The 71,606-nt window shown below is 43.3% G+C and overlaps 3 protein-coding genes across 4 annotated transcripts; 1 reads left to right on the top strand and 2 right to left on the bottom strand.

Annotated features, from left to right (window-relative positions):
- Positions 1-6,123: 6,123 nt before the first annotated feature.
- Positions 6,124-6,538, bottom strand: LOC110308159 (histone H2B type 1-A). The gene has a single exon (XM_021180540.2). The coding sequence runs from the start codon at positions 6,505-6,507 to the stop codon at positions 6,124-6,126; it is 384 nt and encodes a 127-aa protein (XP_021036199.1). The 5' UTR covers positions 6,508-6,538.
- Positions 6,539-6,780: 242 nt separating this feature from the next.
- Positions 6,781-7,273, top strand: LOC110308158 (histone H2A type 2-C). Its single transcript, XM_021180539.1, has one exon. The coding sequence runs from the start codon at positions 6,813-6,815 to the stop codon at positions 7,200-7,202; it is 390 nt and encodes a 129-aa protein (XP_021036198.1). The 5' UTR covers positions 6,781-6,812; the 3' UTR covers positions 7,203-7,273.
- A 21,498-nt stretch (positions 7,274-28,771) lies between these two features.
- Positions 28,772-68,260, bottom strand: Scgn (secretagogin, EF-hand calcium binding protein). 2 transcript variants are annotated; one of them, XM_085831219.1, is made up of 12 exons: positions 68,097-68,260; positions 67,642-67,951; positions 66,581-66,651; positions 58,288-58,380; positions 55,683-55,772; positions 51,666-51,722; positions 50,835-50,912; positions 43,150-43,205; positions 38,364-38,409; positions 37,501-37,560; positions 34,975-35,043; positions 28,772-29,291 (listed from the first exon to the last, which is right to left on the bottom strand). In XM_085831219.1, the coding sequence occupies exons 2-12, from the start codon at positions 67,721-67,723 to the stop codon at positions 29,163-29,165; spliced, it is 831 nt and encodes a 276-aa protein (XP_085687345.1). In that variant the 5' UTR covers positions 67,724-67,951; positions 68,097-68,260; the 3' UTR covers positions 28,772-29,162. The 2 variants fall into 2 exon arrangements, with proteins under 2 accessions (XP_085687345.1, XP_021035625.1); XM_021179966.2 differs by lacking the exon at positions 68,097-68,260 and having other exon boundaries at positions 67,642-68,017.
- Between the last annotated feature and the right edge of the window lie 3,346 nt (positions 68,261-71,606).

The following is a 71,606-nucleotide window of genomic DNA, read 5'->3' as shown; positions in this document are numbered from 1 at the left end:
AAGGGTTTATTTGGCTTATACTTCCTCATCATAGTCTATCATCAAAGGAAGTCAGGGCAGGAACTCAAGCAGGGAAGGAACCCGGAGGCAGAAGCTGATGCAGAGGCCATGGAAGAGTGCTTCTTACTGGATGGCTCCATATGGCTTGCTCAGCTTGCTTTCTTATAGAACCTAGGACCATGGGCTAGGGATGGCCCCCACCCACAATGCCCTGGGCCCTCACCCATCAATCACTAATTAAGAAAATACCTTACATCCTGATCCTATGGAGGTATTTTCTCAATTGAGGTTTCCTCCCTTCAGATAATTCTAGCATGTGTCAAGCTGACATAAAACTATCCAGCACAATGGTCATATGATACATTGCCACATGGTATGCATGTATTACTTATTAAGAGTGGAGAGTTTAGACCATAAGAGAAAGTGTAAGCCCAGGTGGAAGCAATGGGATGTTAATTTTATTGATACTATGTACGACCCAGCAGGCAGATGTAGTTAAATATGGTCCAGATTTGATAAGTTTCAGGATTTCAGAAGCCATAGCACAGCCAAAGGAACTGTGTAGTAGGCGTGGCAACCACTGCTCTTTTCTATCCTGACAGGAGGGAGGGAGGATTGGATTAAGGAGCCCAAGCAAAAAAATCAGGAAGATGAACAAACCTCCCCCCAACGATCAGCTGTGCCTTCTTGTTCTTGTCTGCTTCTAAATGTTTCTTCTGATTGCCTTCTGCTGTCAGATACAGAGATAAACCTGCCATCTGCCAGCTGAAATCCATGCTTCCCCATTACTATCTACCTATCCCTGTGCTCCACTCTGGTTAAGAACAAGGCAGAGCAGGAAAATAAAAGTTGACTACATGCTGGGTGGGGCCAGTTGGGGGAGGGGGCTTTCACTGTGCTAAATTCAAAGCTGTTGCTTGAGATTGTTGGAGAGATGTCCACGCAATGAAAGGACCTGCTGGAACTAGATTAAAGAAACACGGAGAAGCCATGGAAAAGACTGTTCTTGAGATGTCTTCCTACAGTTCCGGAGGCTGCTGGGACTGGCAACATGGCTGAGAGGAGTCTGAAGCATATTGTCCTCCACCCTTTCCCCCAACAGCCAGGGTTTCTTGCTTCATGGTTTCATTTCTGTGATTTGCTCCAAGGGCAAGCACTGCAGCTCCTGCAGGAAGAGGGACAGCCCTGCACTCACTTTGTTAAGTCTTCAAATTGCCCTGTACACCCCCAACATGTCCCTTCCAACTCCACGTCTGAAAGTCTCTGGGAAGATCTAGTGTAAGCCAGATTGTTTACACTGCATTGTGTGACTCATGCTCCTGTACTCTGAACCAACAGTGGGGGCTGGGCGTAGACAGTTCCTTTCCTGATGTTGCCAACAGGGTGATATATGAGAAAGCAATACACAAAACAGAATAATTTAGAAGTTTTAGGATTTGTTCACTGTAGCAGATGATCCTGGAAAACTTTTCAACTTGTTACTCATATACATGTATATCTGGGACTTAGTCTTATAGTAAATGGTTTCCTCCCCCCCAATAATTTATTTATTTTTATTCCAGTTAATGGGGAGGGGCTTGCAAGGGAGCTGTGATTGCGATGTAAATGGTATTTCTTAGATTGTTGCAAAAAAAAAATTTAAAAACTTCTCAACCCTTCTACACGTTTTGTATGTTTGAAATCTTTGTACTGTTGCTTCCGTCTGACTTCCTTCCCATTTAGATGTGTAGCAGCAAGGCTCTTAGGATTTTTCATAAGAAGACACTAGAGACAATTCACCCTTAATACCTGCTCCTCATCCACCCATGATGGAGAGTAATCAGACATACTTATGTTCTCCTTGGTTTTAACGTCAAGTCTTATCTGTCCTGGTTTGTTCGCAATCTCATTAGCCTTTACTACCCTTTCCCCACAGCCTTATTAGTGTGGAACATTCCATCTTTTACTAGTTACTCTATGCTTTCTTGCTTTTTAAATGAAAAGCAGCCAACACTCACTAAAAATGCTTTTGTCACAAAAATTTCTCTTAGATAGCTTTTTTTTTTATGAGCCAAGGAGAGAGCAACACTGCATTTTGAAGTGAGCACAATTATTACATCAAGGACATGTTATTCACTGGAACATTTTTATTTTGAAACGTCACCACAACCTTTCACAGAAATCATGGCTCTCTATGAGAAGAATGGTCTATCCCACTGTGACTTTTCCTGTTTTATGTAGCATTACACCTCAAAAGTCACTGACATTATGTTTTTTTTTCTTCTGAGGCACTCCATATTACTAATTTCCTTTTCAAAGCGTTATCTGATATGCTGGAATATTACCAGTGATGGGGGAAGTCCTCTAATAACTACAAGTATTTATCCCAGTTTCGATTGCTAAAAAAATAAATCAAAAATAAAATCAAAAAGCAAAGGAACACCACGGCCACAAAGCAAGTTGGAGAGGAAAGATGCCATTTGGCTTACATTTCCACATTGTTGTTCATCATCAAAGGACGTCAGGACAGGAACTCAAACAGGGCAGGGATCTGGAGGCAGAAACTGATACAGTGGCCAAGGAGAGGTGCTGTTTACTGGCTTGCTCCTCATGGCTTGTTCAGCCTGCTTTTGTGTAGAACTCAGGACCACCAGCCCAGAGATAGAACCACCCATAATGGGCAGGACCCTCCGCCATTAATCACTCATTTTATAAGTGCCTTACAGTCACATCTTATGGAGGCATTTTCTCAAAAGTCCAATCTAGACCCGTTTTCTTTCCCCAGTAACATCACTAGCGGGATCTTCTCTGACCAGTTTTATCTACCTCACCCAGTACTATCCATGATCATAAATTACACCCTCAAATCACTGATCCCTGGAAAGAAAACCCCTTCAGACATGCCCACCGCCAGTACTGAATTCTCCCCACAGTCGTGTCACTGTGTGAAAGCAGTGCTCTCCTAAGTTTATAGCCGGTGAATCAAAGTCTCTGTGATCCTGCAATCCAGTTATGTTCTTTGTGAGAAGGGCAAGCGGCTCTGACAAGGTTCTTTGGTTTCAGTTTTGCCTTATCCCAGTCCAGTTCACTCGCTGGCCTTTGCCACGTGGGTGTTTATTTGCACATAACTATGCACTGATAGATTAATATTCACATATGGGAAAAGGCAACATTCCTAGCAATGGTCTCTCCTCTTAAACAGCTTTAGTTTGTCCTCATTTCTGCCAGCCGAATATAGACAGAAGGTGGTCATCTTCTTGTGGCCAGGTGCCTTGTAGGCTGGCTCCGGATCTCACTCCTGACTGCGATCTCAACGGTTCAGGCACCCGGAACAGAACTTATTTTGCTGAACACGGCTCGAGTCCGTGGGCCCCTCACGATTAGCTTGGGCACATGTCTTTGTTCACTTTCCCATGGATGTAGCTGTTATATGGAAAATAGAAAATAGATGACTGTTTGACAAGGCACATGTTATGTCCAACACGACGCTAAGCCGAGATTTGTGGCTTAGTAGACACTGTTAGTCTCTTAGCAACCCAAGGACTGGATCAGTACCACCTCATTTGCATACCGGCGTTTGGGCCTGTGAGCTTGGTGACTGTAAACGTCACACCTCGCTCCAGCTCAGATTCCACTCACCTTTTGCTGTCCTTTCACAGCCTCATTCAAGCCATGGCAGGCTTGCCACCAAAGGCTCCAGAAGGCTGCTGGCACTCAGCAGAGCCAGGAAGCTCAAGGGACGCCCCCAAGAGGCCAGTCAGAGTCTGCACCTCACTGAAAGGGTCTTACCGGGATACCAAGCTCTCAGCCGCCCATCAGCAGCAACTCTGCATAGCATGGCGGAATTTGTTGTGTCTAACAGGTTTCAGCAAGCCTCTGCCTGCAATGGTGGAGAAGATGGGCGCAGCTTCATGCCAGTACCTCGTGTTCAAGATTGAGAAGGTCATCTATAGTTATAGTGTCCAAGTAAAACTGGCCAACGGCCACATCAAGTTCACAAGCCAAAGACCCACCCACACTGTAATGGGCTACACACTTTTGACTTGGGTGGTGTGTCTGAACGTTATAGATTGGATTAAAAAAATAGTGTTAGCAGTGATGTTTGATGTGGTAGGTTCACCAGGCAAAACTGCTCCCTAATCAGACTGAATCTTTAAATATCTAAATGAGGGAAATTTTAGGGAAATTCAGGGAAAAATTCAGAACCAAAGTAAATCAGGTTGGTATGTTCTGTGTGAAGGTGTGGCTGTCTTGAACTTTCCCGAGAGCTCTCTTAGCAATTAGCATTACCAGAGACATAGGGCAGAAGAGCCCAGAGCTGCAGATTTGGGGAAGCCTACCATGGAACCAAAGAAGAAGATTGTCTCTCTGTTGTCAATGTGTAGAGGGAAATAAAACCCTGTAGATCAGCTCCTTTAGAGCTACTGAGTCCAGATTACAGAGCCAGTATTCTGATGAAACCCTGCACATTCACTGAGGTCTTCTTACAAAGCAGATTCAAGTAGGAATGTGAAATCTTGTTTCAAATCATTTGTGTTGGAAACCAGCAGTTTGTCCACTGAGCCTGCCAGTTTGCATTCTGTCATAATTTGTGCTTGGCTCACCTTTATGGCAAGATCCTTTCACATGCTATTTGTGTTCTTCAGTACAAACTGGAATAAAGGTTACCCATATTTTAGTGATTGATGTGAGCAAGCTACCCTGGGCTGGTGGTTCTGGGTTGTATAATAAAACAAGGCAATGCACAGAATTCCTCCATGGTTTCTGCTTCAGTTCCTACCTCCAGGTTCCTTCCATGAGTTCCTGCCCTGAATTCCCTTCATGATGAACTATAACTGTAAGATGAAATAAACACTTTTCTCCCAATTATGTGGGGTTTTTTTTTGTTGTTTGCTTCTTTGTTTGTTTGTTTAACAACAATAGAAACCTTAGCTAAGACACTCTCCCTCAAGGAACAGGGTCAGTTGGGCTATCCATCTTACTCAAGGCTACATTCCACATTACATTGCAAGCTGGTATCACTGGCCTTAGTGTGGAACTGAGTCAGATACAACTCCATTTTGTAATGTTCTTATTTTTCTTTTCAAAAAATTTGAGAAGAATTAGACTGTTCGGCCCTTTTAGAGGACGTGTTTTGCTGGGGAAAAGGGGGGTAAGGGGAGGGAGATTTTGTGGCTTCAAAAGCCAAGACCAGGTCCAGCCTTTTTCCTCTGCCTCTGTCTCTCTCTCCCCTCCTCCCCTCTACTCAGCACCATGTCTGTCTGCTTCTAGTCATGATGATCATGATCTAACCCAACTATAAGCAAGCTATCAATTAAGTGCTTCTTATAAGAGTTGCCTTGGTTATGGTGTCTCTTCACAGCAATAAAGCAATAAAGACGGTACCCAATGAGTGGCACTGCCTGGAAAAGCCATGGAAATTAGCAAAACAGTATTATCAAACAGTATGAATGTGTACTGTACAGACTAGGGTATTACCCTAGTCTGACCACGGCAGAGGATGGTGGACGACTGTGCAGTAGAGCAGGGTTCTCTTGTTTAAACTTCCTGTCCTTGCTGGTTCTGTTCAGTAGCATTACCTCAGCCTACCCAGTTAACATTTTCAATAACAGAGCCAGACTATACATGATGTTAAAGCTATGTCAGGTTTAGAAAGAAGCAGTGCCCATTTAGAGCAATCACAAAAATACCAAGGATCTAAATGCTGGGACAGCTCGACCCTCTGACTAGAGATGGCGTCACTCAAAAGCATTCACCGCCACCGCCATTTTGGCAGGAGCATGAAATGCCGTTATTACCGTTTGTCAGTTGACTGAGGCTAACATATTACACTATGAAGCATTTGAGACAAGGCAGCCCTACCGACTGTTACATTTCCAGCTAAACTAACGCCTGACACCCTCACTACAAAGACATCAGGCCAGGGAGCCCTCAGCTTTATGTGCTGAATCACTTTGTTGCGTGGTCCTCTGTTCTGATGGCAAGCAAGACTCAGGCCCTAAGTACAGACTGGACCAGGCGCTGCTAGTCAAGAGCCCGCATACCCAACCGCAGTCTAGGACCAGCAAGTAAACGCAGCTCTCTCAACAGAAGAGGTGGGTGGCTCTTAAAAGAGCCTTTGGGTTTGTTGTGAGCTCTGCGAGCTCACTTGGAGCTGGTGTACTTGGTGACGGCCTTGGTGCCCTCGGACACCGCGTGCTTGGCCAGCTCCCCGGGCAGCAGCAGGCGCACGGCCGTCTGGATCTCCCGGGACGTGATGGTCGAGCGCTTGTTGTAATGCGCCAGGCGGGACGCCTCGCTCGCGATGCGCTCGAAGATGTCTGTCACAAAGGAGTTCATGATGCTCATGGCCTTAGAGGAGATGCCGGTGTCGGGGTGCACTTGTTTCAGCACCTTATAGATGTAAATGGAGTAGCTCTCCTTGCGGCATCTCTTACGTTTCCGGCCCTCCTTTTTCTGGGTCTTGGTGACCGCTTTCTTGAAGCCTTTCTTGGAAATAGTAGCACCCTTTACCGCCACCTCCGGCATGGCGCAAGTAACCTTTCCCACACCAACGTCTCAAAACAGTTCCAACTGCTGAGAAAACACACACCACTTGAGGTTGACAAGCGGGGGTATTTATAGGCGTGGACATTGGATGACGTATGGGAACATGCAATCCGATTGGACAATAAGTGCTGGGTGCATGCAAATAAGGGGATTCAAGCTGTGGTTTCTGATTGGTCAATCCATCATCAATCAGCCAATCAGGTGTTGAATATAAGCTACCATTAGACTATAAATAGGCATGGTCATGGGGGCCTCGTTTACTGCTTTAAGGCTTTTGAAGAGTCATGTCTGGCCCTACAAAGCGGGGTGGCAAGGCTCGTGCCAAGGTCAAGTCTCGCTCTTCCAGGGCAGGTTTGCAGTTTCCTGTGGGCCGTGTGCACCGCCTTCTCCGCCAAGGGAACTACGCACAGCGAATTGGGGCTGGCGCTCCAGTGTATCTGGCGGCGGTGCTAGAATACTTGACAGCTGAGGTCCTTGAGCTGGCGGGCAACGCCGCCCGCGACAACAAGAAGACGCGCATCACCCCTCGCCACCTGCAGCTGGCCATCCGCAACGACGAGGAGCTCAACAAGCTGCTGGGCCGCGTGACCATCGCGCAGGGTGGCGTCCTGCCCAACATCCAGGCCGTGCTGCTGCCCAAGAAGACCGAGAGCCACAAGCCCCAGACCAAGTGACTCCTGCACAAGGGACAGCAGCAATCAGCTTAAAACAAAAAGGCTCTTTTCAGAGCCACCTTCATTTTCACGAAAAGCTGTGCATGACAGACGGTCAATTTCAGACTTCATTTGGACCTCTACCAGCTGTTAATACTGACCGTATTCTACGACCTTCCGTGCAAAGTATTAGGGTAGGGAAGTAGAGGTGTTTAAGGGTAGTGTGAATGAAGTATCACTCAATTAAAAGTAGGCCACTAATTCAGCTCCTTCTTAGCTGAAAGTTAGCACAGGATGATCCAGTTCTGCAATTTTTCAAAAGTGCCTTAAAAAACTACTGTATCAGTGCTACAAAGTGAGTACAAAGCTAGAATGTTGCTCAAACAAACCCATTCAGAAAAAAAATTAGTTACTCTGTCAGTTTTGAAGGCTGGAGTAAAAGGCTTATCAATTTGTAGTATCAATCTTAGAACTGGAGCAACTGGCCATCGGGAACTGCCATAGGGATATTAGGAACCAAGCTTAGATCCTTTGCGAAAGTAGCAAGTGTTTTTAGTATTTCTTTCATCTGTCCAGCACAATTGTCATAATTTTTTGAAATCCAAGAATGGGTATTAAGAGTTTTTAGCTAGAAAATAAAACCATTTGATTTATTTATTCATTTTGTAAATGCTTACTGACTCCATTTGCTAAGCTAGGCCTAACTCTGGAAGCTTCTGGCCTCTGTACAATCTTATCAAGGCCTAGAATGTTCTCAGCCTCTGAGACTTACTGCTGAATAAGCTCACCCTTTCTAGTTCTTTCTGATCTCTGGGCTGACCAACTCAACTCAGCTGTTCTGTCTCAAACTTGTCTCCAAGCTGACTGATTCAATCTAGCTTCTTTCAGTTTCTTACTGAATTACTCTGCTTGGCCTCATACTAATTTGGCAATGTGTTCTAATCTTCTACGTCGCTCTGTCTTCACCTGTGTCTACTTGTTCTCTCTTCAGCCTCTTTCTATAAAACTCTCCCAGTAAAATTGTTACATTTCTTCTCTCTGTCCCTTAAGTGACTTTCCTTTCCTCTCTTCTCGGGAGAGTTGGGCCTATCCTATTCTGTCAAATCTTACTCATCACTTTGTCTGCCACTCAACCAGACTTTTAAACCCAAGTGCTCCCTTCTGTAAATTAACTTTACCTTCATTGTTTTGGAATTAAAGATGTTATACTAAGAGCCTGTCTGTATCCCAGCCAGTGGGAATTAATGGTGTGTGCTAAGGGCTGAACCACACCACAACTAGAAACAAGGTTTTTCAATAAGTACCACAAGGGTCACAGCATGATAAAATATCCTGCAACACAAAACTTCAATTTAAAAGGTAAAAACAAGTTTATTTATAGTAATGTTGTGACAAGAGCCTCCTTTGCCAATCTGAGAGCTGCTGCACAAACCACAGCTGTCTCAACTTTGGGGATCCTTCTGCTCCATGAGAAGACACCTACCTCCCCCTCTTGCCTGCCCCCGAACAAGCAAAAGTTAGGTGAGATTACCAATGCAGAATGAGTGTCTGGTCAATATTTTAGGGTAATGATTACACAATCTGAACAGAAAACCAATTTTTGGACGATGAGGTAGCTCTAAGCTCAGTGTCCTCTTCAGATTGTTGTCCAGACTCAACTGCTAATGAGGCTTGTCTTAGGGTCATGCATGGTCTAGGCAGCCTGTGGCTAACAATCCTTAGGCTAAGAATAAGGTCCTGCTAACTCCCAGGTTTTTCTTTTTATGTACAATAACTTAGTTTGAAATTCAGTTTGAAATGGAGCTAGTTTTTAGCCACTATTATACATTATACATTTATTATACATTTATGGCAAATATACATATTTTTACTATTCATTTGGTTTGTGACAATTCTTGAGACCAAATGAAAAAAATCTTAGGGAAAAGATAGTTTTGTCTCCTTTGAAAAGTCATGGATTTCTTATTAGGGACCACTGAAGTCAGAATGGTTGAATACTATCTTCAAGTTATGAGGCAAAATAAATCTCAAAGTGCTGTCCTCAAATTATTTTTGCATGAGAATGATATTTTAAAAGTTAGGACAGACTTCCCTGTGTAGTGGGAGCTGATCTTGAACTGGCTCCTCCTTCCTGACTGCTGAGAGCTGCCTGACACAGCTTCACAGCCACGCCCAGCTCTTGGAGGGTTTGTATAAAATGCACTGAAAATCTGTTGGAGGTGGAGTTTGGGGGGTTTTGGTTTATTTGTTTGTTTGGTGGGTTGTTGTTGCTTTGTTATCTTTAATCCCCCTCCCATTGCCCTCCAACAGTTCCTCATCCCATTCCTCCTCCCCTGTCTCCAAGAGGAGGTCCCCACCCACCCACACATACACACCCGTACCCTGCCAGGCCTCCCCACTCCCTGGGGCCTCAAGTCTCTCAAAGGTTAGGTGCATCTTCTCTCAATGAGGCCAGATCAGGCAGTCCTCTGCTGTATATGTGTCAGAGGCCACTGACCAGCCAGTGTATGCTGCATGATTGGTGGCTCTGCCTGAGAGATCTTGGGGGTTCAGGTTTGTTGAGACTGCTGGTCTTCCCATGGGGTCACCCCCCTCCTCAATTTCTTCCAGCCTTTCTAATTCAACCACAGGGGTTTCCCCACTTCAGTCCCTTGACTGAGTAAAAGTATCTGCTTCTGTCTCAGTCACTTGCTTGTTAGGCCTCTCAGAGGGCAGCCATGCTATGCTCCTGTCTGTAAGCACACCATAGCATCAGTAATGGTGTCAGGCCTTGGAGTCTCCCTTGAGATGGACCCCAATTTGAGCCAGTCACTGGACCCCCTTTCCCTCAGTCTCTTCTCCTTTGTTTTGTTTTGTTTTGTTTTGTTTTGTTTTGTTTTTCAAGACAAGGTTTCTCTGTATAGCCCTGGCTGTCCTGGAACTCACTTTGGCCTCGAACTCAGAAATCCACCTGCCTCTGCCTCCCAAGTGCTGGGATTAAAGGCATGCACCACCACGCCCGGCTCTTCTCCATTTTTGTCCCTACAGTTCTTTTAGACAGAAACAATTCTGGGTCAGAGTTTTTGACTGTGGGATGGCAACCCTGTCCCTCCACTTGATGCCCTGTCTTTCTACTTGAAGTGGGCTCTACAAGTTCCCTCTCCCCACTGTAGGGCATTTCATCTAAGGTCCTTCTCTTTGAATCCTGAGATTCTCTCACCTCCCAGGTCTCTGGTACATTCTAGAGGGTCCCCCTACCATCCACCTCCCACTTCCCAAGGTTGCATATTTCCATTCATTCTGCTGGCCCTTGGTGCTTCATTACTGCCCCCGCCTCCACACACACACACACCAGTACCTGATCATGTTCTTCTTTCCCCCTGCCCCTCTCCCTCTTCCACCCAGGTCCCTCCCTCCCTCTGACCTCTGCTTTCTTCTCCTTCCCAAATGAGATTGAGGCATCCTCACTTGGGCCTTTCAGCTTGACAACCTTCTTGAGTTCTATGGATTGTATCCTGGGTATTCTGTACTGTTTTGTTAATATCCACATATTAGTGAGTACATACCATGCATGTCCTTTTGGGTCTAAGATAGGAAGTGAAGAGTTTGGGGGTAATGTTAAGAGCATAGATTTTATGACAACTCAGTATTGGTTGTGAATAAAAGAGCACAGGAATGTAATGTTGGAGCTCAAGGAGATTGCGAAGTTTAAAGAAAGGCCTAAGGCTGAATGGAACTCTTATGAAAATGTAATTTCAGAATTGAGCCAGGTTCCAGCAGGCAACCACTCAGCAGCTTTGGTTTTATCAAGGAAAATCCAGTGTAAAGGCATGGTGCAATCTTCTGCGGTTAAGGAAAGCTGCTGAAGTCAGGCCCGTGCCATGGGAGACCCTGCATGGGGGTCCAGAAAGGCCACTGAATGAAGAAAGTGAAGCCTAGATTGCATTAGAGACTACAAAATAATACAGATGCCAGGGTTGTAGGCACCTGCCAAGGAAAGCTGCCAACAGAACCTGGAACCAGACCAAGAGGGAGAACTGTGCTGCAGTGAACAAAGCTGGAAGGAGTGGGAGATATGACAAGCCATCTATTAAATCCTCTGATGTCATTGGGCACAGAGATGCAGACTTTGCAGTGTGCCCTGATGGCTTTGAAACTTGCTTTGGTCCAGTATTTCCTAAATATGCTTCATTTTCTCATTTTGGAAGGGTAATGTATATTCCCATGGTATTTAAATATACTATTTGAATCAAAATGGAGCACAACTTTGTTCTTTTTATAAATTCTACACTTAAAACTTGCTGGTCCAGAAGGCTTGGAAGAAAAGAATGGAAAAGATACATTTCAGGAAAAAAAAAACTCACCATCTATTACTTATTTTGTAATATTAATATCAAGGATAATATGCAGTAGAAATAATTTAGTGAAATCATTATTTAATAATAAAAATCTCTTGGAAGTTGTTTTAATTCTTTTTTATGTCCACAATGGAAATACATCTTTAAAAAATATTTCAAAGGGCTGGTGAGATGGTTCAACGGTTAAGAGCACTGACTGCTCTTCTGGAGGTCATGAGTTCAAATCCCACAACCACATGGTGGCTCAAAACCATCCGTAATGAGAAACAAATAAAAAAGCTATAGCCAGAGTAGCAGGGGCCAGAGCAGAGGGAGAAGGGAAGGGGAAAAAATATTTCAGAGACGGGAATAGACACATCTGTGATGAATGTGTATTTTAAAATATGTCTTACAAAAAGATAACTATACATAAGTATGTTAAAAGCACAAATCACAACTTATGTGTTAAATAGCAAACCCTAAATCCTTTGGTACTGGGTTCTACCTAATCTGGGTCTCACCCTCACTGTATTCATCTGTGTTTCTTTGCTTTAGTTTGTCTCGCCACTGTTCTTTAATTAGCAACTACTTGTGGCACAAACAAGTACTCTAATCAAATGCTTGCTATGCTGGAAATTTTAAAATGGATTATATGGCAGCAATTTTACTCCCATTGTTTAAATCCTTGTAGAACAAGAATGGCCTGTTAGAGGGTATTTGAACCTGTTTCTAGTAATAGTGTGGCCCAGCACTTAACACACACCTTCAATTCCTCTGGCTGGAATACAGACACGCCTTTGGCACTCTACTTTAATCCCAAACAATGAAGGTAAAGTTAGTTTGCAGAAGGAAGCACCCATGTTTGAAAGGAGGTCTAATTGAGTGGCAGAAAATAGGACAAATCAGAGAAAGATTTGATAGAATAGGATATGCCCAACTCTCCTGAGAGAGAAAAGGGAAGCTATGTAAGGGAGAGTCAGTCAGTACAGGAAGAAGAGGGTACAGTACAGGAATACTGTAGAGTTTGTGGAGAGCAGTGCAGTAGAGTTGAGAGGGGGCATAGAGCAGCACAGAGAAGGAGAAGGAGGCAGTTCTACCGGGAGAGTTTTACAGAGACAGATTGAAGAGAGAACAAGCTAGACACAGGTGAAGACAAAAGGAGCCAGAGAACAAGGAGCCAGAAGATTAGAAAAGATTGCTAAAGTTCGGATGAGGCCAAGCAGAGCAATTCAGAGAACCGAGAGAAGCGCAATGTAATTAGTCAGCTGGGACATGTTTGAGCCAGAACAGCAGAGTTCAACCAGACAGCCAGAGTTCAAAAAGAACTTGAGAGAATGAGCTTAATCAGCAGTAAGTCTCAAAGGCTGAGAACATCCTAGGACTAGATTAGATTGTAAAGAGGCTAGAAGCTTCCAGGATTAGGCCTAGGTTCACAGATGGAGGCAGTAAGCCTCGGAGATGACAACTGCATATGGAGGACAGTAGTTACTTTTACAATGACCTTTTTCTCAATTGTAGCCTTTAAAATCCTGGGAAGTTTCTAGATTGGTCCTGTTTATATTAGGCTTGGTATTCTGCTCATCCAGAGAGAGTAGTAGTGTGAGAAACAGTTCCCATGGGAAGCAAGTGGTTGCAGGATGGAGGAGGAGACCAGAGAAATTTGCCCAGAAGGGAAGTTACAATTCAGTCCTAAGGATATCAGCCACAGGCTTACTCAGGAACCGTTCATTAGCAACAGTCAAAGGCACATCGTGTTTTATAACTTTTGTGAGGTGTGTATTTTTTAAAATGTGTTTTAAAAGATTCTGACATACAGCTTCAGATACAAGTGAGCTCACTTTATGTATGCTAATGAACAAACCATGGGAATATGAATAGTAATAATAAAATATGGCCTTTGCCTGCCAAAATGCCTGGAGCATCTTCTTAGACATTCAAAAAAAAAAAAAAAAAAGGAATGAAGGAGGAAGAAAGGGGAGGAAAGGAGGAAGGTAGGAACAGATGAAGGAAGAGGAATCTTACTAAGGAGATCACAAAAATAACAGCCAAGCAGAAACAAAGGCATCCTGTTGTTTGCAGGCCATTGAAAGTGCATCAGTGACTATTGGGGGAGAGCAGGATGTGTTTTCATCTTAATTCTTTAATGCACAGTGCACTTGTCTCAATTAATCTACTTAAGGTTACCAAGCACTGGGCAATGACCTCTCTCCATCCTCATACGACCTAATGAATTTCACCTTTTTCTTTTTCTTTCTCCTTTTTCTTCTTGAACAGATAGAGTTTATGTTCAGATTTCCCTTTCCACTCTGAGCATTACACACAAGGCGTTGGACATGCAGGACAAGCGCTTCCCACTGAACAGCATCCCCAGCATGACTTTCCAAGTTTCAGGATGTAAGATAAAGGTAAGGTTTCATTATGACAGTTCACACATGTGTATCCTACACCTTGAGCGTATCTGACCTGCATTTCCTTTCTCCATCACACGCCATCTGACCTCATAATTCTGTTCTCTATCCCTGCTGCTCCAGAGCTAGTGAGGAAGGACCATACAGATGTTCAAGGCTGCCTAGGCAGCCTAGTGAGACCCTCACTAACTACACAATGTACGAAATGGGCAGGGGGTGGAGCTCTGTTGTAACACTAACTTAACATAGGTGATCCAGAGGCGGGGGGGGGGGGGAGTGAAGCACCTCCCTTCACAAATTCTGAGTGAAAATCAATGTGTATGTGGTATGTATATGAATGTGTGGTACGTGTGTGGTATGAGTGTGTGGTAAATGTGCATTATATGTATGATTTGTGTGGTGTATATAGTATATATGTAGTATGTGTGGCACATAGGAATGTGTATAGTGTGTATATTAAGTGTATAGTATATGAGTATTTGGTGTGTGAGTATATGGTATGTATGTATTAGTTTGTGATATGTGTGTATAACTATGGTTTGTGTGTCTGATGTATGTGTGTGGTGTGTTATGTGTGTGTGCATAGTGTTTTTCTGTTTTCATGAATATGTGGTGTATGATGTATATGCCTTGTTTGTATATGCCATAGTGTTTATGATGTGTGTGTAGTTCATGTGTATGTGGTTTAAGTTTGTGTATATGTGATGCATGTGGTTTGTGTGGCTATATCTATATATGTGTGTAGTTTGTATGTGTATTTTATATATATTCGTATATGTGTGACTTATGTTTGTATATTTTCATATCAAATAATTATTAAAATTCTTAAAAATACAATTTCACTTTTGTTGCTTATCAGCATTAAAAAAAATGTAAGCCACAGTAAATCTTTCTTGGAATAGTTATAAATTCTGAATACAAGAGTCGTATGGAGCAGTTGAATATTTAGACCGTGTAGAGTACATGGTGTGTGTGTGTGTGTGTGTGTGTGTCTGTGTGTCTGTGTGTCTGTGTGTGTGTGTCTGTGTCTATGTGTGTCTCTGTGTGTGTGTGTGTCTGTGTGTGTGTGTGTCTGTGTGCATGCATACACACTCACGCACACCTGAGTTCATTTGTATACCAAAGATCAAATTCCTAGGTAATCTGAAATGCGGTTACACGTGTACTCCATTGAAGTCAAATATAATCACAGCTGGCACTAGGGGGGCCCAACAGGCACTGCATGTGAACAGCGATCTATCATTACCCAATTTCTGCATTGATGCTGAAGAAACTGAGTCATCAGATTCTGCACGTCTCACTAACTAAGTCTGGAGAGAAAATTAGACATCAGTGCTCACGGTTTCAAACTGCATTTCAACTTCAACATCACGAGAGTGGCAACAGCTTCACAGGCTGACCACAAATCCACAGATCTTGTGCTGATTTCGTTCTCCCTGCTGTGGGCACAGGATTCAGACAGGCCTTGTTAGAAACCTGCCCTGTCTACTTTTCACCTGGGTGGTTTGGACACAGGCCTCTCTGTGTCTCAGAGCCTCCCTTGCCATTCCTACTTTATAGAGTTCCTAAGATCCAGTCAAAGTCGTGAACAGATGTGCTATCATTTTCTTCACCTAGAGCAGTGATTGTCAGCCCAGTGCAATCCTGGTCCCCAGCAGGCAACTATGATGTCCAGAGACACTTTCAATTATTCAAACTCGGTGGTGGTGATGCTGACCTTTCTTAGATACAGAAAGGGATATCCCTCCGCATCTTACAGAGTACAGGACAGCCTCCCTCAACAAAGAGGCATCCCCACAATGGTAACTTCCTTTACTGAGAGATGATTCTTTTTCGGATTCTATTTGATGTTCTGGAAATACAGTGTAACAAATACAAACAAAGATTGGTCCATTGAGGAAATAGTGATCAACACTACAGCTGTGCCTGACAGCAGTGTGGGAATGGGAATGGTGCAGAAAGTGCAGACAACACTCCTTGTTCAGAACAATCCAAAGCTCTGGATTGACCCAGCTTTCCATCCGCCTCTCCCACTGGGGTTCCAAGTCCGTTGTTAGTGAATTTGGAGACATCTTTTCTGGATGATTTTGTTTAGAGTCTCTCCTGAGGTTGAACTCACCCTGTCTACCCAGGCTGCAGCCTGTTAAATGATCGTGTGCATGGAGATATGTTTCTAAGCTCATAGATGTGGCCGTGAGCATAAGCGTCCAGCCTTGCTATCTGGCTCTCCCTCGGGCTGATCCCAACATGCAACTGGCTTCCCAAGGGCTAGCCCTTCAAAAAACAAGGCCAAGATGGAAGCTTTGGGTCTTTTCTAAGTTCATCTCTGAAGTAACAGACTGTGCCTTCAGACCCACCTTGCTATCACTGTACGGGGGAATGGGGAAGCCCCAAAGGTCTGAGGACCAAGTGATACCATTTCAGCCCCACGCTGCGGGAGACCTTTACTGGCAGACTTTGAATCAGTGTTTCCCAATTTTGTTAAGTCATGGAGTTCCCTGGCTCTTGATTCTGAATAAAGTTCAGGCTGGTCTTGACCTACAAAAAGCTCCACAAGAGGAGGGTTGTTAACAAAAAGTGCTTCGATTTGTTTTGATGAGCAGGAACATTTAGGGGACGTCCTAAGTTACCTGAAACTCCCAGATGAGCACTTGTTGGAAAAGCAGAGCTTTGATGGCCATGACCTAATTTTTAAATTATTATTTTTTACTTAATTTGTTATGGGTATGGGTGTTTTGGCTGGATGTATATCTGTGTACCACAGATAAAAGAAATAAAAAGAAAAGGAGCGGACATGACTGTTCCTAATTATGGTGGAAGAGAAGGCTTATTATAAGTATGTGGTAGAGCATAGCCAGCGGCAGGCACATCTGGGAGAGTCCTTAGTGGACTGAATCTGAACCATGTGGGGGGAGGGGAGGGAGAGGGGGAAGGGGAACCTCATACGGCAGTCAGGAGGCCAAAGGTACAAAAAGGGCAGGTAACCAGCATGTCTGGATTATACAGAGAAGAGCCTCTGGAAGAAGGGCAGCCCAGTCACTGGGCTGGAGAGTTCAGGGTAGAAGGCAGAGTATGCCAGCCATAACAAGTAGGGACTGAGGGATGCTGGGAGAACCTAGAGGCCAAGTCTGCTTTGATCTATTAAATAGATAGCTCAGCTCTGTTTGAAACTTAACGTACCTGCAGAGGCCAGAAGAGGGCACTGGATTCCAGTGGACAGGTGTGACAAGCAGTAGTGAGCTGCCATGTAGGGGCTGGGAATTGGCAGGTCCTCTGAAAGAGCAGTCTGTGTTCTTATTCACTGAGCCTCTTGTCCAGATATAAAATATAAAAATTGTAGGCTTCAGCCTTCCCCAGGGCAGAGATGTTACAGCATCTTCCTTTGATAATAGCTTTGAAACTATCCCTTCTGGGATGCCTGTACCATACAGATAGCCTTGGACCCCACCTGTTATATAGCAATTTCCTTACCACTGGGCATTTAAGGATTTGGAAGAGGATTTGCAATTATACATAGTACTAAACAAACTTCTTTTTACAGAGGAATGTGTTTGGTTTTCTCTCCTTGGGGTAGATGAATAGAGGGGACGTTTCAATTTCAGAAGTCAATCTCCATTTCCTCCCCTTTTGGCAAAAGTGTTATTGTGGAAAATTTGTGAAGAAAATAACATTATGAACTTCCTCAGATACCAGTGGCCAGACTTCACCATATGAATTCATAACAGCCTTGGTTGTTCTGCACCCTGACCAAGATTCCTGGAAAGCAAGTCTAGCCCTTGGTCTCTTGTCATCTCTTCTGAAAATACACCAGTCTGTCCCTCTGAAGGACAACGTTCGTTTTCTTTCAGAAACACCAAACTTAACTTTCAAATCAAGTTGTTGGGCAGGTCATGGGTATATTTGATGGTGAACCACAAGGCCCTCCATCTGACAGGACTTCCCTCTTAGATGCTTGTAACCCCTCCTGTGTTCACCCATACACACTCGCACTGGAAACTCAGCATTCTCTGTGCCTTGGAGCAAGCATTTCACACAACTCTTGCTGATACCTTATGTCCCTGACTGTGAGGCAGGATAGAAAGGCCAGGAGAATGTGGGGAACATGGAAAGGAAGAGTGGCCCCTCAGTCAGGCATCTGCTTGAAGCCCATTACAATGAATGCAGCAAGATCGCCAGCACTGTTGACAGCTTCCAAGCCTCTTCTCTGTTCCCAGCCACAAACTGGTGGTTTTCTAGGGCATCACTGTTACCCAGCTTCCCCCAACCCCCACACAGTTCTATCTTGAGTACTATGTTACCAGGAAAATTGGAGTCTCCTGTCTTGTTAATTCTTAGTCTTAGTTAATAAAGTTTAAGAACAAGGAAGTTGAAGAAAAGAAAAAGAGAAGGAGAACAAGGACGAGGACAAGGAAGAAGAAGCAGCAACCAACTTCAGGACAATTTTCTTTTAGTTTAAAAGAAAAACTCCAAAGGCGGCAAACTGTATGTAAGTCTCGATCTCAATAGCTGCCTGGAAGACGGAAATGGGGAAGAGGGAAAGAGAAAGCCAGGCCATCTGAACTAAGCTACCCTGAAGGTCAGCCACTGATGGACCATCCTGCCTCCATCTTGGGTTTGAAAGCTATCTTATAGCAAAACCAAACTAGGTTCATTTTTGTTTCTAATTAAATCTGTTTCTCAAGGATGGGTCTCGGCCCCTCCTGTAACCTTCAGGACAAATAGTTCTGTACTGCCTGTTCCAGGAAAGGGCAACCATGCCTTTGTTTCAAAGGGTTACTATGACAACCTGTTGTTACAACAATCTTGTTATGATTACCTTGCTATGAACACCTTGCAATTGTCTTTGCTTCAGGAAGTTATTACGACCAGTTTGTCTGCATCTGTAACCCTGCCTGTTTGCCTGCCAGATCTGCCATTTAGAATCTTCCTACCTTGAGCTATAAAAACCTTATTGTCCCCACATCCAAAGCTGACCTTTTAAGCCCCCTCCTTCAGGAAAATCAGCCTATGTGTGTGAATTTTTAAAGGTTTCTTTTAATTAATCTCTTGCTTTAATTAATTTGGCCATGATTTGGGTCAGCAGTCTTTCTCCTCTTACCTGCAGGATTAATACCACATGGTAGGAAGGAGAGCTTCAGAGACAGAGAAATTGACCAAAATGCCTGAAACAGGCAAGCATAGACCCTGGCCAGCATCCAAAAGAAACAAAAGCAAAGGCAAAAAGACAAAGAAAGACAAAGATAAAGACAAAAAAAAGGCGCCCTCTTTGTGAGTCAGAAGGGTGAGCAGACCCAGAAGAACCTCATAGTGCTCATAGTAGTTCCTCAGTGGCTATAATGGAGAACGTCTTTGGGAGAAGTCATCCCAAGGGATTAGTATTTCTCCCATCTCTTTAGCATTGTTTAAGTATGTCTGCCTTCCTGAGAAGTGGTCTCTTAGCCAGTGATTGACTGACTGGTCCTGTTGGAATATTAGGTCTCCATCCAGGCCAGAGATCCATTCTCTCCAACAGAAGAAAATAGATTTTCCTTAATGTGCCTTTAATGCTACATCACAAGAAACCTTACCTACAAAGGATGTATTCCAAACCTCTATGCAACTCTCGTGGATTTTGTCTTACTTTGTCAGATAATAATTCCATCTTAGGCATCTCCGGAGCCACCTCACATATCTTTCTTATCAAAAGAGAAAAAAGAAGGAAAAGGGTTTCTTGGCAACGTTTTGAAATGTAACCAGAGCGCTACCCAAAAGGTATTCGGGGCTGATGCCAAGACAGTGAATTAATTAACCTCTCTTGGATCAGCCTGTGCCCACATCTGACTAAGTCTCACTCTGTGCTAAGAAAGTGTTCTTCAGTGTGTCTTATCCTCTGCTGAGCACCACTTTTTCTCTTCACTTTCACATTTCAGTCTACATTAAAACATGTTTAGAGAGCTGGAGAGATGGCTCAGCAATTAAGACTTGCTGCTCTTACAAAGGACCCACACTTGGTTCCCATCCCAGCACCCACTTGAAGCCTAACTACTCTCTAACTCCAGGAGATCAGATGCCCACCTCTGGCCTCTGCAGGCACTGCACACATGAGGTGCACTGATATACATGCAGGCAAAAGACACCTACATACATAAAACATGAATAGATCTTGAAATATCTTTAAGAAAATTCTAAACTCGGAGGCTGGAATGAAGACTCAGCAGTTAAAAGATCTTACAAAGGTCCAGAGCGATATTTCTAGAACCTACGTAAGGATGCTCACAGATGTCTGTAACTCCACCTTCAGGACCTCAGACACCCTCCATCTATGTGGGTACCTGTGCTCATGTGTGATAGAGTACCTTGGTACAACAGGAATCCTGTGAGATTATATATAACCTTCATCAGCCATTATTGGTCATCCCAGAAGGAACAATTACAGAAATAACCTGTCTCCCCAAATAATCTGTCTTGCTTGAAGCAGATCATTTGAGAAAAGAGAGAGTAGGAAATTATATGTAAGCCCCCTATGGCTGTAACAATTTCCTCACTCCCAACCCCTTCACTCCACCCCTATAAAGAACTGGAGCCAGGTTTTTTCCCTGGTAGACCCCTCAATTTCCTGCTAGAGAGGCTGCCTCGCTGTGCATGCTAATAAACCCAGGCCTATTTGTTGAAGGTCAAACTCTGGTCTCTTTTTGTCTTCTGTCTTTTACACTGCCTCAGAAATTTTACAATGTGGGCAAATACGAAATTAAAAATAATAAAAGTAAATCTCTTAAAGGTTTTATATAAAAGTTTTTAAAAACTGTTTTATTACAAATCAACTAGTTGTGAAATTCTCAATGTCAAAGCCATGAACCCCAGGGAATTACTTATTTTTCTATTGCTGTAGTAGAATGTGGTGACCAAGGCAATTTATAAAGGAAGGGTTTATTTGGATTATTGTTCCAGGGAGTAAAGAGTTCTTCACAGTGGGGACAGAGCAGTTAGAAGAGCAGGCAGAGAGCTCACATCCTGAAGCACTAACACAAAGCTGAGGACAAACTAGAAATGGCATCTTTAAAGTCCCCAAGCCCATCTCCAGTGACAGAACTTTCTCCTACAAGGCCACACACCCCTGAGCCTCCCCAAACAGCGTCACCAGCTGGGAACCGAAGATTGCAATGCCTGAGTTACAAGGGATGCTGAATTCAAACTACCACACCCAGCTTAGCCAGAATCACAGAAGTTAGTGAGGGTAGCAGTATGTCTGTCTTCTCACCACTGAGAACTGTGTGTGTTCTAGAAAGGGCCAGGGACACATCAAAGCTCATTTAATTTAGTGATGCTCTGACCTTTTATTAGCAAATTCAAGGATAGTCCTCTCTCTCTCTCTCTCTCTCTCTCTCTCTCTCTCTCTCTCTCTTTCCCCTTCATTCTTCCTCTTCTTCCTGTTTCTATTTTTCTCATTGTGTAGTTCAGACTGGCCTGGAACTCACTATATAGCCTATGCCTTAAACCCACAGCAATCCTCCTGCTTCAGCTTCCCCTGGCCTGAGATTGCAGGCATGAGCTACCACACCCAAGAGCCAACTTCTAATCACTGTGTGCCTGTTTCCCTTTCACTAAACTGCTTCATCTCATAGTCCGAACACAACTGAAGCAAATCCAAAGGCTCTCGTGTGTCTTATTGACAAGGGCTTGGTGACTAGACTGCGATTGGTGGCTCCCCAGGACTCAGCCTCCAAAGTGTGATTTCCTTCTTTTCCTGGCTCAACTGCACTCGTCAACACCAAACATCCTGGAAGACGAATCCATAAATTAGGATGAAGGGTGGAAAGGATGGAGGCAGGGGGCCCTATGTGTTAGGACTAAAAGTAACTCGGGAAAGGAAAGGGTTTCTTTATAGTCAGTTTATCACCGAGAGAAGCCAAAGCAGGAACTCAGGGCAGGGGTCTAAAGAAGAAACCTTGTGGATGTCTGCTCCCCACAACTTGCTCAGCTTGCTTTCTTATAGAACCCAGGACCACCTGCCTATGGGTGACACAGCTGTCACTGGGCTGGACCCTCCGACACCAATCATTAATGAAGAAAATGCCCTTAACAGACAGGCATGCCCACAAAACCAACCTGAGGCTGGTCCTCAATTGATAGTCCCTCTTCCTTCCAGGTGACTCTGGTTTGTGTCATGTTGACAACGGTAGCCAGAACATGATGAGCGTTTCCATCCTGAGTGGTTGGGTAAGAGAATTTAGGATTTAGAATTTAGAAAGTCAAAAACAGACATTCAGAGAAAGCACTTACTGAAACACAGTACAAAGGTATGGCAGGCATGCTCCCGGGAAGATCCCTCAGCAGGAGGGTAGTGTGGAAAGTGGCTGGGTTGTGTACCTGTGGGGAGCTGGCTGGCTAGGCAAGACATCTCACTCTGGCTGAGAAACAAGTTTCACAGTACGTTGTGTTTTCATGGGGTCCCTTTCCTTGTTTTACACAAAAATAACCTTTTTCTGAGGCTATCATGTTTAAAACACCATCCGCAGTGAGGAACCCTTTTCACCAGGGGAAGGAAGTTCCAGGGCTGGGCAGAGGGCTGCACACATATGCTGTGTGTGTGTGTGTGTGTGTGTGTGTGTGTGTGTGTGTGTGTGTGTCCGTCTGTCGTCTCCCCCACCTTCTCCACCCCTCCCCCCTTCTCCTCCTCTCTCCCACCCTCCCCTTCGCCTTACCTCACTTCCTCCGACCTCCGCTTTCTCTCAAGTTTAGTAACACTGACTAGAAACGGAATACAGAGCAAACTCAGGCAGTTTTTCTGGCAAGAATTCTGGACAGGTGATTTAACTTCATGCCCTACCTGGCCCCTGCCCCTTTGCCCTCTGCCTAAAGCTGCTTTTATGTCACAAAAAACCTCAGAGGTCGAGCTGAGTCAAATCACCTGATTGTTTCCAGAAGGAAGTTTCAGAAGATTATTCATCGCCTCGGGAGAAACCCACCCTCAGCTTCGTGGAGCTAGCACCTCGCTGAATCTCTCGGTTCAAAGCAAGAGGAGGACACTGAGCATTAAGGTCTTTGAAGAAACTGGCTAGAAACGCAGAAACAAGTTGCCTGAGAGGCAGGGCTGTGGTGGCTACCATCTTGGGGAGGGGGATTGCTCGCCAGCTTCTCTCACAGGCCTGACACCGTTCCTGTCCTGTTCCCATGGAAGGTCTGTACCACCGGTGGTTACAGGTGCTCAGCGGGATCCTAAAAGTCCCCACACATCCCGTAAAGAAAGCAATGTCCTCTGTGTAGATATCTACTCATGTCTTCACACGCCCCAACTCTCGAGTCCTGAGAGAAGTATAAATTAAGGAAAATATCCCACACTCTATTAGCATAAACACATCTGGGAAATCGAGTGCAGGTATCTCTTACCTAAAAATTATCTCAAATAAAAACAAAACAACGACAACAACAAAGACACTGATTTTCTTTTAAAAGAAGCCACGCGATGAGAATGGAGAACATTGCTTGATGGACATGAGTTAGGCTCCCATCCTTAACCTTCCAAGGGTTCTGTAAGTAGCCATTCCTAACCTAGCTCCAAGTAAGGAAGCTGAGAGGGACTTCCCCAAAGACTCTGTGTTGGGGTGTGGCCCCACAAAATTCCTATGTTACGGGCAGGTGAACTAGCTTCATGGGTAAACGTGATTGCTGCCAAGGCTGGCAAACTGAGTTTAAACCGTGGGACCCACTAATTTGTTCTCTAACCTCTACGTGCCTCCTGTACAAAATTAATTAATTGACTTTAGAAATTCATGTATTGAAGTCCTGCTCTGTTGTACCTCAGAATGTGAATTTATTTAGAAAGAGGATGGACGCAGATGTGATCCATAAGATGAAGACACATTGACCAGCAGGTTAGCATACACCCAGGAGACAGGCCATCTAAAGATGAAAGCAGACTGGGTGATTTTCCTACAAGCCCAAGGGCACCAAAGATTACCAGCAATTTACAAACAGCCAGGAGCTGCACCTGGAACAAATGCCTTCACAGCCCTGATGATGCTTTCTCCTAGACCCCAGTCCTAACAACCATAAATCTATACATTTTGGTGTTTAAGTCACGTGGTCTGTGGCACTTGGATGTGGCAGTATGGTGGAATAAATGTAGCTCTCCAGAGCGGTTCTCAAAAAGCCAGGATCCAGATCTTGTGAATTTTGGTACAGTGTGATCTCTTGATAATCAACTGCCTCACTTTCAATCCGTTGTGTCTTGATAGTCAAGGCTGAGCTCCTGGAAGAGATAACTTCCACATTTTGCTTAAAGGTTACCATCGTGTGATATGGAAGGAGAATAAGGAGTGGGGTATACACAGATGTTTCTGAGCAGTCTGGATGGGCCAGCAGACCCATACAAGAAAATCCTAGGCTAAAACTATCTGTTCCCTAATTTAACTTACCAACAAACAATCTCATATTGGGTGGTAAATATGCCAGAGATAAAAAAAAAAATCTGTGTCCAATAGAGAATCATTTCAGGTTACTCTGAATTTAGACATGGCTGGCAATAATCAAATTCCAGGCTTCCATAAAAGCAAGTTTGTTGTTTAGCTTGCTGGCAGGGGCAGGAGGTGAGTGTGAGAGGAAGGCATTCAGCTAATTGTAACAATTAGACCAGACCTGTAGGTGAGCCTCCCTCTGCCCTGAGGCTACCAGGTTATCATATGAATTACCCAAAGCTTTGTATTAGGTGTGATCAGGCTGTGTGCCCAGAAAGTATGAGAGAAAAAAACTCAGGTCAAGAAAAAAAAATTAAAAGCAGGTACTCAGAAATGAGTCAAGGGATAAGCAAAAGTATGCAATAGATAGATAGATAGATAGATAGATAAATAAATAAATAAATGTCGGGCAGTGTTGGTGCATGCCTTTAATCCCAGCACTTGGGAGGCAGAGGCAGGTGGATTTCTGAGTTCAAGGCCAGCCTGGTCTACAAAGTGAGTTCCAGGACAGCCAGGGCTACACAGAGAAACCCTGTCTCGAAAATACAAAAAAAAAAAAAAAAGTATGAAATTTGGGTTCAGTTGCCCTCTGGGATCACCAAACATGAGTGAGTGTGGCTCTTTTGACTCCTTTAAGAGCTCTGAAGGCCGACGTTCGGAAGCCCTCCCAAGGCTTATGGAGCAGAGACAAAAACCTGAATCAGCTGGCTACAGCATGTGGTTCATTATTTGCTGCAGTCTCAAGGGTTTTTACGTGAAGACTCTACATCTGCTAAAGGTCACCCGCAGCCCTCCAGCACGTGAAACAGGCCTGCCAGCCCCCCTGATGACAGCGTGCATAAGCTAATTGCAGGCTGCCCTCTTTGACGGCTGAGCAAGTGCTGCCTTTTCCATCTCTGGAGTAATTTGGAGCTACACAAATGCTGTGATCCTGATGTAGCAGCTGAGAATGGCTCTCGGATGATCACTCTGCAAAGCAACAGCATTACAGTACTAACATTTGCTCGAGGATTACTATAATTGTGCATGAAACGAGCAGTGCTGACTCAGAGCGACACAGACTTGTAAACGACACTGCATATGCAAAGCAAGGATGACACACAACCGACTCCCCCACCGCCCGGCGTTCAATATTCTATCATTCAATTGTTCTACCGTCTGTACTCTACAAAACTGAAAAAAGTAGGAGTTATATTTTGATAGGAGATGACAATGATATGGAGAAGATGATGATGATACCGTTACTGCTGTGGATGATAATGATGCTAATGCTGACGTTATAGATGCTTGGGACAGTGATGCTGTCGATGCTACTGGTGATGATAGTGATGCTAATAACGATGGTGATGTGTAGATGCTAATGATATTGGAAATACTGATGGTGATGATGGTGATACTGAGGATTACAGTGATGATACTAATGATGATGGTAGTGTTGGTGATGCTGATGCTGCTAACGCCACTGCTGTTGATGGTGATGACGCTAATGCTGATGGTGGTGGTGATGAGGATGTTTGAGTCTTCCGGCTCCTTGCTCTTTCTCTGTCATACTTGGAACACAATGACTCTTCATGAGAATAGGGAACATCCAAGATGCCTCTCTAAAACTGTGCTGTTTCTGTAGTTTTCTTTTACAAGGCTAGCTGCAATTCCAGTGCTATGGGGTCCAAGGAGCTTACTCTGCTATTCTAAGCCAGGCCTGTGCCTTTTGTTCTACTTGCAAGGAAGGAGCTCAGCCTGCCCTCCTGCTTCTCCAAGGCCCACTGATTTCTCCTCTCCTAAATCTTTTCTTCCTTCTGTATCTTCTCGGCAGACTAAATTCTGAAGTTCTTAGAACAGAAAATTCTGGAAGACTTATGTAGACCAAGGCAATGGGACAATGGAGTTTACCAAATTAGTCACTTGATGACTAACAAGCAAGTAGAGGGAGCTGAAGACATGGCTCAGTGGTCAGAGCACAGATTGCTCTACCAAAGGAACTCCGTTTTTAGCAGACACATTCAGGTGCTTCATGACAGCCTTAACACCTTCAACATCCAGGGAATCTGATGCCCTCTTCTGACAGCTGTGGGCACTGCATTCATATACACAGACTCTCTCTCTCTCTCTCTCTCTCTCTCTCTCTCTCTCTCTCTCTCTCTCTCTCTCTCTCTCTCCCTTTCTGTTTCTGTTTCTCTATCTCTGTGTCTCTCTGTGTGTGTCTTTCTATCTCTGTGTCTCTATCTGTTTTCCTGCCTCTCTCTGTCTCTCTGTGTCCCTCTATCTCTGTCTCTCTGTGTCTCTCTATCTCTCTCTGTCTCTCTCTGTTTTATGTCTTTCTATATATATCTCTTTCTGTGTGTCTCTCTGTGTCTCTCTATCTCTCTTTCTCTCTTTCTCTGTCTCTCTCTGTTTTATGCCTCTCTATATATCTCTTTCTGTGTGGCTCTCTTCCTCTCCATCTCTCTCTCTCTCTCTCTCTCTCTCTCTCTCTCTCTCTCTCTCTCTCTCTCTCACACACACACACACATATAAACACAAAAACAATAATAATAAATACAAATCTTTTTTTTGAAGAAGAAGAAAGACATTTGAAAATGCAAAGTTGCCTCCTAAAATTAAAATTTCACAATAAGCACGTGTCCCAAAAGCAAGCCTACCTAACAGAGCCTGAAACAAAAATCAGGAACACTGACCCTGTCTCACTTTTCATGCTGTGATTTTGTACTTGTAACTTATTTAAATATTACATTAAGGTTTTCTTGTTTGGTTGGTTGTTTGTCTGTTTTCTTTTTGTGGTATAAAACCCAGGATCTCACATATGTTTGGCAAGTGCTCTACCACTGAGCTACATCTTCAGCGTTAAGTTTCTCCGACAGAACTTAAACTTGTTACATAGCCCAGGAAGGCCTTGAACTTGCAATCCTCCTACCAGTATCCTAAGTATCTGGGATTATGTCCCTGACTCAAAACGTCTTCATTATAAAAGTTGTTCCTTATGATTCTCAGTCTTTGCACGTGGAGTATCTTTGCTCCATGATAGACCCTGTTATAGTGGACTATTACTAGTGTTCAAAAAATGCTATAGTTATCCTCTCAATGAAAGCAAAAAAAATGTTTAAGTCATTGTGTTGAAGCTACTTAAGCCCTGGGTCAAAACCCAGAGGTGAGCTGGCTCACTTCCTAGCTAAGAGACCGTAGACAACTGTTTACTGTCTTTGATCCTAAATGTTATAGTTTGCAAAACAAAAATAATAATGGCACCTTCAGCGCAGCCCCTCCTTTGTTGAGAATGTAATTCTTCAGGAAGATGGAGAGCCTTTTTCTGTAGTTTCTACACAAGGACATGTCCCAGCTGTCCCTGGATTCCTTGCATTAAATGCAGGTGCCATAGGCAATCTGAAAAACCTTACTAGCCTTTCAAATTTGGGGAATAAGAACCAATCTAAAAAAAGAAGTAAATTAAATACAAACAGTAAATTCTGAGATGATGATGACAACATCAACTCCTTTGATCCCAACAGTGCGATTATGACTGTGATGGTAATATTCAAGTCTTCCTGTCCTTTGATTTTTCTTTGCCATGCACGTGGTGTATATACTCTCACCCCAGATTCCTAGTGCTAAATTCGAGCCTCAAGGAGAAAGCTGGAAAGACCCCCTATTCCTTTTAATTTGAGAATAAGAAATATGGGTAAAAGATAAATGAATTAAACACAAAAACAAGTTCTGAGGCGACCACAAGCAAAGTCAAGCCTCGTAGCCAAGAGAAATGTTTGATGTCCAGACCAATGAGGAACCACTTCCTGGGTGACTGTAGGGGAGAACGCTCAAGGTTTTTGGAAGCAAAGATGGAGGCAAGGTTGCAAGAAAATGATGGTAGATGGAAGCCACTCTTTCTACTGCCACTATCTCACCTACTGTTTGTGTGGGGCATTACATTTATGAATACTCACATCAGCTTGGCAAATAATACAATCTTCCCGGTAACCATGGTGACTTCTTATTTCTATGTATGTGCACTTGTGGGTACATGTGCCTGTAGAGGCCAGAGGACAACAATGGATACCTTCCTCCATCCCTTCCACCGTGGTTTTTTGGTTTTGGTTTTGGTTTTAGTTTTGGTTTTGGTTTTGATTTTGGTTTGTTTTGAGGCAGGACCTCTCACTGTACCTAGTGATCACCCAGTAATCTAGGTTGACTGGCCATAGAGACACTGCCTTAAAAAGAAACAAAAGAATGAAATTCATCCAATAACACACACTTGCGCGCGCGCGCACACACACACACACACACACACACACACACACACACACACACACGATTTGAGGCTATTGCTAGCTCCCTGCAACCAATAGCTGCTTCAGAATGATGCCCCTCACCCTCCGCTAAGCTTTCCCTAAAAACCATCTGAACATTACAAAGCTTATACAAACTCAAACACATCTTTATTTTTGACCACAGCTTTATTTCCACAAGAAGACATGTTTGTAGACATGACAGCACGATGCAGGTGACACTCTAACTGAGCAGAAAGCTCAAGGACAAGCAGGAGATGGTAGAATGGATCACCAGGCGATAGGGAAGGTTGAACAGAGCAGGTAAAATGAGGCCTTTGAAGAGATAGACCAAGGTCAAGGAACGAACATGGAAGAAGCTGTATGGGGCTTCCCATGAGACAAGATCATGGCTGCCTCTGGAAGCAGCACCCTAGGGCCACTCCCTCCATCAAGAGTACCAAACTGTCAGGGAAAAGGTCCATTAACTGGGTCCCCAAGAGCAAAGCACAAACACTTCTCACAGCAGAAACACAGACATGTAAGCAGAGAGCAGAGTAGTTGGGGATCAGGGGTTTATTTTTAGCCCAAGACACAGTGCCAGCTCAGACTTCTGGATCTTTCCATCCTTGTTGACATCGCAATGGCGAAGCAGAATCTCCCGGAACTTATCCAGATCCACACCACTGATGCTGGGCTGCGGACAAGAGGACATGGTCATTCAGAAGGCCAGCTGCAGTCCCAGACTGCAGTGCCCTCCCTGACCATGGGTCATGGGGACCCAGGGACAGCTACTGCCTCCTTACCCCACCCAGGTCCCTGATGCTTGCAAGCAGTGTCTTCATTTCTCAGATTGCCCCTTCAGGCCAAGTAAGCAAACATTTTTATAAAGTCTTATTTCCGCATTGCTTCTCCCTGTTGTTGGAAAAGCCTGCCGTGTTAGCAGTTAGTCTGAAAACATTATGCTGATGGGGGAAGATGTTTTATCATTGTCCCTGACTCCTCATGGCCCATCTTCAGGACACTTAGCACCTTTAGTTTAACAAGGGTTCATACAAAATAAAAATCCAGTTTCCACATTATAGATCAAAGTAGTTGTGGTGGCTTGAGTATGCCTTGCCCAGGGAGTGGCACTATTCAGAGGTGTGGCCTTGTTGGAGTAGGTGAGTGTGGGCTTTAATACCCTCATCCTATCTCTGGAAGCCAGTCTTATAGCAGCCTTCAGATGAAGATGTAGCTCCTCCTGCACCATGCCTGCCTGGATGCTGCCAGGCTCCTCCCTTGATGATACTGGACCGAACCTCTGAACCTGTAACCCAGCCCCAATTAAATGTTGTCCTTATAAGAGTTGTCTTGGTCATGGTGTCTGTTCACAGCAGTAAAACCCTAACTAAGGCAGAAGAAACAGAATTTATTTGAGGCATACTTCCAGCCTGAGGAGGGGCAGTGGGGCCTGCGCTCCAGAGAAGTATTTCAAGCTCCTGGGCTGCACAAGCCACAGAGGCAGAGTAACCCCCTTAAGCCCTTTACCTCATCCTCACAATCTCCAGGAGGGATATAGAGACAGCAGCTGCCCAGGCTAGGAAAGAGGCTCAGGAGAACTCAGCCTTCTTCCAGGGGAGAGCGCTGCCATCTTTATACCAGGTCTCCTGATTGATGGAGCCCTGGGTCTACCACCTCACACAGCTCTAAAGAAAGCTGGGGAAGGGGATGAATCTAAACTGCAAAGCTGATGTCCAAAAAACAAAAACAAAACAAAAAAACAAAACAAACAAACCAGTGGATCTTATTTCCATTCTTCTTAATTACTTGAGTAGTTTTAAGAGTTAAAAAAAAAAAAAAAGGCATCTTCCCTGCAGAGACTTTCTTCAAAAGAAACCTCTAAAAAACAAAATAAAATATAACAAAAAAATCAAACAAACAAATAAAAACAAAACAAAACACTTCAGTGACTCGAGAGTCACAACCAGCAGGGTTGTAGTAGTGCTAAACTACAGTGCATCCTCCACCTGGAAGCATGCAGTCAAGAACACAGATGCAGCATATGTTCTTGACTGTAACCTTAAATGAAGGAAAGAACCAAGCAGCAAAAGTTGAAGAAGCAGAAGCTGGGCGAGGGTGGGGAGGAGGATGCCTGGGGACCTCGCTCACCTCTGTTGGTGAATCATCAGACTACAAGAGTGAGATGAAATGCGTTATTACCAGGCTCCTTTCATTGTGCTCAAAAGTTACAGCTTCCTGGGTCTTAGTAGAAGGTGGGTGTGTGTTGCAGCTCAAAGAAATGTGACTTGGAAGTTTACAGCGAGCTGCACTAGTGCCATAAAGAACTTACCTGTTGTACCTATGTACAGTGGGGATGTCTAGTTTCAACATATTGAATAATTGACTGCTAGAGATTTTCTGCAATAACTGATAACAAGCTCTAGTACCCTTATGGCAAATCTTATGCTTAGAGAAGACTGGAGTGGTAGCCATTCACACCTAAGTATGATTTATTTGCCCCAGCCTGTACTTCATTCAGATTACTCTAACCTTTTGTTCCTAATTGAAGAATAACATATTTTATTTCAGAATAATTATTTCTTTCAAATAAGTGAGAAATATTGGAGTATTTGGATGATGAAAAGTAAGGAGGGAGAGAGGCTGTAAGAGAAACCCCACTGGACCATCTAAGTTATGTCTTTCATTTGGGGCATCTCATCATGAGTTAGGACAGCTGGGCATCACTCTTTAAAAGATCTCTGGATCACACAGAAGCCATGGGACCTCTGTCTTTAGGACTGTCTTAGAAGCAAGTCAGTAACACATACTTAGATTTCTGCTTTAGGGACTCTATAAACATCAGCACAAATATTCAGAACAAACATAGGCGGTTCGATCCAGTTTCATACTTAATTATATGTGAGTAAAGTACAACCCAGAGAGGCTGTCTACCCTACCTACTGTCATGCAGGTGTCTTTGAGTCAGAGTCAGAACGCTGACTCAAGCAGGCAGCCAGCATCATATCAGCTGCTTTCATTTTAAATATAGACCTTTTCTCTCATCTACCTCCAAGGACCACCTGAAACCAGCCCCTGTACAACTAGTTGAAAACTAATGATCTGCTTCTCATCAGCCTTGGAGTTGGGGTATTTTGAGACCGACCCTCTGAGCCCCATGCATACCCATAGCGGGTACTTGGTCCTGTCTGTGGATCTACGTATGAATTACCCCATTCCTCAATGCCATCCTCAGACTTTTATCCCACCCCACCCCTTTTGCATTCCATCTCCCTGAAAGAATGAAAGCCAGTGTATAGCTAGCATGCCCAAGTCTCTGTGCTAGGTATCCTGGCTCACAGACCCTACATATACGTGTTCTGAACATCATAGGCCTGAACTATATATGGAACTCAAGGTCAGCCTAGCCAACTTAGTGAGATTCCATTTTAAACCATAAATAAAAACCAGCTTGCATTTCAGCTCAGTGGCAAAGTACTTACTTGCCTTGAACATGTGAGCTCCAGCCATCAATTCCCAGCATAGCAAGCAAAATAGAAGACAAGTCTGTAGATGCTGACACCCATGATCACCTTGCCAGCCTGTGGTGAGCCTGGGCCTGGAATACTGGATAGACAGCCTAGGAATAGAATTCTTAGCCTCTATTCTCCTTGGCTTCTTAAATTTTGCTTTATTTTATTTTTGATAATTTTAATAACTTGTAAAGATTTAATCAATTTTACTTGTGTGTATATATGTGTTAGTGTGTGTGTGTTTGTGTATATGTGTGGTATACATGAGAGATAGAGACAGAGAGACTGTGTGTATATGTGTGTGTGTGTGTGTCTGTGAGTGTGTAAATATGCACAGTGTCCAAGGAGTACAGAGAGGGTATCATATCCCCTGGAGCTGGAGTTATAGGTGATAGGGTAGTTGTGAGCCACCCAGTATGGATGCTGGTCCTCTCCAAGAACAAAAAGTGCTCTTAATTGCTGTGCTGTGTCTCCAGCTCTTCAACATTTTTATATGCAGAGATAATTTAGAAATCAGAAAAGGAAGCAAATGCTTTAAAATTACAGTGAGTCACTTGCCCTTTGACCCAGCCATCCTGTCTTTGACGATCTCTTTTATGCCTCTGGCACACTAGTATTTCAAACAAGAGTACCCTGAATAGTGTGGTCATCCACTAAGTGAAGATTCCTTTGGGAAACTCCCTCCTATATTTTTATATTTTTCCAGCTCAGTAATGCACTCGAATTATGATGGCCAATTTGTTCTAAAACAGTCACAAAGACTGTTACATTGGAGGGTAATTTTGTCTTCAGGGACAGTGGTAGCTGTCTACAGCATCTCTTGTTACCACCCATCCTTGGGAGGCAGGTCTCACTGGACACTTCTTGTGGGTGATGGGTCAGGCAACAGCAGGCTTGAGAAACTTGTCCATGGACATGGAGTCATAAATAGCTGATCCCCAATGGGACAATCCACTGTCTATTTTGTTATATGTCTCATCAGAGGAAACATTTTCAAGCAAAGAATGAAGAGAAGAACAGATGACAGGTGATGTGGGAGAAGGAGGATCAGACACTGAGTGTGGTGGTTTGGATACACTTGGCCCATGGGGAGTGGCACTATTAGGAGGTGAGGCTTATTTGGAGTAGGTATGGCTTTGTTGGAGGAAATTCATCACTGTGGGGGTGAGCTTTGAGGACCTGTGTTCAAGCTCCATCCAGTGTGGAAGAGAGCCTCTTCTTCACTGCCTATGAAAAAAATGCTCTCTTGGCTGCCTTGGGATGAAGATATAGAACTCTCAGCTCCTCCAGCATCATGCCTGCCTACATGCTGCCATGATTCCTACCACTATGATAATGGACTAAACCTCTGAAACTCTAAGCCAGCCCCAACTAAATGTTGTCCTTTATAAGAGGTGCCTTGGTCATGGTGTCTCTTCACAGCAATAAAGCCCCAAGACACGTAGTGTCTGGAAAGTGCTTTCCAAATTCTACACAGGAGAGGATTTCAGAATAGCTCTAGTTGACTTGCACATGAGATGCTCATCTCTGTGTGGAGACCATGGGAGGAATACCAGATCAAGCTCCTTGCCTGATTATGGAAGCCCCGGGTCTACGCTCAGTCAGGACCCTGGTTCTTTGACAGAGAGGAGACTAGGCAATAAGCCTAGGTTTTTAGTCCATCAGAGCAAACTAAAACTCAAATTTAGCCAATCCATCTGCCATGAAACTTTAATATCCCAGAGATGATTTCTTTGTTTCCTTTACTTAAGCTATAGAAGAGGTAGTGGACAATATAGATTGTCCTTTAGCTATCATTTCTAAAGGAAACACCACACAAATATCTGTCATTTGTTCTGATGGGGAAATGCCTGTGTTATTTCAATGGGGGTCAGAAGACAAGGGGGAGAACAGCTAGAGCCACAGAGCAAAGGGGAGGGCAGTTGAGGAATCACTGGAAGGAGGGAGATAAGTTGGGAGCCACAGAAGATGTGCCAGTGATCTTGGATGGATGTCAGACAGAACTGTGCCTTTGTCTCCTCAGTCACAGAATGTCAACTCCCTGGAGCTCTGTGCAAAAAAAAATAGTAACTGGGCTTTTTCCTGCTGCAAGGTTTCCTAGCCTTAATCATATATGCAAATTATTCTGAGACTTAACATAATTAATAATTAATAACTGTTACTCTAATTTGTTGTTGTCTGGGACAGCCAGGATGCAATCATTGTGCATCTAATAATGTACTTCAAAGTAATCCCTGAGTACAAAGGCTACTAAATCCACTGTTCCCTGGAGAAAGAGAAGCTGGAATTGTCTTCCTAAGGAGATTATCAACCAGTACAGAGAATAAAATTTAAAAGAAGGAGACTGCCTTCTTAAAAACATTGTCAAGCCTATAGAAAATGAAAGCCTAAATCATCTCAGCCCAAGCCTCAGCCATACCATAACAGGAAGTGCCCATCCTAGACTAGATGTTCAAAAGAACCTTGATGAAAAAAAGGTTATATGAAATTAAATATAGAATTGTAGTTATTGTAGTAAACAAGTCTGAGAGAGGTGAGTAAAGGGGAGAAAAGACACCGGGAAGCTGAAAAATAAAACAGCAAAATACACTAACACTGGGCTATTTGGGTAAAGCAAATGACTTTAAAATGATGGTTAAAAGACACTTCTGTGTTGATTATGCGTTATTTTAACCCATGTGACCTAAAGAAAACAAAAGAAATTTGTTGAGTCTCATAGAATATCAATGGTTATAAAATGGAAATGCCTCCAGACCTTTCTCTCCAGTATTAATCTTCAGCCTCACTCGTTCTCAGAAATAATGCAATTTGTCACAATGTCAACCCCGATGCATGATGGGAATAACCCTTCCAGCCTCATGAACTCACCTGGACCAGCTCCATCATGTCTTTGACAAATCCATCCACTTCTGGACCTTCCAGGGCTCCAGTTTTACTCTGAAAGACACAAAGATCCAACCACTTAAATATCATTTTCTTAATTTGAAAAGCTAAATAATAAATTTGACAAATCAGCCAGTCAGTGTCCATTTGTAACTGCCAAACAATTTAGAAATGGAATGTTCGGTGTTTTAGTCTCATGGGATATGAATGCCCCGCAGGAATGAAAAGAATCCTTCATCAATAGCTTCCTGCCCCCAAATAAGCACTGCTCTGCACTCCTCAGCAAATAGCAGTGACACTAAACTTACTGACAGCTGCTTCCCGAATGTAGGCTTCTGTTGGGGTGTTAGTTAACCATGTGAGTGCTGGGAATTGAACTGCACAACAGTGGTCCTTAAAGGGGCAGGCCAAACATTTAAAATGTTTGCTTTATGACTGAACAATCATTTAGTGATTGCTGAAAGTGTAAATTTTAAATAAAAGGCCGCTATATTGAATCAATATATGAAACATTGTTTTTTTTTGTGTGTATATAAGATGTTTTCTTCCTACTCGTTCTGTAATCTATTGTCAACATGAAAGCAAAATGAAGGACAGACATTTTAACATGTCTGAGATAATAATATCTGTACCTCACAATGTTTTAAGGCTGTATTTATTTTTATTTTATGTGCGTGGGTGTTTTATCTGCCTATATCTCTGTGCACTGTTTGTGTGCCTTGTGTCTCTCACGGCTGAAAGAGGGTGTCAGATCCACTAGAACAAGAGTTACAGACATTTGTGGGTTGCCACGTGGGTGCTGGGGATTGAACATGGGTCTTTCAGAGGAGCAGCTATTTCTGTTAACCACCAAGGTATTGCTCTAGCCCCTCCCTACATCTACAGTGAGACAATGTCTCACTGTAATCCACACTAATCTTGAACTCCTAGCAAATCCTTCTGCCTGAGCCTTCTGAGTTCTGGGTTTAGAGATGAGAACCAGTATCCCTGTATCCTACCCATTCTTTTCATGTCTTCTTTATCCTTAACCTTTAAGGCATCATTTTGAAACTTTGTTTCCTTGACTGGATTCTCTAAGTTCTGCCTCATCCTGAACTCTTCTGAAAAAGCTAATGGAGTTCACTTAGCTAACACAGTTCCTTCAGATCCATTCTGTTGTTGTTGTTATTGTTATTGTTATTGTTATTGTTAATTAATTAATTAATTAATTTTACAGTCACGATTTTATTCCTCCCCCAGTCCACTCTCTAACTGTTCCCCATCCCATACCTCCTCTCCACCCCTCTGACTCTACGAGGATGTCCCCACTCCCTACTCTCCACCCTATCTGACCTCTAAACTCCCTGGGGCCTCCAGTCTCTTGAGGGTTAGGTGCATCTTCTCTAACTGAACCCAGACCCAACAGTCCTCTATTGTATGTGTGTTAGGGGACTCATATCAGCTGGTGTATGCTGCGTGATTGGTAGTCCAGTGTCTGAGAGGTCTTGGGTGTCCAGGTTAATTGAGACTGCTGGTCCTTTTACAGGGTTGCCCTCCTCCTCAGCTTCTTCCAGCCTTCTCTAATTCAATCATAGGGATCACCAGCTTCTGTTCATTGGTTGGGTACAAATATCTGCATCTGACTCTTTCAGCTGCTTGTTGGGTCTTTCAGAGGGCAGTCATGATAGGTCCCCTTTTATGAGCACTCCATAACCTCAGAAATAGTGTCAGGCCTTGGGTCCTCCCCTTTAGCTGGATCCCACTTTGGGCCTGTCACTGGACCTCTTTTTCCTCAGGCTTCTCTCCATTTCCTTCCCTGAAGTTCATCCAATCCACTCTTAGCCTAACCCTATCTTTACAGGTGGGGTCTGGAGAAGGCAGGGAGAATAAAATAGTTGAGGTACCTACCCCAGCCCACAGGGCTGAAAAGCCCAGATGGAAAGCTGGGCAATGGACACAGTGTAAATTGCTAGGTGCTGCCTTGTCCTGGCTCAGTGCTTCTGTTCAGAATGCAGTCTGGCATTCCTGGAGAGGATTCTTAGACCTTTCCCACCTCTTTGCTCATTTTTCTTCTTTCTCACATTATCCCACCTTCATCTCTAGAAAGCCAACCCTGTACCATTTACTGTTTTAGAATGATTGTTCCCACATGAAGAATGGCTGTCACTCACTCTATAAGAGAAGCTATGCTCCATCAGGCGGGCACGACTGTGCCTCAGTCCTTTAGTTGGATCGGGGGGATTTTTCTGTTTGTTCATTTCTTTTTGCACAGGCAATAAATGGATGTCTTGCCTTCAAAAAGAATCTTTTCTCATATTTTTATGAGGCAAAAAAAGCATTAGGAGTTCATCCCTGTTTAATTATAAGTCAGTTTTGCCCATTCTCTACCTGATCATCTGAAGTTATATAGTTATACATACAAGGGACTGCAATTCATTGTCTCAGTTTAGACCTTGTCTGTACGGTGGTGCCACACAGGCACAAACTGAGCTTTCTACCTAAAGATGGCTTCACAGGGTGAAGATCACTTACAACATCGTAATGGGCAAAGATTTTCTCAAAGTCCCTCTTCCTTTCTTCAGTAGAAGAAGCCTGGGTGTGAAGAGAACATTATGTCAGTCCAGCAATGCATAGCCACTGGTGTGTAACTCCACTGGCTGCTGGGTAATCCGTATAAACTTTGAAACAACAATCCTTAAGGTTGACTCTACCTTGAGCTGTGGGAGCCTCTAACAGAGTTAAAAGACAAGTGGATGTCTTTTGTTATAGTTTGAAGAGGAAATGCCCCCCACAGGCTCCTGTGTTTGCAGTTAGTTGCTGGTAGGACTGTTTTGGGAGGATGTAAAACTGTTAGGAGATGGGGCCTTGCTGCAGAAATTGAGTCACCAAGTAGTAAGTCTTTAGATTTTATAGCATAGCCCAACTTCCTACTGGATCTATGCTTCCTGTTCTACTCAGAGGCCAGCTCCCATGTCCACAGCTACAAGCAGCTCCTGTCACCAGGAACCTCCCCAACCACGTTGGTCAGCATGGACTGTATCTCTCTAACTGTGAGCCAATATAAATCTTCCCTCCCTTTGCTTTCTTTTTTTTTTTTTTTTTTTGTTTTGTTTTGTTTTGTTTTTCCAGACAGGGTTTCTCTGTGTAGCCCTGGCTGTCCTGGAACTCACTTTGTAGACCAGGCAGGCCTCGAACTCAGAGATCCACCTGCCTCTGCCTCCCAAGTGCTGGGATTAAAGGTATGCGCCACCACGCCCGGCCCTTTGCTTTCTTTAACCAGGCATTTATCATAATGACAAAAGAAATAAACAATTTACCATTCTTTCTTTCCTTTTTTTCCATATACATAAAGAAACATGGGTAGCAGAAACACAAAGAGAAATGTCACCACTTACATCCATTTTAAACTGAAGAAGGAAGTTTTCCTGGAGCGCTAGAATCCTAAATGGGAAAAAGAATAGAACCCACATGACCCTCTGTAAGCTTTCCCATCAGTCAGCAAATGCACAGCTTGGAGAGAGAGGAAAAGGTTGATGGTTTCCACATTATCCTGATGATCTATCTGCACGGGCACTTGAAATGTGGGCATCCCTAAGTGATTAATGCAAGGAGAGTGATGGGCAACCTTTCCTAGAGATTAGCCTTCACTATAAAAAAAAAAATGTAAAGACCTTTCCTGATGGGAAACCATAGACTGTAGGCTTCTGAAAGTTCTTCCCACAAAAGCAACAAGGAAACTGGACAGAATGGTCTGAGCAAAGTTTGCAGAACTTAAAGGCATTGGCAGTCTGGGGAGGGCTCATTCTGTGAAAAAGGAAGAATCAGTGTGGATTGATGATGCAGGTCTGTAGGTCCCGCACTCTGGACACTGAGGCAGGAGAGTTCTCAGTTTGAAACAACCTGGGCTTCAAAGGTATTGTCTCAAGGAACCAAAAGAAAACAAAAGCCAAACAGAAAAGCCAGCTCCATCTTGGTAAGAACAAGAAATGTTGGAGCATTTTGTTTTCCCGCCTGTACACTGAGCCCCCGAGGAGAGATTTGGAAGTCACTGCACCAACCATTTAAGGAAGCCTTTGCCTGAGACTGTGACTTAGTGGTTGAGGAGTAGCCTAGCATGGGCAAGGCCTCTATGCTCAGCTCCCACTTCATCTGTAAAAAAACCCAAACTGCCTCTTTCCAGCCGTGAATTGACCATTGAGCTACCCAAGAAGAGACCAGAGTGGATACACACAATGACGAGAATAGAGTGCATGGAACTAGTTCAGAAATGCCACCAAACAAACAAACAGCAAAGGCATCATCACCCACAAATGTGTCCTGCATGGAAAAGCAAACAAACAGTCCTCAGTCTGAAATGAGAGGACACCAGGCAGAAACTGATCCATTGAAGAGTGGAGTGACAGCTCGGTAGTTAAGAGCACAGACTGCCCGATAGAGGATCCAATTTCAATTCCCAGTACATAACAGCTCAGAACCTTCTGTAACTCCAGATTCTGGGGATCTGATGCCCTCTTTCAGGTTTCAAAGGAAAAAGCATGCAATTGATGCACAGACCACATACATGCAGCCAAAGCCCTCATACATACACATTTTAAAAAGAGTCACAATGAATGTCATTTTTGTTGGTTATAATGCTTTAACCCCATCAAGCAATTATTCAACATGTGTACCTCTGGCAGCTCATATACTGCCAGGTTCTCAGAAGACTGAGGCAGGAGAATCCCTTGAACACAATAGTTCATGGCTAGCCTAGAAAACGCAGCAGTAGCCTATCAAAGAAAGAAAGAAAGAAAGAAAGAAAGAAAGAAAGAGAGAGAGAGAGAGAATAGGTGTTGGTGGGTACACAGCATGGTTTGCTCTGGTTTGAAGAACCTAAAGAACATGGAGGATTTAAACAGTAGATTGGAACTGTAAACAAGTACCAATTTGCTATAATACTGAAATTAAGCTGCTGTTAATCCAATTTGTTAATGGTAATCCCCCAGAGAAACACTAAGAAAATAACACAAAATACATAAATAGTGAAATAAACAAGAGAATGAAAAGTTCATTAAAACATATCTACTTAACATAGGATAGAGAGGAACAACCACAATAGCACAGATAAAACACAGAAAAGATAGCAAACATCAATCCTGATCTCATCAGTAACTGCCCGAAGTGCGTGGGTGATAACAGCTCCATTAGAAGAGAAAAATTAGCGAAGCGTAAAGGATAAAACAGGCTATTGCCATTTGCAAGTGGCATAATATCAACAAACTCCAAAAACCCAAACACAAACCTATTCAGGCTAATAAGACCAGCACAGCTATAAGATTCAATCTGTACAGAACACTCAACTACACTTCTGTACACTAGAAATGTCCAAAGCAAAATCGCATGACTGTGGTCGCAGCAGTCTGGAGGCTGAGGCAGGAGTAGCGTGACTATAAGGCTAGCCTGCCTGGACCACAGAGACTCTGCATCAAATCAAAAAGAAATGGAAGGAAAAGGAGTGAGAGATGAATGAGAAGGGAGAAAAGAAAAGCAGGGAGGGAGAGAGGGAGTGAAGGAGGGAGGGAAAGAGGGAGAGAGGGAAGGAGAGGAAAAAAAGAAAATAAAACAGAACTACGATGATTTGAGTAAGAAATGCCCCTCCATGGATGCGTGTGCTTGAACACTCGGTCCCCTGTTACTGATGCTGTTTGCGGTTTGCTACAGAACCTCTTTAGGTGCAGCCTTGACAGAGGACATCCATCACTGAAGGAGTGTTTTGAGGATCTTGTAGCCTCACCACATTTCCTGTCCTCTCTCACTGCTTCCTGAGTGTAGACGAAGGTGTGATCAGGCAGCTTCCTGTTCCTGCTGCCGGGCTTTCCCAGTCAGTCTAGAGTCTATCTCTTTGGAACTGCAAGCCAAAATAACTGCTTACATTGCTTTTGGTCTTAGTGTTCTATCACAGCAACAGGAAAAAAAAAAAAACTAAGGCAGAATTTAATGTACCATTCCATATATGACATCATCCAAAAAAATCAAATAATTGAGAATAAATGGAACAAGAATAAGCTCAACTTATAGACTGAAAACTCCAAAGTATCTTCTAGAGAAGCTAAACGCCTCAAAAGATGTAAAGACAACTGTTGTTTGTAAACTTGAAGACAACATTGTTAGGATGACAATATTTCTCAATTTAAACAGCAAATTCAGGACAAAGTCCATGGAAATTTGAGTTGCCGTTATGCAGAAACTGACTATCTAATCCTAAAATTATACCAAGATATGCAAATGGGACCAGAAGAGCTAGAAAAATCTTTAAAAAGAACAAGGACGGAGGACTCCACACTTTTAAAAATTACTACAAGTCTCCAACCATCAATGCAGTACAAAGACTAGTGTTTCTATTTGGAACTGTCACAGAAAGTTAAATATAGAATTACCATACAAACCAAAATTCTACTTCTAAGAATATAACCAAGGGGAAAGGCTGGCCACACTCACCCAGCAGTACTGTTCATAGTATCTGAAGAGTAGAAACAGCCCAAGTGTGTGTCAACTGATAAAGAGGCAAAATATGGCATATGTACAGTGGACTATCCAGCTACAACAAGAGATTCTTGGGTCAGTGGTCAGTCACAGCCTCACCTTTCAAAACATTATTGCAAGTGACATCACTGGACCAGAAAAGCACATGCATGACTCCACTTATATTCATATTTCTCTCTACCTCTATCCGTGTGTGTATGTGTGTGCACATGTGAGTGTGTATGTGTGTAACTGAACTTACAGACTTATACATGCTAGGCACTGAGACACTCTAGTGCCGAGCTACCTTTTCTGTTTCTATTTGTATGGAAAGCTGAGACTAGGCAGACTTCAGAGGAGGCAACAATGAGACTAAAAGCTCTTGTTGTCACCCATATTGTCCTGATTTCAGTGAATCTTCCAGACACTGACTTTTCTTCTGAGGAGTGAATCTCAAATCTTTCTGGCTCTGCTCAGGATGGAGAGGGAATTCTGACTCAAATGCTCAAGAAAAAAGCATGTGAGATAGAGGGAGCAGAACCAGGACTGTGGGGTTGAGGTCCCTTGCTGGACTCTGTGGAGAGAAACACTTTACTCTTCTTTGACTGGTCTCTCCGTGTCCCTTTTTCATCAAAGTGGCCAAAATTCAGATGAAGGTCCTGGGGAGAGTCAAGTAGGAATACAACTGGTTCTAGGAAACATGGAAATCCATCTAGCGTATCTGACTCAGTATTATGGCCAGGACTGACAAGAGTCTTCCTAGTGTGTCTATTCACAGACAACCTTCAGGACCAGGGGCTGAGCCTCAAATAGGCAAAGGCCATGGATTCAGAATATCAAGAACAAGAGACGGGTGGAGGACCACACAGGCAAGAGATGCACAATACCTAGATGTTTCCACCATGGTGTGACACAGTCAAGAAACTCTTTCTAGAAGTTACATTATGCTCTTTTGATATTCAGCTTCTGAAACAGTGAAGTAGTTAAATGTTTTTCTCTATATAACTTAGCCCGTCTCTGACCTTTCATTATAGTAACGGAAAGCTGCATAACAGTACATCTAGCAACCGTCAGTCCCAAGTCACCTTACAGACTCATGGACTATGCTGCTCCCATTCTTATCCTCCCCTCGCCTCCATTAGCCTTCAGGCACCACTGAGGGTAGTCAACCCTCAAAGGCCAGCAGAGTGTTGGCTCTACTAAAATTCAATCCGTTTTTACTACTGTTCTGAATTAACAATTTAACATTCCCAAAGTCAGTGAATAGCTTCAAGATTCTTTCATTCATTTATTATTATTTTTTTATCATTATCATCATCATTGCTTTTGTTTTGTTAGATTTTGGATTTGGAGGGGAATCCCAATGTGAGACTATGAGTGCCTAGCCTCTGAGGGCAAAATCCACCAATGACCCATTCATGAATTCTTAATATATATATATACACTATAATATACTATAATATAATATATGCATTGTGCATTTAGGCAGGATGGAGCTTTATCTTCATGAAAGAATCTGTTACCCAGAGTGATTCAAAAGCACTGCAGAGGGTTTAATAAGATGAACCTGGTCTCTTAGACTCCAGGCAAGAGTGGCTCTCAGATTTCAAAGGATGTGTGTGTTACCATCAGACCCTGACACAGGAACTTCTCAGTTTGCCACTTTTCTGCATCACTCACCTTGCCAAGTCATTAAGATCCAAACGTCCATCTTTATTTTTGTCAAAGATCTTCATCTAAAAGGCAGAAAGGAACATGGATGTGACAAATGCACAGACCAGAAGTTCTTTATTTTATTTGTTTGTTTTTCAAGACAGAGTTTTCTGTGTAACCTTGGTTGTCCCGAAATGCACTCTGTAGATCAGGCTGGCCTCAAACTCATAGAATTCCACCTGCCTTTGCCTCCCAAGAGCTGGGATTAACAGTGTGCATTACCACCACCTGTGATCACAGGGTTTTAAATACCTTATATTCACCTTAGTATCTTAGCAACCAAGTCTTCGGTGAGGGGCTCTTATAGATGATGTCTCACTGAGCAGAGCAGAGGACAAAAGACACCCAGCATTGTCCAAAGAGCCTTTTGCACTATTAGCCTATACAAGACTTTAGATGAGATAGTGTTAAGAGCTAAAACTTTCTGTTCTAACCTCAGAAGAGAAGTCCACTGGGGTTAGGCAATATGGCAGGCCATGCTCCTTTGTATGGATGAGTTGGAATGTGACTTCACATTCCAGAGCTCCAGAGGATCTGTGGACACATCAGGCAAGGAGACTGCACAGGAAAAGGAGGTACAAGCACATGTGAAAATAACATTTGTTTTACATCCTTTCTCCTTCTCCAAATTCAGTTTGGTCTTTTTTAAAATTTGAAAATAATTCAAAAGTACTTTGTCATCAAAAATTACCATTATAGAATTAACTAAAACAGAGATGAACCTGTGATAGTATGTGCCTATAATCCCAGCACTTAGAAGGCTGAGGCAGGAGGATTGGTGTAAGTTCAAGGCCAACCTGATGTGCACAGTAAGGTTCGGTCTTATAGAGCAAAACCAGACAAGTGGCAGACAGTACAACTGATTATTGGGACTTCCTATGTGTCCTATCATATCCTTTAAATACAAATACTATATCTAGTCAGATAATGACACAGGCTTTGAGGGTGGCCTGTATCTCATCCTTTGTGATGTCATCATTGCAGGAGGTTCTGTCTTAAGAGAAAACAAGATTGAGCCCTAAGCAAGTAGAAACCTCATCTAGGAAGGCATGGGCCTGACTATTGCTGAGCGAACTGGAAAGGAAAACTCCCTAGACTGAGGAGTGTATGAGGGAGAAGTGAGGAGTATGGTCAGTTAGGCCCCCACCCATATGAACACTGGCTTCGAGGTTGACTTCAAGTCAGAGTTGGAGAGCTCAAGTGGCAAAGTACCTGTTCTACAAGTACTGAGACCTGAACTCGCTCCCAGCACCCTTGTCAAAGCCCGGCTGGGAGTACGTTTGTAACCCTGGTGCTCATCCAGGCATGGGAAGCAGCAGACATGGGAGAATCCTAAGGGCTGTACAGCCAGCTAGCCTGGCATGCATAGCTATGGACAACAAAGGGGCCTTGTCTCCCACACGGTGGAATTACATAGCAATGTCCTCCGAGATTTAACCTTCCACCCTGGAAGGGAGCTCCTTAAAACTCAGGAAGTAACAACTCAATAGTTTCAGAAAGTCCCTGAAACTGACTAGATTTTTCTAGACATGTCCAGTTTCTATAAGCAGTGGGAGTGCTGAGAGTCACACTCAGACCAGCAGAGCCACCTAGAGACTATCAAGAGCAGCCAAGCTGCCGGGAAGAAGTGGACACCAACCAAGCTGCAGAGGAGACATTCTCAGAGAGCTCCAGGAAGGCGGCTTTTGTGAATCACAATCGATGTTGGAGCAGGCAGCAATGCAGCTGCCTTTGAGTCATCCCTCCTCCTCCACAGCAGCCCCTCACCACTACTCTGTTCATGTAAAATCTCATTGGTTCACTTTGGCCTCTTGTGGCTTCCCTTTCTGAAAAAGGGAAATGGACACGTGCTTTCTCTCTTCAGGAAAAGTCTATGACGTGATAGGTGGAAGTGGACAAAAGGAGATAAATTGAGATGAATGGTGGCTTGGTCAGTAAGCAGGTGGTAACACTTTGTCATTTTCTCTGAAAGACATTAGTCATTGGAAGGTTTAATTTCAGCTGTGATCCGGCTACAATGTAACAGGATCACAGGCTGCTGTATTCAACAGAGGGTGCAGAAGGTAGGAGTGGAGATATGAAACCTCTTCAGTTACCCATCCTTGTGGCTTAGAACCTGCTGGGAATGGCCAGATTCTTGATGCAATGTGAATATAGTTGCTATTTTGTGAGCTTCCCCTAAAAGAATACATGCTGGAAGCTTAGTCTCCAGGAAATGATGTCCAGGTTGGCCAGTGTTCAGTGGGGGAAAGCTTAAGAGGTGAGACCCAGGCGGAGGTGGTTAGCTCATTTGGAGGGACTTGGTAAGACTTGGAGGTCTTGTATGACTTGATTCCAAGAACAATGACTTGCTGTGAGCCAAGTAAGCATGGCCTTCGAATGTCCTTCTGCTTCTGGTCTCACTCTGTTATGGCTCATATACACTTTTGCCATCAGGAAGCACCTGCCGTGACTTCCTCACCAGGAGCCTCCCTAACTATCAGCTAAATAAACCTCTTTCCTTTAACATATTACTGGGCTTCAAAGCTTTAGTTATAGTGACATGTAGCAGTCAATAGGATTTGCTAATTAGAGTGGCAGAGAAGGAAAGCATCAAGACTGATTGTCCTGATGCGTCAATCAAAATGAAGGAAGCCGCCCATAGAGCAAGTCTGTGAGACAGTCAGAATGTCAACTGTGGACCTGCTGCATTTGAGATGCTGGGTATGAAAGTGGAGACACATACCCACAGTGTGCTCATCTGAGAAGCTCAAAAGAATGGTTTGAGTCAGAGACAGAAGCGGAGGCTTTCAGGCATTCTCTTGCATTTAAAACTGGTTAGCATCATCAGCATGTGGAGAGCAGACATAGAAAGAGAAAATATCCCATAGATGAGTCCAGACAGGCCTTGGACTGGACAGACTTCATACCATTCATAAGGCCAGCTTAACTCCAAAGAGTTTTCTCTGCCCAAGTGTTGGAATTTCAGTTGCTGTTTTATCACAGTAACTCCCAGAGTCATTAGCTTCTACTTAACGAGATTAAATACCACTTAATAATATCCTATCTAGATACACAGTCTCTCCTCCTGCCTGGAGCTGGTAGCATCCTTCCCTCCCTTCCTCCTTTAGAACGTTAATTAGTATTGGGACAGGACATGGTCTGCATGTCTGAGCCTGTCTCTTTTGACTGGCTGTTCACTCTCAGCTCATCTGTTAGCCATGCTTCACACAGCTGTCAAATGCAGCCATCCTCATTAGGGTCAATTTGAATTCATCTGGTAGGTTACAGCTCTTAAGTAAAGCATTTCATACTAAACCTTGAAAGAAAATCTTCAGTGTGGCTTTGTGGTGATTTGTGTTCATTGCTCAATAAGAAGTCATTAAAGCAGCAGAAATGTGATTCACTCCTAGGGAATCTCTCAGCCCTCGGCAGGTAGACAGCTTCCTAAACTCCTGAGTAGGTACCACTGGCGCTAAAGGATAGGCAGGAAGCTTGAACTCAACGCCTCTTACTGGTTGATGCTTTGTGCTGGTGACATTCACAGTGGAAATGACATGAATGACCAGGGAGCTTTTGATCCTTTCTCCTGTCTCTCCAGTTTTCTCCTAATCAAGGTTTGAAGACTGAGGCAGGGACTATTTTACATCTCTTTTTGCAACTCCTCCCCAAACATTTGTCAGGGACAGAACTCACAAGTTTTCATGAACTGATTTACCAGGTCAAATGTAACCACAGGAGAAACATCCCTCAAAGTGACATCCCTCAGTGGGAAAGAGCATCTTCTGAGACATTGTGAGGTCTGTATAACCACTGAGGAAAGAGGGGCTTTAACACTACGGCCCTGAAACACCCTATTGTCATTCCTAAGGCTCTTGCCATTCATTAGGCTAATAAATATTGGAAGAGACCTGAATGCTCAGATAAGTGTGATCCGGAGGGTCCTTTAATGCTTGGGAGATGATACAAACTAGAATTATCTAAAGGCAAACATGACTCCTGTGGGGATACTAAGTAATTCATTCATTGGAAGGTGGGCATAGGGGACAAAGTAAGTTAAGATGATGATGTCACAGGGGCCTTCTACTGTGGGTGAATTCAATGTATTTTTTTAAAAGATTTATTTATTCTATGTATACGACTACACTGTAGCTATTTTCAGACATGCCAGAAGAGGTCCTCAAATTCCATTACAGATGGTTATGAGCTACCATGTGGTTGCTGGGACTTGAATTCAGGACCTCTGGAAGAGCAGTTAGTGCTCTTACCGTCTGAGCCATCTCTGCAGCCCTGGATTAAGTGTATCTTATCTAGTTCCTATATCAATACTATACCTCCCTTTCTCCCCTTAACATCACATATGCCCCCCCTCCCCGTAGTGTTATATCTCTGTTAACATTGCCCCTCTGTTCATTGCACTTTGACTATGGGCATTACACACACATAGTCCAAAAAGACCACATACTCATTTAAGGAAATGAACAGTGTGATATGAATCCTGGTCAACCAGGACATGTTTTGATCCCTCTCTTTCTAGCCAGCCCTAGGGAGTCATCATGGTTCATTACCAGCACTCCAGCTGCTTGGGAATCTTTCTGAAGTAAAGGACCTCAGAAAAAGCCACAGGTACCATGTCTACTTGGCCCTGGAACATTAAGTTTAAGGGAAAGGAAAAATATTAAACACCGGACCATGCTTAATAAAGCATTCCCCATGTTAATTATACAGGGCCACGAGCAATACAAGCAAGGAATTATAGGAGCATCCCCAAGAAAATCATTACTTTATCTTGGTTCAGTCATAGCTGGTTCTTAGGTAATACCTGAAAATTCAGTTCATTTTACGGTAAGTAGCCTGAAGAGTGTCATACTCTGTGAGGTCAGGAACTTGGAGATAAGATGTAGGCCAAAAGAATTAATTATCAACTTGGTACAACCTAGAATTATCTGGTAAGAGTCACAGTGAGGAATTATCTATATTTGGGCTGCCCTGGGACATGTCTATGGGGAATCATCTTTAGTTAATTGATGTGAAAAGACACAGCCCACAATGGGTGGTACCATTCCTTAGGCAGGAGTCCCCAGCCTATATAAGACTTGAAAAAGCAAGCTAAGCAAAAACAAGCAAGAGAGCATAGAAACACAATCATTTCTACCTGCCCTTGATAGGGGTTGTGATGGGATTGGCATTTTACAGTTCCCGCCTTGATTGCCCCACAATGATGGGTTATAACCTGAAATAAGTCCCCTTTTCCACTAATTTTCTTTTTGTTAGAATATTTTATGAAAACAACATAAATGAGGCTAGGACACCCTCAATTCTCTACCATGTTGGCATATCCATCTCTACATTTCCTCTCATTTTCTGTCCTGCAATATAATTTATTATTTATTGCATGTATTGTTTGCTCCCTGTTATCCCATTGTTGAATCCCCAGTGATTAGACTCATGCCTGGGGCACTATAAGCACTTAACAGCATCTGTGGGATGACTTAAGTGAATGAGTATGGTGTTAAGGTGGTGACACGCACAACAGGCTAGAGAGTGGTACTGGTGCTCATTACGAAAGGAAGTTGTGAAGGTTTCCTAGGGCAAGATAGCATCTACCTGAATCTTGAAGGATGCATAAGAACCAGAGGGAAAAAAGTAGAAAAAAAAAAAAAAAACAGCTGAGCTATATTAGGAAGCAGAAAGCAGAGAAAAGCAGAGATGAGACTTGATAGCTGGAGATGGGCAGAAGCCCTCTGCTTAGTTTCAAGCTGGAAGAAATGCTAGAAAGAGATTTAAATGTAAATGTATTCACTTTGTGGTTCATGTTTTACAAATTAATTAAATTGAGATAACAACAGACAGGCTAACATTCTGTTCTACTGATATTTAAAATATGCTCAAGGCCTTCTAGTCTGGCCCCCTGAAAGATGCAAATGAATTCCCTTCCGTGTTTATTCCATGACAGAGCATCACAGGAGCTGAGGTCAGAAAGATCTCAGAGGCTCTTGAGCAAGGGCCACTGCTTCCTGCTCCTTGGAGATCCCTGCTCTTTCAATGCTAAGTCTATCTCTGCTCAGGATTCCCAACAACATCCTGCATTCAGTTAAAACAAATAGCACTGTAAGAAACCAAAACGCTTCCTTGACATTCTGTCCTGGGATTTGGTTCTCTCTTAGACATCTTTTCTTACTCAGAAGTCATCGTGGTCAAAATAGCTTTCATTTTTCCCTGGGAAGACTCGTCCCTGAGCCAGCACACAGAGTGGCCAGGGTCCAGAGTAAGATTCTGGAGGCATTCAGGAAGTTTAGCTTTATGGTGCCTTTGGCTAAGAAACAGCTTTCTTGGTTAGCTAATCTTTAAAATGAATGTCAGTATTTAAGCAACCCAATTGAAAGCCTATATACAGGGCTGGGGAGATAGATCAGTGTGTGAAGTGCTTCTGCAAACATAGGAAGTGAGTTTAATGCTAAGAGCCCACAGTTTACAATACAGGAGTGGCAGCACCCGGGTAGTCCCAGCACTGGGAAGACAAACTTGAGGATCCCTGGGGATTTTGCCAAGCAGTTTAGCCAGCTAATCAATAAACCTCAGGTCAATGAGACATTCCCCTTTTTTATGACACCCAGGGCTGACCTGGTGCCTTCACATGCATACCCCCAGTACACACACACACACACACACATACACACACAAGTCTGGGTGTGCCCAATAGCCCACATTTTCACAAAAACCCACATATTGTTCTCAGTTGGATATGCTCCAACTTCGCATAAACTCTGCTCAAGTATTCTTTGTATCAAAATGTAATACAGAGACACTTGTTTTTAAACAGTGATGTGAATACAGTACTCATGTATGAAATTCTAAAAGGCATTAAATTAAAAATATAAAATAAATGTGACACTCCTACAGTAGACAATTAAGCCTATGTTGTAAGTCACTTGCTTACTGATTAAGAAATCAGATGCGGTGAGAATAAAACACAGGCCTGGAGATGGACAGAAGCTGGCACAGCAACAGGGGCAATTTGACACAAGCTGAAGAAAGCATTGTGTGAACACTAGAGCGATGATTGGCGCCCAGCAGACACAACTTTTCCTGTCCACTAAGTTTTCAAGGAAAACTCCACACTGAAATCATCTCATGGTCATTTGGGTCAAGAACACCATAATAAGAATATAAGATAATGACATGCAATGAGAGCTAACTGAGGTCACATGTGTTCTCCATGCAATGCAAAGTGCTTCACAGCCATCAGCTCCCTTTGCCTGGCACTACCTAGGCTACATCCCCATCTGAGTTTCCTCTGCTCTGAGCCCATGACCTCAATGAGTGGAGTCACCATCGTGGTGAGAGACCATATCCATCTGTCCTGATGGTACAAATCCATGGTTACTTGTTTCTATGCAACTTTATGCCCACTGAGTTTGCTAGCAAGGTGCTTTAAAAACAAAAACAAAAACTAGTATTTCCTGCATATTCCTGGTCTCTTCAAAGACAGCTGCACAGCCTTCTTTTTCAAATGCATGAATCTCTTTCCATGAAAGAGGCTACAACAGCTGTTTTAGCCACTGTTCCAGAGCCAGGCTTTTCCCATGTAGCCGTCTCCTCTATCAGCAAAGATTTCCTGGGGAAACGAGAAGACACAGGCAGCCTCCCCCACGCCCCCCCCCTTCACTCACCATGGTGCTAGTATACTCTTCCAGTTCAGCCTCAGAAATGTTCTTTTTGTGGTGGAGGAAAAGGTCTCGAAGAAAGTTCTGTGCCCCCAAGAGAAAAGTCACATTGAACGCAGTGAGCAAGTAAGATATAAACTTGTTGAAGGTTTTTCTATAGGGATGGAGATTGTAACTTGTTTTGTGGAGGAAATAAAATGTTAAATGAGCATTAAGTATTAAAGTGGAGGGTTGCCACTGAAAGATGCTCTTGGAAACCAGAGAGGAACTCCAAGCACAAAAAAGATCCTAAAAGCTTCATCTACCTCTCCCAAAGACAGCAGCATGACAGCTACTTCCCGAACCTTTATTGCTTCCTCGTTTCTTTATTGGCTTTTAAAGTTCTACTTATTGTACTGTGCTGTATATGCATGTGTGCATGCGTACGTGGTATGTGCAATGTGTGTGTGCACATTTGTCTGTGAACAGATGCATATACATGCATATACTATGTAGGATGTGTAACAATATGTGGAAGTCACAGGACAACTTTGTGTCGCTGTCCTTTCCTTCCACCCTTATGTGGTTCCCAGCATTGAACTCAGGACTTTAGGCCTACGCCATTACAAGCCGAGGCACCTTGCCAGCTCATTTTTAAAATCTTTAGTGATCCACTTCCTCTAGTCAGGCTGTTTTTTTAAGAAACAAATTCAAAGCCGCATGTCTTGGGTCCACAGAAATACACACACACACACACACACACATATACATATATACATGTATGTATGTATATATGTATGCATTCTAAAGATGACCAAACCAACCCTTCACCCAGTGTTACTTCCCACTGATACTCACACAAAGCTCAGCAGCTGATATGAAGCCACTGCTGTCTGCATCGTATTTGCGCCAAATCTAAAACACACAAAAGGCATTTATCTCAAGCTTTGGCTACCTGACTTCTTGTTATCTGACTAGAAGCACCCTAATGGAGGGTTTAGCTCAGCTCATGGTTCAAAAGAACACACTCCATCATGGTGGAGAATGTTTGGCTGTATGAGCTCAAAGCAGCTGGTCACATTGTGTCCGCAGTCCGGATGCAGAGAATGAGTAAAAAGTAGGGACAGGCTTAATTCTAACAGTCAGGCTCCATGTCCTGAACAATGTCACCACCAAGAACCAAGTGTTTAAACATATGAGCCCAGGAAGGACTTCAAAGCACAACATTAAACATTTTCAGGTATTTCAGGGGAGGCAGGGACTTATACTGGCTGGGTTCCTGTGATTCAGCATCTAAAAATGCTCCCTAATTGGATACAAATAAACATTTTCCATGGAGTTCAAAGCTGGCTGTGGCAACAGCAATTGTTTGGGTAGAATTCAGCAGAGATGCAGATGCATCACTGAGATCTCCCAGAGCCACTCAAGTGGACCATGCCTCCACTAGAAAACTCTAATTAGAATCCTAAGAGACTTCTGTTGAGGACAGTACAGAAAGCAGAAATATCTTCTCTGCATTCAAAAATCCAAAAATGCAAGATGCTATGTAAATACTGCTTTAAATACAGAGCTGAGCTGTCAAGAACTAGAGAGAAGTTCTAAGAGACCCCACAAGACAAACAAACGTCTCCTAGGCATGTATGCTGAGCTCAGACCACACAAGTAGGCTTACTCAGAGACCTGCCCTTCTGGGAGACAAGTCTGAGACAACACAAAGGGAAAATGTGTTTGTTACCTATTTACAATGAAAACTCTAAAGAGTAATATCTTGGTGGAATGATGAACTTTGGGCAACTGGAGGTGGGGAATACAGATGCTAAGAGAATAAGAGCACGACAAGGTTGCTCTTGTAATCCTAGCACTGCCCTAAGCAAGCCGGACTACACAGCATGACCCTACCAATTGGCCCTGATGGTGCATGTTTAAAATCTCAAAACATTGGAGAATGAGGCAGCGGAGGATTACAAGTTCGAGGCCAGTGTGGGATACATAGAGATTCTGTATCAAGAAAACATAAAAACAATGACCAAGAAAACAAATAGCCAGTGGAAAGTTTCCTAAGGACTCTTGCCCTGTGGCCTTGACTCTGAATAGAGGGGAAAAATGGCCACTGATGCTTCACAGTAGCAAGCCATCCTTCCTGATGGCTGAGGACAGCACTGACAGACTGAAGATGCAACTGCTTACTTCACTGGAAGACAACAGCTGAACACCCGTGAGCGACATTAATGCTGTTTCCTTGACCACTCTGCCTATTCCATGGAGCCACACAATGAAAGGCATCATGAAAGGTTTGGGGGTTTTGAGTATGCTTTGATTTTTAGTTGACAAAATTATCCTTCCATCATACCGGGTGTCTGTTATCAAGCATGATTATTCATCTTCATTGCCAACTTCAGTAGTTTAGAATCATCTAGGAGATACACTTGTCCTGTATCCAGACAGGTTTAATAGGAAAGAGAAGAAACACCATGAGTGTGAGCAGGGCCATCTCACGGACAGGGGTCCCAACTAAATAAAAGAACAAGGGCCAGCTGAGCACTCAGCCATCTTTCTCTTCCTCCTGGGTAGGTCTCTACTTGCAGACCCACTGTACTCAGCTGCCTCCTGCCCCGCCACCATGCCTTTCCTCAATATGATGGACTGTACAGTCCAACTATAAGCTAAAACAAACCCTTTCTTAATTTGATTTTGTTGGGTATTTTGTCATTGTTTTGTTGGAGATTTAACATCAAGAGGATAACAAATACATTAAATGCCAGTGTCTTAATTTCTAGGCATAATCAGATTGTAGACCCTGCAGGGGTAATGTGAAACACTGGTCCTTAGTCTCTTATTTAATAAGAGAACTAATCAAAAATGTCACTTCTTTCAGTCCATGTAATTTATGATTGATTTAGCCAGGCTTATAAAATCTATGTACTAAATATAATCCATAATCTAAATTTTATATGTAAGAATACCTTAATGGTGAAAATGTCAAGTAATTTTAAGAAACAGATTTTTACAATGCTTGTCTCCAACCTGTCTCCATTTAATGATGTTATAATATTATTGAATCTGAGCCACTGGAGGACTGAAGATTTTATGTGAATATTCAGTAAGTCTATTTTTAAGAACACAAAATGAAAATATGCCAGGTAAAGAGAAAAAGCATATTGCCAATAGACTCATAGGAAAGGTTACACCCTATGAAATAGCAAGAACACAAAGAAGGACATTTAAGATACAGAAAGGGGGGCTAAGAGGATGATTCAGTGGGCACAGTGCTTGCTGTGCTGACCCATTGACTTCAAGATCCCTAGCACCCACGTGAAAAATCGGTATGTGATGTCATACATTTGTAATCCCTGAACTAAGAGGTAAAGACAGGAAGATCCTGAGGCTCCTACCCATGAGCCCCTTGTTCAGCAACAGGCCTCATTGCAAAAGTAAATAAATCAACAGACAGACAGACGACGATAGATAGATAGATAGATAGATAGATAGATAGATAGATAGATAGATAGATAGATAGCAATCAAGGGAGATATTGTTATACTAAACCTCCTTTCATGGTTTGTATATTCTTGAACCAGGGAGTGGCACCATTTGGAGGTGTGGCCTTGTTGAAATAGGCGTGACCTGGTTGGAGTAGGTGTGTCACTGTGGGTGTGGGCTTAAGATCCTCACCCTAGTTGCCTGGAAGTCAGTCTTTCACTAGCAGCCTTTGGATGAAGATGTAGAACTCTCAGCTCTGGCTGCACCATGCCTGCCTGGATGCTGCCATGCTCCCACCTTGATGGCATTTGACTGAACCTCTGAATCTGTAAGCCAGCCCCAATTAAATGTTGTCCTTATAAGAGTTGCCTTAGTCATGGTGTCTATTCACAGCAATGGAAACCCTAAGACACCTCCTTTGTCATTATACTAAACCTCCTCTGTCCTTATTCTGTAGAGATTTGCTCTTTAGTGATGCAGTGTTCAGCCATGGGATTTTTTTCTGATGCTTCTGTAGATGTGTCCATGATATGGGGCAATACTCAGAAGACACCAAATCATTCAGGCAAAAGGAAGAGACTCTTAAAAAGTTAACTCTGCTCCTGACTGAATCTTTGCAGTTACTTTCCATGACAGCCCACAGCACAGGCCTATGAACCTCAGCAGCTATCTGGAGACTTGCTCACGTCACCCTGTTTTTATATATTCCTCTTACCACTTTTGTTGCTTTGAAAATATAATTATTTGATCTTGCATTTCTTGGATTACTGGAACATATTTGTGGTCCATTCAGATAAGTCCTATAAGCACATGCTTATATAGTTTAACAGAAGGATAAATAATTGTTCAAAGGATGCTAAACTATGGCAACAGTTTCAGGAGTGAACCAGGATATGGAGTTGTCATGAGTCTACAGCTGTGACCTGGAACAAACTCTGAGCTGTACTTCCCTGCCATTCGTCATCAATGTAACAGTCACTCTCCAAACACTGATGAACTGGGTAGCCGAGGGGCAGTGAGGCCAGATGAGCTATTGATATTGTCTTTAGCATTTACTCAGTACAAGGTCCACTGCCTGGATCAACACTCCAACAAACTACAGTTTGACTGTGACATATCTTTAGAAGGGGCTCACTCAGCTTCTCCAGCCTCCACAGACCCCTACTGCAGCCTCCTGGCTCTCTCATTCCATCCTTTCAACCACCCTGCCTTCCCCTGGCCCCATTAAAGAATCCTCCAGCTCAGAAGCAGTCCAATAAAAGGAGAGATAAATAAGTTCTCTTGGAAGCTTAGTTGTTTGGCCATGTCCTCTGGGTATACCTCTCCCTCAGGGACCAGACAGAAGAATGGATGGCAGTCCCACCCTCCTTCTCCATGGAGACAGCAAGTACTCACCTGCATAAACTCTACACTGTTATCCAAGGGAGTTTCCAGGCGAAAGAACAGGAGGAAATTTTCATCTTCAGATAAGAACATACTGGCAAGCTACAGGAGACAAAGAGAAATAGTCAGGGGCTCTGACCAGTGACCTTTAAGATGTAAGGCATGTAGTATGCATGTTATGCATGTTATAGAAGACCTATTCAGACTTCCCAGGATGGAGAGCTCTGCTTGAAGCTCTAAGCCATTAATGATTGGTTCCTTCAAAAAGGACCATATTTCCATTAGGTATAAACTGTGGATAGCTCATCATGGAAAATAATGGCAGTAATGGCAGATGATGATAAGTTTGTTTATCATTTAATATGTTCTCTGCACCTCCACCATTAAATTGACACTTTATTGATATTAGAAAGTAAGTGTGGCTCTAAGGTTCATAATGCAGACTCAGCCATCTTTCCTGGTTTATTTTGTTCTGTTTTCTTGCTTTTTCAGACAGAGTCTTAATGGATGACTAGGAACAGCCTTGTATTTATGGCAATTCTCCTGCCTCAGCCTCCCAAGTGCTGGATTTATGAATGTGAGCCACCACACCTCGTTTAATTCAAATAATCCTAACAAGCAGCTATAAATCACACACACACACACACACACACACACACACTGAACCTCCATATTTTACCGGTTGGTGCTATAGATGCAGAGTTCTTCAGTGCTACATGTGAAAGCAGAAATGGCTGCTCTCTGCCTGATGCCAGAGTGCTGGCTATGGTTTATACTATTTAACACAATTAGTGTCCATCTTCTACTACAATATGCAGTGTGTTAATTCATCCAGCCACCTTCCTATAGGAACTCCAGTTTGGTCCATGAGCTAGTGTAATATCTTCATCCCTAGTGATCATACACAGTCTTAGTACACAGGTAAGTTCAGCTGGGATTGTTAGAGTGAGTAGTATTTTCTTTCCCATTTGTCTCCATAAGTAAAAGTAATCTTCTCTAGGTCTTGTTCAGTGTCAGAGTGAGTCCAGACTGTACCGTTTACTGGAGTACTTGTGATGTAACATACCCACTGTACTGCCAATCATATAAACATTTAGCTCATCCAATCATTTACAGTACAAAAGTCTTGATAACAATTAGTATCAATTTGTTTTTGACTTATATATTTACTATAATAGGTTCATCATTTTAGTGTATACTTTCTTCATTTTAATTGCAAAGATGATGTACAGTACATTTGATGTGAATGAAGCATGAACACCTGAGTTCAAATCCTCAGCAACAATGGAAAAGCCAGGTATGAGCCCAATGCCTATAGCCCAAGTGTTGAAGGGCAGAGGAAGACAGATCCTAGGAGCTTAATGGTAAATCTCCCCCAAAACAGGACAGCAAGCACAATTGAGGAAGACACCCAACGTCCTCCTAGGGCTTTCCTATGGGTGTTCATAGGTGCCTATACACATTCACATACATGTCTATACCACATATACCACACACACACACACACACTCACACAGATGATTGTAGGTGGAAATGTTTTCTTATCAGTAAACTGCTTCCTAACGTTTACTAAGAGAAATAATCTGCTGAGATGAAAACTGTGGGAAGCAGGCACTGCATGGCCAAGGGCATGGTCATGCTTTCGTAGGTGTTTAATAAAAGGGGTTAAAGTAAATAAAGGTTTTCTGGTGTGTGTTTGTTCATTGCATTGTTGGGATCAAACTCAGGGCTCTACACCTGCTAGGCAGGAGCTACACGCTTAGCCTCTGTTTTGCTCTTTGATTGGCCTTTTGGTGTTTGTTTGTTTGTTTGTTTGTTTGTTTGTTTGAAAACAGCCTGGCTGTCCTGGAACTCACTCTGTAGACCATCCTGGCCTCAACGTAGAGATCTGCTTGCCTCTGACTTCCTAGTGCTGGGACTAAAGTCGAGCACAACCACACTCAACCTCTGTTTTGTTCTTATGATCTTCGGGGAGAGATTTTTCCCCCTTCCCTTGGATCTGATACCGAGATTTAAATTCATGCTTAGTCAATGTTGTTTGATTGTCAAGATTCAATTTGCATGAGATGACAGACAAACAAATATTGGCTGAGGAAGGAACGCTCAAGAGCAGAACAGGTGTGAGTGTTGGGTCATCTACTGAAAATGAAAGAATTGTGCAGCTGTAATCCCAGCACTTAAAGCGGATGAAGGAAAGTCCAGAGTTTAAAGTCATCCTCAGCTACACATTAATCCAAGCTAGCCTGGGTTAAATGAGATCCAATTTCATAAGCAAGTGGGAGAAAGAAAGGTTATTTCAAAAATATTTTCTAATCCAACAGCCTTGTAAAAATTTTTTTTGATTTCTCAGTTGACTGCAAGTTGTTGCTGTCTTTTCTGTTGCTGCTCTTGGTGGTTTTGTTGTTTTGAGGTAAGGTGTCCCTCTGTAACCCAAGCTGGCCTGGAACTCATTCAGTAGTCCAGGCTGGTTTTGAAGTGGCAGCAGCAGTCCTGCCTCAGCATCCTGAATGATGGGATACCAGATATGAGTTAGCATGTCTGGCTTCCATTGTTTTTTTTTTTTAAAGGAAATGGCTGCTCATGAAAATAAGGGCATGAGGTGTAGACCTGGAACTACCTCTTTCATCAGTATGCGGCCTTCCTTAGAGACGTTGTGGCTGGTCATCAACTGTTTTTTCACTTTCTGCACATTTTCTTCCATAAGAGTGTCCTGAAACAAACCATGTATAGCTATGTTAAAGCCACCACGACCCCAAGCATTCAAAGCATGCAGTTTGATTCCCATGTTGCTCTAGAACATGTTGTCCAGAAGACAGAGCAGTGACAGACATTTCTTGATCAATCAGCCATCTATCAATATTCTCCCTGAGTAAACTGGATGTTAGAGAAGCTTAGAGACTACAGTGGGTACTAAAAGAACATGTCTAAATATTATCTATTTGAGTGAAAGAAAAGACTGGGTTATAATTAATATATAAGAGTTCTTTGCAAGAATTCAGAGATTTTACTTTTTTCTCTTTTTAACTAAACAGTCCAGCTTTGAAGGCTTTTTCTCTTAGGGCAAAATAATTGTAAGAGGAAAATAATCAAAAAGGAGCACAAAGAGATGACATAGCTGCCGAGTTACCAAAGCAATCCTAGTTCCTCCCATGTATAGCATTTCCTACACATCTGTTCCCCTTCACTCATCTTCTCTAGAGGTCAAGGTTAGTACAGGGAATATGACATACAATTAGCAGTGAAGAAGGAATTGACATGCAAGAGCCGAGGTAGAGGTGACCCAAATATTGCCTAATCCTGAGTCCATAGATGCTGGAATTTATGCTAGATCATTTCTCCTTAACATTGCTCTCAGAAGGCTCCAAGTCCATCAGCTGTGAATTACCAGGGACAGACAGAGGAACCCTCACTCATCTCCTTATGTGCAGGGAAGTTGCTTGTTGGCCTTGGACTAACCCAGATGCCACCCTTCCTCACTTGAAATTCTAGAGAATGGTTGTAGATAGTGAGAAATAAAATTCTTCAAATAAAAAAGTCTGGAATTATTCCTGTCTCATCCAGAACAGGATGCCCCAAAACAAATTAGCCCAACTCAGATTTGGCCCCCGGTACAAACCCAAGGCACACTGATTTCTATTGAGCACCCCACGTACTTGTCACACATAATGCCAGTCCCTGGAACATGATAGCAAGACAGGCCTGGCCTGTGTCCTCCATCAGAGGTTGCCAGAGGGCATCTATGCCCTGATTTTTCTTCCACTGGACTTCTCTTTGAGAGGTGTCCCCATGGTGAGAAGCTGGAGAAAGTAGGAAGAGAAACTGCCTAGATAGAGTTCAGAACATAGTGAACTGGCAGGGAAATACAAATTGGGGAGTAACAAGCAGGAGATGAGCATAAAGGTAGGCTCTTGCATAAAGAGCAGCTCACAAGTCTTCACAACAGCTATGGGAAACAGAAGAATGTTCGTGTACCTTGAAGCCCTTGGCTTCACTCCCAGACTCCCGACATTTTCTTCTTTGAAGGTGTGAGTGCGTGTATGTGTGTGTGCATGTATACGTGTGCGCTTGCTTGCTTGTGTGTGTGTGTGTGTGTGTGAGAGAGAGAGAGAGAGTGCATGTATGTGTGTGAGAGTATGTGTATATGTCTGAGTGTGTGTATGTATATGTGTGTTTTAGTGTGTAGGTATGTGTGTGTGCATGTGTGTGTATGTATATATATATATGTGTGTGTTCTAGTGAGTGGGTATATATGTGTGTGTTAGTGTGTAAGTGTGTGTGTGTGTGTGTGTGTGTGTGTGTGTGTGTGTGTTGTATTGGCTGTGGTTTGTTTCTGTTTTCACTTGACTGGCCTATCAGCAATGTCCTTTTGTCCTGGGCACCAGTCCCTTCAGCCCGGCTGTTCATGTGACACCTGTTCCCAACAGTGTAAAACTAGGTTGAAGAGCAACACTAACTCCCCTTCTCATCTTGAGACATGACAAGAGGAAAATCCAACTTATGACCATTGCCTGTTGCTACTCTCAATCAAGTGTATGTTTCTTCCAGATCAGTCTTGGCGATTCAGAAGAGTGAGGGGTAAAATGATCAGAGTGTCTGAGGCATCATTGTCTCAGGATTCCGAATCCTTTTGCCCACCTCGAAGCAGGAAAAAAGGATGGTTTGAGAAGCTGGGCACTGCAAACCCAGACTAACATGGCAATTTAAAAAGTATCTTTTTGTACTTCCCTGAAGTACCATTGTTGCCGCCACTAGAACAGAAGCTGTCCAGCAGAGTCATTAAAACCTAGAATCAGATGGCTTCTAAACAAAAATTCAAACAATCCTGGGGCAATTTGGTGACTTGCTTTTATACTGGTTTTTCAGAGAAGTTCAACAATTAGTTGAACAACATAATTCTCAGATGTGTCCAACCTTTTGACACGTGACAAGATATTGTCATCTACAAAGTTCACATTGGAAAGCCATGTAGTCAAATTACCAAGAAAATTAATCTTGTTTTTACATTTACAATTTTGGTTGAACCGCATTAATTGCTATCTTTGACTTCAGGCAGCCCATGATCATCCTTGCTTAGCTCTAACCTGCATAAGACCCTGAAGCTTAAAGCCCATCCTTGGAAGTCCTTGTACTTTGGTCAATAGAATCAACTTCATGCTAGGGAAGACCCAGACATCACTTCAAGAACAGAGTCCCTGGCACCGGACTCCTGTCTCACTAGTTGCAGGAAGAAGATACAGAGTGTGTGTTTGATATTGCATCATAAACAAAGTAGGAAATGCTCTTAACCCATGATTTGAGCTATTGGATCCTCTAAGATTAAAACATTCCATTCTGCAGCAAGCTCCTTAAAGCTAAGATCATGGTCGTTCCCCATGCCTCTAGGACTGAAGTGGACATGAGAAATAGAGGGATCCATTGAGTTTTGTGTCAGTTGATCAATATTTACCTCTTCAATATTTAATCAAGAGCAAATTTATCAACACGTATAAAAATGGAGTTATGGAGCTAGAGAAATGGTTCAGCTATTAACAGCACTTGCTGTTCTTACAGAGGACTTCAGTTATGTTCTTTAGTATCCACATGGTGTCTCATAACCATCTACACCTCTACCTTTAGAGGATCTGACCCACTCTTCTGACCTCCAAGGGCACTAATATATATACATGCAGGCCAAACACCTATACGTATAAAGATAAGATAAGATAAGATAAGATAAGATAAGATAAGATAAGATAAGATAAGATAAGATAAGATAAAACAAAACAAAACAAAACAAAATAAAGTAAAATAAATGGAGTTGTGTCCCATTGTTTCTCACTTGTTACCTTTGGAAGGAGGAGACTCAAACATAAAACCTCAGTGAAGTGCATGCATAAGAAAGAAACAAGTAAATCAATGTCTCATCTACATGCAAGTGCAGAATAAGTTTCATTTAGAATAAACTTCACAGAGATAAGACTCTACCAAAACCAAAAGGCTTTCTTAGTACAAACTAAAGATCAAATAAAATAGCAGTTATTTTAAATTTTAAGCCAAAGAAGAACCACTCGTATTTATATCAAGACAGCATATTAATCAAATGGATTTGTGTGCTGTAGCCACACCAAAGCCATCTGCCAGGCTGATGGCTTTGGCCTTATATTTAGAATGATTAAAATAATGACTAAATGATTAAAATAAGAGGACTGGGACAGATTGACTCTGTAAAGACATCAACCAAATGTATTCATTTGAGGATTATAAATGGGGAATAGTGAAAGACCTTATTTAAAAATTGAATATGTTCCTAAGTGAGCTCACACCAAATGAAAAACATGTGAGTGAGCTCAGTGAGCTGAGACCAAAGAAGCAGTGGCTGGATTGCTTGTGTCACACTGAGCAAGTATTGTGAGCCCCTGCTGTAACTGTCAACAATTCCCCTTCCCTTCCTGCGTGCCTTTCTTCACTCTCAGAACCAGTACAGTAAGGATGTGGCCTATGATAGTCTCTGAAGGCTGGGACTTGGAAAACTTGCTCTCACAAACTGAAAGTTGCCATAGTTTGTTTGCGACCTCAGAGGCTTTTACATGATTAAGAAATATATCTTCAGTTACCCATTGCTGAGTGGTAGGCAAAGGGGCTGCATAAGAAAGGCTGGGAAAGAAAAGAGCCCAAGGAGACAGCACCATCACAAGAATGTGCACCACAGGCCCTGCAACTGCACTTTCTACCCATGCGGGCTCCTGGTGAAATAGAAGAGGAAGATGTGGTTATTCACACTCTGCGGACATTAAAATCCAGAACCAGGGCATTTCGGTGGTATGTTGGTCCCAGCCTATGGATCATCTGTTTGTCTGGGCGATGGTGGTTCTGTTGGGTGCCAACATGACTGGATTAAGGAATACTTAGAAACTTGACAAACACTACTGAGGGAGGCAGCCTGTGAGATGTTCCCAGGGAATCTGATGATGGAGCCTGTGTTGATTGGGGAGCGTGATAGGCAATCTTAGTCGTGAAGCTGATGGAGTTTGGAGACAATCCTTTGAGCAAGTTTGTACCTGTGTTTCTAGAAAAGTTTAAGAATCATGGCCCCACCCCCATCCCTGAAAGTAGATGGCACCACCCCAGGACCTGGGATCTAGCACTAAATCAAACTGAGAAAGCGAGCTGAGAACCAGCACACATTTCTCAATGCTTTGTGGCCACAGATACACAATGTGACCAGCAACCATGCCTTCCCCAGCATGATGAACTGTGCCCTTAAACAGAGACTTGAAATCAGCCCTTCCTTTTTTAAGTTGCTTTCGTCACATTTTTTTTTTTTCTCTCATGGAATAACAAAGTACATAGCACAAGCTTGAGTGGGTACCATCCTCATGGCTGGATAGAGAAACTGAGCACAGAAGGCAAACTCGCCTCCCCACTCTGCTTTAAAACTGCAAAGTGCTCATGCCCTGCCTTGAATATCAGAAACCCATGTTTCCTGGTCCCTGGCCTCAAGGGTTTGTCTCAGCACCTTTTCCTTGAGTTTTCAGGCTTCCAGCCTCTAACTGAGGGCTACGTCGTCAGCTTTCCTGATTCTGAGGCTTTAGGACTCAGACAGAACCGTGCTATCCCTGCCCTGTCATGGGACTTCCTATCCACCCATAAGGCAGTTCCTGGTCATCCACCATCACAGATCGATGCAGCTGCCTTTTTGGTTCTTTGGGGGAGAACACGTGTGCATGCACCATACAGAAACTGAACTGAAGCAGGGAGGTCTCCTGTCATGGTTTATATAGTCTTGGACCAGGGAGTGGCACCATTTGGAGGTGTGGCCTTGTTGGAATAGGTGTGATCTGGTTGGAGTAGGTGTGTCACTGTGGGTGTGGGTATAAGATCCTCACCCTAGTTGCCTGGAAGTCAGTCTTCCACTAGCAGTCTTTGGATGAAGACGTAGAACTCTCAGTTCTGCCTGCGCCATGCCTGCCTGGATACTGCTATGCTCCCACCTGGATGATAATGGACTGAACCTCTGAACCTGTAAGCCAGCCCCAATTAAATGTAGTTTTTTATAAGACTTGCCTTGGTCATGGTGTCTGTTCACAGCAGTAAAATCCTAGCTAAGACACCTCCAGGTCAAAGTTCAGTTAATTTTAAAAGTAAGACCCATGTCAGGACAGTGATCACTTATTCATCTCTGGATCAGTTTCTGTTGGCTGAATCAGTTATTCTTTATACTACTCTGGACATTGTCATGGGAATTTAACAACACGGCTGTGTTAATGGAAAACTAGATGTCAAGGCAAGTCAACATGAAGCTATTAAAGCAGCCGTCATCCTTAGCTTGAGCCTTAACTTCTGTTCTTTTAGATCTCTAACCACTGAGCCCCTGACGACCCATCTCTTGTACCTAGTGCCAAACAAGGAACCCAGGGTTCCCTCTGTGGGACCAAAGTCTTCCTCTGATCTGAGCGCAAACATCAGCAGTGTATGCAAAACCTAGCAGCCACAGCCTCCTTCTCCCAGGCATTTATAGCCTGACACTGCTCACCTACAGACACCTTCTAAGGAGACTAACTAGCTCCTCCCCTGTGCTGGACATAATGAAAACACCGAGAGCTCAGTTAGCACTACATATCTAGGAGTGGATTCCATCAGACCGTACACAGCCCACCTGACTGCAGCTTTTTAGTCCACGTGTCTGTGTCTGTCCTTTCTTCCTTTCCTCACCACCCTAGTCAGGTTGCAAGGTTCCAGATCATCACCATGCTGGAGAGTGAGGCTGGAGTAACAGAGAGCAGACACAACAGCACATGGTCCCATCAGTCGAGCCCCATCAGAGGCTTTATGGAAGAAGTAACTGCATGCAATCTGAGTGCTCAGTGATGGATGAGCAAACAGCTCACTGTTAGAGACCTTAGAGCCCTTCTCTCAGAATAAATAAACACTGTGTGTGTGTGTGTGTGTGTGTGTGTGTGTGTGTGTGTGATTTATTTGAGACAGGGTCTCATATAACTCAAGCTGACTGTAACTTGTTATGCTATGTAGCTAAAGATGACCTTGAACTGCTGATCCCATTGTCTCTACTTCCCAAGTGTTGAGATTGCAGGTGTTTGCTGCCATCCCTGGTGTATACAGCACAAGACATAAAACCCGGGGGCTTTATACATGTTAGGCAGGCACTATAACAATGGAGTTACCCCAGCCAGCAAAATCCTTTCTCTGGGGTATCAGTGATGTTTCTTTTTGCAAATGAGCTGTCTTAGAGTCTGGCAGCTTTGAATGATCTGATCTTCCTCTGTGTTCTTTCTTCACATATCCCCCACCCACCCACAGTTTGAGTAAATGTTGAATCATAGATGGGTTCCTGCAAAACCAAAGCCTGAGCATTTACAGACTCAAGTTCAGAGGCTTCGGAGTGGGTTGCTGGCATGGGAAAATGGGTGACGAAGCGGTAACAGGAGCCTCTGCTGTGGTGATCTTCCTAAGCTAGACCCACAGCTCATGCAAAGGCAAGAATGAAGGCTGGAGAGAAGCAGATGCAAATATCTGAACAGGGCACAGAAGGAATACAGAGATCTATGCCTCTCTCCTGTCACCCTGTGCCTTGTGCCTTGGAGAGAGAGAGAGAGAGAGAGAGAGAGAGAGAGAGAGAGAGAGAGAGAGAGAGAGAGAGAGAGAGAGAGACTGAGCAATAAGGAAAGAGACCATGAGATCAAAAGAAAAGGAGACCAGGAGTTGAGAAGAGGAAACTTATGAGTAAAAAATAAAAAGCAGAAATAGGATGGAGATAGGGATACAGGTAAGAGATGGAGAAAGAGAAATAACAGACTTGGGGCATAGGAGAGACAAGAGAAAACTTTGAAAAGCAGAGTGGAAGTATGGAAAGCCAGAAGAGGGCTGAAGAAATGGAGGAGATACACAAAGATCACAAAGAGACACACAGAGAGAGGAATGCAACAATAAACACTGAGCAGTCTAGAACACAGAAGTGGGTAGGACATGAGAGACAAAAGAGGCACAAAATAAGAGAGGCAGACACAGGGAGACCAAGGGGCGACTTTGGTTTGGTTTGGTTTGGTTTTCATGTCTTAGCTGGCTGTCCCATTAACACCCCTCCCTGAACTCTGAGGGTGGAGGGAATCCATGGCCAGGATTCCCTCCACCCTGGGACTATGTAACCCCTAATGCTCCTCCAGGTAAAGTATGGAAACCTAGAGGAGACAATTTGTGTAAACACAGCAGACCCAGAGCCTGTCCTCCTGAGATGACCACCCACCCAAAGACGTCCTCCATGATGAACATCAACCACAGGCTGGGCTGGCCTTTGGCATCTCTGGGTTATTTTTCCCCCTCTCCTTTGGTACAAGAACCTTCTAGAACAAATCTGCATCTTTCTAGACAGGTTTACCATCTCAGTAAACTGCTTTACATTGATATCTGATCCCGAGGATACCAGTTGTGTTCTGGTTTAGCAGCACTTCATGAGAAATCTACAACCTCTTTTAATCAAACATATCATGAGGAAGTGATTTTAAGTGGTTTGTTTGTCATGTGTGAACATGGAACATTAAAACTCACAATATCTTCTCCACTCCTTTGTGCTTTTGATCTAGGAGTTAACCCTACCTCTTGTTGAAATCCATTAGCAGAGATGTAACCAAGGAAACATTGAAATTACGGTTGATTGAGTCCACAAAAGGTAGGCAATCTAACTGCATGACAGATGTTTCAGTGAAAGTCAGTGGCCAGCATGCCTAATGTAATGATACCTTTTATAAAACCTGCCTAAATCTCTTTATGTTGCTAGGAGAGGGAGAGGGAGAGATCTTATGTGCAAAGAAAAAACAAGGTCATACGGGATTATAGGTTCAAGTCAGCGCAAGACTCTGAGGCTCGTATTTTGCTGAGAGACACATACACAAGTGCTCTATGCTATGAGTACTTACCTCAGTGCCAGATTTTGCCAGCAAATGATCAAAGAAGGCATCCAGCTCTGTCTCTCTTATGTAACCTTTTTCTAATGCAAGAAAATAAGCATAAATAATAGTCACTAATATAGAATAAATGGGACAATACTTGTCTAAAAGTATATTACAGGTGTGAGGTTTGAAGCAGTGTCACATAGAGCCCAGGCTAGCGTTGGGTTTGGTCTCAGTTTTATATTTCCTATTCTTAAAAGGTTTGTGTTTTATTTTAATTATGTAAATGTGAGTATGTCTAGGGGTTGAGGGTGTGGTGCAAGTCGGTGTAGGTGCCCTTAGAAGTTAGCATCAGATTTCCCGGAGTTGAGTTCAGGTGGTTGGGAGCCACCCAACATATGTGCTGGGTCCAAACCTGAGTTTTCTGTAAAAGCAGTATATAATGTTAGTGGCTGAGCCATCTCTGTAACCTTCACACTTTGTTGTTATTGTTGTTGTTGTTGTTACTTCAGTATTTATCTACTAATATCTTGAGAGGGGTAAATACTAAGTCCTAGCTTTTGTATGTAAGCATGCCTTTCAGGCCGTGTGTGTGTGTGTGTGTGTGTGTGTGTGTGTGTGTGTGTGTGTGTGTAATTATCAATGGACAAGGCCAAATAGCAAACAGATGTGTTTTATGTTCAAGAATGTGGTTTGAAGTAGAGGGACATAAATCTGCACGTTACTGAAACTCATCCTTTGTAGAGAATGGAGACTGGATAATGTGACAGTCACTAATGAAAAACTGTCACATTTACAAAGCGCCACAGATTGCTGAGTTTCAGCCCAACAGCCTGGAATATATATGCAATGATGTTTGTTAATATATTAACTGCACGTCACTCACACAGCCACAGGTTGGGAAGCAGGAAAGTCCCCAGTCCACTCAGAATTTTTCAGACACTTTCTTGATATGTAAAATCAACGTATGCTGAGTGTACTTTCTCAGGCACTCAGTAGTCAACTTTTCTTATAGCGAAAGGCGCTTAGGAGAAATTCCAGTTCCCTCTGTGTCTACGCTAGGCGCTCAACTGATCAAAGCTACTCACCTTCCTTGTCGAAGCGCTGCCAGATCTGCCAGAAGCACGCAGCATCCAGCCTAGCTTGAGTTTGTCTGCTTGCGTTGTCCATGGTGCTGATGTGGGTAAACTCGCCTAGCAGTATTTCCCGACTCTTCAGTCCACTTCCTCCCTCTCTAGCTAGGTACCAGTGGGCAAGGCAAGCTCGAGGGCGTCCGGGTTCGTTGGTGTCGCTGAGCAGTCTTCAGCCTAGATGTCAGGCTCCAGGAGGCAACCCACAGGCGTCCTCCTGCCCCGCCCCGCACGCCCGGCAGATCTCAGCGGGGCTCCTGCCTGTTAGCTGTAGGGGGAAGGGATGGGGTGAGGAGGGTGATGGGGATCAGACAGAAAGAAACTGGGAACTGTCTCTCCTGTTCACGGCTCACTGCCTTTCCGTTTAAGTTGTTTGTCAAACTCACGAAAACATTCTCTTCATGTTGACTCACCTTTCAAACTGAATGTCTCAAGGGGGTTCCTGGAACGGGCTGTCTATGTTTAGGGTTGAAAAAGTGTCAGTGCTGGCACCTTACGGATTGGATGAGACAGGACACATACTGCGGTGCGGAGGGAAGAAGAGAGATGAAGGTGTTCAGAAGTGGCCTCTGGAGCCAAACGAGGCGTCAGAAAACACACCCGTTGCTGAACTGTAGTGTACTGTAGGGACCTGCTACTGCAGTCACTGTGGCTTGAAGTGGTGCCATTAAGATGCTGCAGGGAGGCAGGCCTGGGTGGCACACACCTGTAGCCCCTGAATTACAGAGTCTGGAATAGGACTGCTGTGATACACAGTGAGTTCCAGGGCAGCCTGAGCTACAAAGTGAGATCCTGTCTCCAAAACAAAACCAAACAAAACATCCACAAAGAGAAGCAAAACACTGAAGCACAAATAAACCTAGCCACACTGAAAGTTATTTAGAAGTGTATTGTTTGTTTTTTGTTTTTTGGGTTTTAGCTGTATGAGAGTAATAGCACTTGCCTTTTGGGGCTTGTTAAAATGGTTACATAAATGAGGCTACAAACTCTTAGCACAGTATACGGTAAACAGTACAAATTATATACTAAGATGATTGATCTTCCATAGAAACTTATTGGTAAACTTTAGGATATTGTTTGAAGCATATTGTTTAGGTTAAGGGACGAAAACTATAACCATCACTCATGGAGAAAGTGCAAGATCCACAAATTGGAGAAGTGCTTAGAGTCAGGAAAAGGGTCCAGAATTTATAGGGATCATAGGTGTCCATTATTTGGTTTCAGACCCTGGGACAAGGGACTGAGGCACATATTTTTCCTATCAAAAGCAGACGTGGCCTCCTGGATCTCCCACCATCCCTCAGTCCCTACCTGGCAGACCCTGCCCCCAACCCTGCACTTTCCAGCCCACGCTCTGGGCTGCCCTTCCCCCAGAGGCTTCTCCCAGACACTTTGTGGTGCCCCTCCCTCTCTTTTCCTCCCCCCTCCCCCCCAACCTTTTCCATCTTCCTCCCTCTCTTCCTCTCCCTTTCCCTCTCTCCCTCTCTTCCTCTCTCTTCTTTTCCTTCTCTTCCCTCTACATTTCCAAGGCCTTCCCCTCCCCCCAAGATGACTTCCCTATCTCCTTCCTTGGGGACAGTGAACTGGTTCTCTCAAGAGCAGCTTCCCAATAAATCTGCCTTTAATATATTCTAACCTAGCTTGAATTGGCTCATTTCACCAGCGGAGAAATAACCTATCAGCCTTGGGAAATTATGGCACACGATTCCAAACATCACTAAGAAACGTTAACTTGTGTGAAATCAGCAGGTTGGTGACTGGTCTGGTCTAGCTTTCTGATGAGTAATGGAGGAAAAAAATACCTCATAATATAAGGTTAATATCAAAATGTAATTTGCAAAAGTGTACATACAGTTGGATCTAATACTATGAGACAACAGAAGCACCTTTCTACAAAACAAAACTAGAAGATAAACAGTAATGAAAGAGAAAGCAATTACGGGACTACTGACACCTGAAGACTGGAAAGCAAGGAACCAGCAAGTTGCAAGTGGCAGTGTAGCCCCTGTTTCCACCCAGTGAATTACGTTATTACATGTTATTTACCCCCTCCCGTGTGTGTATGTACGTGCGTGTGCATGCACGCAGGTGTATGTGCACAGAGAACAAAGAGGCCAGAGTAATCTGTTCTGTCCTTCCACCATGTCGGTCTTAGGGATTGAACTTTTGCAGACTCAGGTCCCTGGGCTGGCAGCCAGTGCCTTTTCTTACTGAGCCATCTTGCCAGCTCCATGTGAGATCTTCTTTTTAATGCAAACATCTATCACCACCCTAGGAAGGTTCTGTTTGAGTACCCACCACTCCTTGTGTAGAGTTCTTTTCTGAGAACATCATCCAAATTCCAGACAGAAGAAAGAACAATTACAGGGAGGTCGATACATACTGAAGCAGCGGAGCCGAGGCTGCTTGATAAGGTTTCCCTGGCTTATCATCTGTTCAGAGACCTTACGGTAAAGCCAAGGCTCAAGAGCAGCAGGTGTTAGCATTCCTTTTAAGCTCCACCCCACAGTTACCTGCTCAGTGTAAGAGGCTGAATCCCTCAGGGGGAAGGGAAGCCTCAGCAGGGTCCTGCCTAAGCACCCCCTTCCACCTCACCATACAGCGCCTCTGTCAAACATATCCTGGCTCTTTCTTTTCTTTTTATAAAATTCAACAGCAGGAATCAACGGGAGAAGCATGTTGTCCCTGACTGGTTCATCTCCTCCCACGGAGACTCAGATGAGATGGTTAAGAGGTTAAACTCTAAGACGCATTTTCAAATCTCTGCTGGGGATTGAACTGCAACCACTGACCACACTTTTATCACTAGTTTTGTTTTGTTTTGTTTTGATTTTGGTCGTTTCTTTATTGCTATTTTGATACAGCTTTTCAGAAGGACAGTCTAAAAAGAAAACAAATGTCTAAGCAAGTAATTTTTTTTTTTTAATTAGTACCTCAACTTTGAAAAACAAAGAAAAACAAGAGTGTATGCTTTTATATCATCGCGGTCAACTTTAACAATCGGCGGTTGAAACTGAGGCCTAAAATGAAGCCTTTTTCTCTTTTCCCTAGCAGAGGAGATTTTTAACTCCTGTAGTCATTTCCTGCTTTCCTCATTAGCATAGCTAATTAATGGTTAGCTGTACAAGAAGTGGCAGTAGTCTGTAATTTGAAGCATCCCTAATTAACCTTGATGCATTCATTCTAAGTTGAAATACCTACACCATTTCATAAACTCAAAGATATTTTGAGCTAGAAATACAAACTGCTTTCTCTGGCATCATTCCCTGGTCACCGTTGAACGCTCATATTCAGTAGAGATACCTCATGGGCTGCACAGTCAACTAAGCGCTCAGAGAAGCCATCTTTACTGAGGGGCAAAGGAAGTAGATACAACATGTGAGTGTTTACCACAAGAAAAATTTAAATCACTGGATATAGAGCTAATATCTGTTAATATTTCTGTTTTTGTTTCCTTCCCAATCAAACAACTTGTACACATTCTTTAAATAATAGAGTTCAGAAACAACAAAAATGGGGGAAATCTTCTTCATGATCAACTCCCAGAGATAGCCAACAATAATAACATATTTATATACACATACTGGCCTTTTTTATATGCACAAAAATTGAGTTGTTCTGCTGTCATTGGCCTGACTGCCATGAGCCGTGTCATTAAATATTCTCCTATGGTGTTATCTCAGTGGTGACATTATTATTTATTTAAAATCCTGTTTTGTCACCCAGTTTTCACTATCAGCAAAATGTTCACTCAAAATTGTTTCCTTGTTATATAGTTGCAAACAAGTGCTGGACAGAACAACAGATAACGTTTGAAGTCTTTAACAGAGATGGTTGAGAATGGAGTCTCATCTTGACTCTGTGAATTTCTACTCCCTGTAAGGCAGACGACAAACCCTGTCCCACTGAGCTAGCGGTGAGCA

The sequence above is a fragment of the Mus caroli genome, unplaced genomic scaffold (assembly GCF_978045245.1).
Source record: "Mus caroli unplaced genomic scaffold, Mus_caroli_1 scaffold_15, whole genome shotgun sequence".
NCBI classification, from domain to species: Eukaryota; Metazoa; Chordata; class Mammalia; order Rodentia; family Muridae; genus Mus; species Mus caroli.
The sequence above is the reverse complement of the archived record's forward strand: the minus strand, read 5'-3'. Positions and strand labels throughout refer to the sequence as shown.

Excerpts from the sequence above, each read along its gene's own strand:
- Scgn (XM_085831219.1), bottom strand. The coding sequence starts at position 67,723 with ATGGACAACGCAAGCAGACAAACTCAAGCTAGGCTGGATGCTGCGTGC. Across the intron at positions 58,381-66,580 it reads TGGCAAAATCTGGCACTGAG|GACACTCTTATGGAAGAAAA; the intron begins GTAAGTACTCAT and ends GGTTTGTTTCAG. Across the intron at positions 37,561-38,363 it reads TTCTTCAGTTTAAAATGGAT|GCTTCTTCTACTGAAGAAAG; the intron begins GTAAGTGGTGAC and ends CTTCACACCCAG.
- LOC110308159 (XM_021180540.2), bottom strand. The coding sequence starts at position 6,507 with ATGCCGGAGGTGGCGGTAAAGGGTGCTACTATTTCCAAGAAAGGCTTC.
- LOC110308158 (XM_021180539.1), top strand. The coding sequence starts at position 6,813 with ATGTCTGGCCCTACAAAGCGGGGTGGCAAGGCTCGTGCCAAGGTCAAG.